The sequence below is a fragment of the Misgurnus anguillicaudatus genome, chromosome 3 (genome assembly GCF_027580225.2).
Source record: "Misgurnus anguillicaudatus chromosome 3, ASM2758022v2, whole genome shotgun sequence".
Taxonomy (NCBI): domain Eukaryota; kingdom Metazoa; phylum Chordata; class Actinopteri; order Cypriniformes; family Cobitidae; genus Misgurnus; species Misgurnus anguillicaudatus.
Genome location: NC_073339.2, coordinates 18,307,684 through 18,379,772, shown reverse-complemented (window position 1 = coordinate 18,379,772; position 72,089 = coordinate 18,307,684). Strand labels below are relative to the sequence as shown.

Below are 72,089 nucleotides of genomic sequence, written 5' to 3'. Positions count from 1 at the left end.
CTCCTCGAGGTGGAAACTAGGGAGGGGCGAGACTCACGACACCTGTGGTCCGCTCCGACCTGTGACACAAGACTACACTAAACTAAAACAGGAACAGGACTAGGGTACAAAACAAACTTGAACAACACACTTGGCAAACTCACTTGACTTTGAGATTACACAGGTAAATACAGATGTTAGAACAAATGAACCGGCACAAGACAGCAAACACAAGGGCATTAAATAGGGGAAAACTAATGAGGGCAACAGGTGACATTAATCAAACCATAATAGGATAATTAATGTGGAGACGACGAGGCGGGGTCAGGAGACGAGACAGAAAGCACATGGCCCAAATAAACAAAGACAGTGCTTTCACAAAAAAACATGGTCCTGTCATGATCCTTGCCTCAAGACTAATAATAAACCAAGAACAAGAGGGCAGAATCATGACAGATAACTTCCTCTACCAGATTTTTGTGGTTTGGCATGCAGCAAATGATTAATTCTATACATATTAGAGAAACGAAAGTAAAAGTCTGAAAGGGTGGGGTGGGAAAGATTTGTTTAACAAGTAGACTGCTTTCTTCTTCTTTAGAAGATATATAGTTGCATTAATTAACCTTTGTGTTGTGGAGTAGTCAAACTAGTTTGTCAAAACATAAACCCCAACCCACGGCAAAGATAATAGCTCTAGTTTTACTTAGAACAAAAAGAAAGAAAGAAAGAAAGAAAGAAAGAAAGAAAGAAATTGCCTTTAAAGAACACAATTAAATGTATGGGTAATGAAGGGAAGAGCATGCATCAAGCCTAGAATAGGAGAAGGCTTTGGATGGATGGATGGCTTACATGAGCTCAAAAACTTATTTTGTAACTCCCTGTTACTTTGTAACAACCCTTGCAAAGATTATATCAGTAGCTTCACATAGAACAAAAAGAAAGCAAGTATGAAAGAAAGAAAGAAAAAAGTAAAATAATTTTGGACAAATATTTTCAAATAGGACAAATTCACTTTTTTATTAAAGTGACTTCAAAAACTTATCCTGTCTCTGTTTATTGTACAGAATAAATGTGTATGGGAATCACAGCAGGTGTGACCTTTTCCTGTTTGGATAGTTTTCGCAATACTTGGATGTAGGAGGGTTCTGAGAGACAGACTATAAAGAGACTCAATGTCCTATTTCAATCTATCTAAGGACAGAAAATCTTCAGCAAAGTACTACGAAAATCTTTCAACGAATATACCTAAAACAACTCTTTGAAGACCTGCACAATGGAAACCGATAAAGGTATAACATTCAAATTTTACATTTTTTGCATATTTTCTTTTAAATTATTATTATTGCTGTTGTTGCTGTAGATAATTCTTCTGCATATATAAATGTGTCATGAAAATCAATAATTGATTAAAGGATAATAGTGGGCTGCATTAATAGAAACGGTGTGAACACAATGCATGACAAAACAATAAAGTAGAGCATTTGATGACTCTTGTGATGACAAACGACACAAACGTAATGTAATTTTTGATCATTTTTTCATAATATTGTGCAAGTTGACTGAAGAAGTGTAGTGGAGGACTTTTATTATACTTATTCTCCCACATAGTCACACTTTCTAACGCCCCCATGCCCTTTGATTTGATCACTCGAGCATACACACCATTTTCCAAGTGTAGTGGAGGACTTTTATTATACTTTTATTTTCATATTATTATGTTTTATTTTTCATCCTATTTTTCATTTTTTAATAACAATCATAAGCTCACAAATTGTGATTCATATGGTGATCATGTTTTTCTGCTAACGCACATAATTATGCTCTTTTTGTCTTTTTAGCAAGTACAATGTCCAAGGATTTAAATATCATGTACCAACATGTACTGTCCTATATGATAAGATAAGGGGGCTTAACGAATTAATCATTAAGTTAATAACCCAGGGAACGGTAGAGTTTACTGAGAAACAAACTATATGTTTTATGATTATGTTTAACGGTTTATGTTCTTAATCACTGACAACTGAAGGCTATCTTCTAAATGACGTAGAAATGGATGATAGTACGTGCTTCAGCATCTTACTATAAATGTGTGTTCAACCTTGTGATCGGGGCTCTTGGGTTTAGACTTCTAGCACCAGGGGGTGAGAGCCTATTCTGCAGAATATATTAAATTCAGACAAAGAAAATTCTGTATACAGTGTGTCTGTGTGTGATCCTTGACTTTCACTCTTGGTGAGTATTATTTGATGCAGCTAAAATTCCACGACAGAAGCTAAAAACAAAGAGGAATTTTAAAGGTCTTAAATATGAGTGCTGATGAGAAACCCTCCTGGAATCTTCTCAGTCCGATAAAAGCTAATCAAACATTCCCAGTTCCAGTATCACATATGTCTTTACCTGCTAAACATGAATAGTTCATCAATATTTATTGCCAATTTCTTTCCAAAGCATGACAGAAGAGCAAAAATGCCTCAAAAAAGGCAAATAAAGGAAAACTTGTTTTACTCAATAAACAGAGACATTTTGCTCCAACTCACAACAATTGTGAATACAGATGTAATACTGTCCTTGTCCTTTAACAGCACTGAGGAATCTGAAGAGCAATGATGAAATAAGAATAGTGCTGATTGGAAAGACTGGAGTAGGAAAAAGTGCAGCAGCAAATACCATCCTAGGAGAGGAAAAGTTTGCGTCAGATCTGTCCTCCTCCTCTGTGACCACAGATTGTGAAAAAGCCAGAAAATGTGTGGCTGGCAGGAAAGTAGCCATTATTGACACTCCAGGCCTTTTTGACACAAAAGAGGAAGATACGGAGACCGAGCGCAAGATTAAACAGTGTGTATCACTATCTGCGCCAGGCCCTCATGTGTTTCTTGTGGTTCTACAACTTGGGAGATTTACATTAGAGGAGAAAAATACAGTGAAGCGAATTCAGAACATCTTTGGAGAAAAAGCATCAAAATACACTGTGGTTTTATTCACTCATGGAGACAAGTTGAAGAAAAAAACCATTCATCAGTTTGTTAGAGAAAGCAAAGATCTGCACAACTTCATCATGACCACTAGTGGAAGATACCATGTTTTTAACAACAAATCAGAAGATCCAAACCAAGTGAACATGCTCTTTGATCTGCTGGATCAGCTTATCATTGCGAATGGTGAAGAATTTTACACCAATGACATGCTACAAGAAGCCGAGAGAGCAATTGAGGAAGAAAAACGACGACTAATGGAGGAAGAACGAATGAGTGAACAGGAAGCAAGAGACAAAGCAGAAAGAAACAATAATTTTCTGAAAACTGGTTTGGCTGTGGCAGGAATTGGTGTAGCTGTTGCTGTGGCTGTAAAAGCTTTATTTTGATTAGAAATGCTCGCAATGCTTAACAGTGTTGCATAAATATATTAGAATAAATGCCTGTATAATATTAATTTTGTTGCATGATAGTTTCATAGTTTTATTTGGTGGGTGATTGCAGTTGTAATGTAAATCTGTCAACAATAAAAATGTAAATTAAAAACTTTTGTGGCATAGATACATTCAGCTTGAATTACACAAACACATAATGTTCAAACATTATTGAGGGTTCAGTTATGTAAAACAAGGTGACTTTTTGAGCTGATTTTTTCTATTAAAACAACTGAGCTATGAAGTTCCATTCTTTCCAGGAATGAAGGAGAATCTTCGACTGATTCTGGTTGGCCTTCAGGGAGTGGGAAAGAGTTCAGCAGGAAATACCATTCTGGGCCGAGAAGAGTTTCAGTCTGACATCAGTCCTACGTCACTTACAATAAAAAGTGAGAAGAGAGAAGCAGATGTCTGTGGAAGGACCGTGACTGTTGTGGACACTCCTGGCTTGCTAAACAGTGATATAAATGTAGAGGAGGAGATGCAGAGAGCTTTGTCTTTGTGTGATCCTGGACCTCATGCATTTCTGTTGGTTATTCAGTTGGGTCGATTCACTGAGCAAGAAAGGCAGGTGATGGACATCCTGCAGAAGATCTTCTGTTCAAATGTGAATTCGTTCACAACAGTGCTTTTCACCTATGGAGACAAGCTAAAAACAAGCAAGAATAAAAGCTTAGACCAGTTTGTCAAGGAAGATAAAAACCTGCAGAACCTGATCCAAAAATGTGGATCACTGTATCATGTGTTCAATAATACTGACAGTGAAAACACAAGTCAGGTCAGTAAGCTCTTTGATATAGTGGATAGTCAGTTAAAAAAGAGGAAAGAAGAGCCACATTATGTTAAGAAAACTAATGAGGAGAAAAACATCTGGATTGAACATCGGCGCTACTTTGCTGCTGCTGCTGCTGTAGCCGCTGCTGCTGGTATCATTTATGTGATTTATCATTTCCTCAAGGCACCAACTCAAAGTGAAGTCCAACCAATTTTTCAAATTGATGAAATACCAAAGATGGAGAACGATGTGACTCAAAGTGAAGCAAACTGGGAAACAGTACAAAGATTTTTTCCAAACCAGAACAAAGTTTACTTAACTTTAGCCGGTGTAGGCCTAGCATTGATTGTTTTGAGAAAAGTAATGAGAAGATAACTAATGAATGAATATCAGGAGGTTCAGCAGCCAATGAAACTGCTGCATCACATTTTTACACAAAGAGCTGATGACAATTTGTTTAATTTAGGTGAATTAATTATTCCTATATGGTGTATGTTCATAGCATGAGTGTACAATGCAGTTTGATGGATCTAAAGAAAAGCTTGCCAAGTATATTGTGTAAATGCTTCTTTACATTGGATAATACATGTTATACAATAAAAATGAATAGAAAATTAGTGGTTTGTCTTTAATTATTTCATTAAATGATTCTAGCTTCGTGTTTTTTTTCTGAAGAAGCCAATGCTTGATTTTAGGTGTTTAACTGAAGACATACTGATGTAATTTTAGGGTATTATTTTAATTTGATCCTTATTTGTTTTTGACAATACACTCTAAAAAAACAAACGGTGCTATATAGAACCAAAACTGTTGCTTTGGATCGTAATCATAGAAGAACCGTTTTTAGTGCCATATAGCACCGGTGAAGCACCAGTGAAGCACCTGTGTAGAACCATATAGGTGCCATATAGAACCACTATAGCACCAAATATGGTTCTACATAGCACTATATGGTTCTACACAGGTGCTTCACTGGTGCTTCACCGGTGCTATATGGCACTAAAAACGGTTATTCTGTGATTGCGAGCAAAGAACCACTTTTGGTGCTATATAGCACCGTTTGTTTTTAGAGTGTACTATTATGGCTTATTTTTGATATCATGATATCATTTTGTTATAATAATAAATCTCTATGACCTATGGTCCATCTAATATAACCTTACTCAGTGTGCAATAATAAAACATTGTGACAATATTTGCTTATTGCTTTAAAACAGCTCAAGATCTGCAGAATCCATGTGGTGAGCTCAGGATTGTTCTCCTGGGGAAGACTGGAGTTGGGAAAAGTGCCACCGGAAACACCATACTTGGTGCAGAACCCTTCAAAGTGTGTTTATCGGCATCATCTGAGACAATAGTTTGCTGGAAAGTTACAAAGAAGATTAATGGCACAAAGGTTGCTGTTATTGACACTCCAGGACTATTTGATCCCAGCTATACTATAGAGGAGATGGTCAGCAGGATTAAGCTGTGTATTCCTCTTTCTACCCCTGGTCCACATGTCTTCTTGCTGGTGCTTCAGCCTGGTAGGTTCACAAAAGAGGACCGTGACACAGTGGAGATCTTTCTTCAGATCTTTGGAGAAGAGGCAAGCAAGCACACCATGATTCTGTTCACACATGGAGACAAATTTGAGGGAAGAAATGTTCAAGAGTTTGTCAGCCGCAATCCAGACTTGGAGAAACTCTTTGAGAAATGCCAGAAGCGATACCATGTGCTTAATAATGAGTCCAAGGATGATGAAGTGCAGGTTGAGCAGCTTTATGAAAAAATACACAAGATGATTTCTGAGAACGGAGGACGCTGTTATACCAATGAAATGCTGGAGAAGGCGGAAAGCGCAATTCAGGAGGAGAAACAACGAATCTTAGGAGAAAACAAAGAGCAGAACTGCAGAGAGCTAGAGGCACTGACAGCCAAATATAAAGCAGAAGATCTGAAACAAGCAAAGAAGGATCTGTGTGAAAAACTAGAGACGGAGGCGAGAGAGAGAGCTGAGAGAAACAACAAATTTCTTAAGACAATTGTAGAGTTTTTGTTTACTATTATTGAAAAGTATGTAATGAAGAAACTTGGGCAATGATTGGGGTAAGTTTTTATATGTGAATTTTAAATATAGAGAATAACAGAGGACTTTTGATGGGGGATCTTCTGAAAGTCATTACAAAAAGCTTATTTTGAACTAAAGTGTATTGTGCTTTATTTAAAGGCGGGGTGCAAAATATTTGAAAAACACTTTGGAAAAGGGAGTCGGGCCGATGTACCAAAAACACTTATGGCCAATCAGCAGTAAGATGCGTGTCTACTAACTGACATCGTTGCCTGGGTTGCGTATGTGTGGGGCGGGACTATCAAAAAAAGGTCCGGATACTATTGGGGTAGGGGCGTGTTTGTTTAGGTGATTTTGAATGTCAGCATTGGTTTTCAGAGATCATTCACCCACCTTTAATAAATGTTTACGGCAAAATGTGAATTAAAAAAAGTGAGTAAAAAACGGCTTTGCGATTTATTTATTTTTGAAACAATTTATAATATCTTGAACAAACTCAGTGACATTAATGGATTGATTTAACACTTATGTGCAAATGCTGTCTAAAATATACTTTTATTAATTATTTGGTAACACTTTACAATAAGGTTGTATTTGTTAACATTTGTAAATGCATTCCCTAATATAAACTAACAATGACCAATACATTTACAACATTTATTAGTATACTTCATGTTAATTTAGCATTTACTAATATATTATTAAAATGAAAAGTTATAACTGTTAACATCAGTTAATGCACCATGATTTGAACTAACATTTGTATTAGCTTTGACTAACATTTACAAAGATAAATAATGATAAGCATGATAATTGTTAATTTTAGCTTTATGTATATAACACCGAGTATTTTTCAAAGAAATGTTTCTCAGTGTGCTTCTCTCCATATATTACTATTCTCTCCAGAGGCTGCTCTGGCATGGGAAGGGGTGGGCTGAGTCTTGCCCACCCAATGTAGTAAAAATAATCATAATAATAATAAAATTACATTTTTCAGAGCTCCCGCAGAAATACATCTGTCTCTCTCCGCACCGCAATTAGCCAAAATCACGTTACAGGAATTGACTTAAATTTAAAATGTCCAAGCCATTTGAGTCCATTAATTTAATGCTTTATGGTCCATTCTCGTCTCTCAGAAATTACTGAGGGATTAGGCAAAAATGCAACCAAGATGAATAAAAATGTCCCCTAAATTCAAGACAAGGGGCAAACATGATACTTTACAATTAAACCAAAAATGATTAAGACTGTCATGATCAAAATAAAATGTGAAAATAAGGAAAAATGTCAATCATTTATATTATTTATTTATACTACAAACATGTATATTACTTAAATACATATACAATGTACAAATACAATACCCTGAACATTGTACATTCATGTAATAAGTTGTTCTTATATAATTCATATAGTTTGATGCAATAGGGATTTTTGTTTAGACATGGATGGAGGCAAATGGCACCAAACTTATTTATTATTTAATTAACTTTCACAGTTAATTATAAACATTAGCCTTTTTTTTCATTTTAGTAAATATAATAAAAAGATAAAAGATATGAGATTTAGTGATATATTTTTTGAAGATAAAATAAAGATCAATAGAGTTCAATAGCATTCTTCAATAGCAGACTTGACTTTATAATCTCTTTATTTGTAAACATTATTAGAAAAACTAATCTAATCAAATCCAATCAGAACAGGAACCTCTTAAGAAAATGGTTTAAAAACATACATCACTTTAAACATTATTTATAAACAACCCTCAGGGTCCAATTCACAAACGCATTGATTTATGCACCATTCCAAGTCATCAAAAGCTTATAATAGGCATACTCTATGTTGATACAAGATTTCAGTAATCCCATAAAAACAGATATAACATCAATTGATCCTGCGCCAAGTAATTTCCTTTTAACACCCAAATTGCCATTTTTGCTTGGTCAAACAAAACATTTATTAAAATGTGAACTAGTGTACTGCTCCTTTTGTACTTGGGACAATAGATAAAACATATAGGTGTATAAACTTCCCCAGAGACTGACAGTACTCTTATAATATGGCACTTTTCTATTGCATGGTACCCCACGGTTTGGTTTAGGTCAGGTCAGCTTACTTTTGGGGGCTTTTCCACTGGGTGTAGTACCCGATACTTTTTTTAGTACCACGTCGGTTGGTGTTCCAAGCGAGCCGAACTGATACCAAACGTGACGCGAAAACACTGTAGATCACTGATTGGTCTGAGAGAATCATCACTACCACTGTCATCGCTATAATGTAAAGATTAGCTTTACCTTCGTGCTAGCTTGCGGTGTCTCGATCAAACATGTTGTCATCTGTGCTCTGCTATAAGCTCCCAAACTCACTTTTAGCATGAAAACATCCACAGGTTGAGAACCAGGAACACCATAACAGTTTTTTCCAGACTTGCAGTTTGTAATGGCACATTCTCAACGCACGTGTGCATTATATGTGTATATGCAACTTAAATGAGGCTCAGCTGAGTGCGTCGACTGACCGGTGTTTGTAAGGAAACTGTCATGTAATACACAGGTAGTGATAAACACAATGTGCAAACATCTTTGTGGTGGTCAATTTTGATTTTGTGGCAATGTATGGGGATGTTTAGCATTCTAACGACACTCTCACTTATATGATGCAGCAGCAGGCAGCGCAAATAACGACGCGCCTATAATCCCTTCCACTGTGAACTGTTGCTAAACTTGATGGAAAAGCTAACCAAGCCAAAGTGAGGTGAGCTGACCCGACCCAAACTAAACTAAAACGTGGGGTACTAATGGAAAAGCACCAATAGATAAAACAGTGGTTGGATCTTGAACTATTAAGAAATACCACTTCCAAACAGTATGTCAATATAATGGAATACACTGAGTCTGTGACAGGATACATTTCCAAATGCATGGAAGATGTGACCGTCATAAAACACATCACCACAAGGGCAAACAACAAGCCATGGTTCACCAGGGAGGTATGTGAGCTCTTAAAAGCACGGAATGCGGCTTTCAGGTCTGGAGACAAAGAGGCCCTTAGAACTGCTAGGGCAAACTTGAACCGGGGCCTGAGAACAGCAAAGCGTGCTTATGGACAGAAAATCCAGTCACATTTTACTGACACAAAAGACCCCAGACGCCTTTGGCAAGGCATCCAGTCAGTGACGGACTACAGGCCTACACCCCCACTGTGCGAGGAAAGCATAGACTTTCTAAACCTACTCAATTCATTCTTCAGCCATTTTGAGGAAAGCAATAACATCACTTCAACAAAAGCTCTACCCTGTTTGGACAATGCAACACTTCAACTTGACCCTGGTGATGTGCGGAGGACTCTTCAAAAGGTGAACCCCAGGAAGGCGCCTGGTCCTGATAATATACCTGGGCGTTTGCTTAGAGACTGTGCTAATTCACTTACAGATGTTCTCACAGATATCTTCAACATCTCTCTGAGCAAAGCCATTATACCACAATGTCTTAAAGCCACCACTATCATACCGATACCAAAGAAATCATCAGTCACAACACTGAACGATTACCGGCCTATAGCACTCACGCCCATTATAATGAAGTGCTTTGAAAGACTGGTTAAGGCCCACATAACAACCAGCCTACCTGCCACATTTGACCCCTTCCAGTTTGCATACCGTCCCAAGCGTTCCACTGATGATGCCATAGCAACAGCACTTCACCTCAGTCTGGCCCATCTGGAGAACAAAAACAGTTGTGTGCGCATGCTGTTTATCGACTTCAGCTCTGCCTTTAATACAGTCATTCCACAACATCTGGTGAAAAAACTTAGTACTGTAGGCATCAGTACCCCACTCTGCAACTGGCTATTAGACTTTCTTACCAACCGACCACAGACAGTAAGAGTTGGCAAAAACTCTTCTAAGACCACCATCATGAACACTGGGGTCCCTCAAGGGTGCGTGTTGAGTCCCCTGTTGTTTACACTGATGACTCACGACTGTTGTACCAGACACAACTCAAACCATATCATCAAGTTTGCAGACGACACAACAGTGGTGGGCCTCATCAATAACGACGACGAGTCAAACTACAGAGATGAGGTACTCCAACTCATTAACTGGTGTGATAACAACAACTTACATCTCAATGTTACTAAAACAAAGGAAATAATTGTGGACTTCAGGAGAAATCACAAACCACACACACCCCTTACCATCAACGGTAGCATTGTGGAATCAGTGAAAAGCACCAAGTTCCTGGGGGTGCATATCACTGATGACCTGTCATGGTCCACCAACACCACTTCTCTTGTGAAGACAGCTCAGCAACGCCTTCATTTTCTACGTAGGATGAGAAGAGCCAACCTCCCCCCACAGGCACTCACCAACTTCTATAGCGGTGCCATTGAGAGCATCCTTACCAGCAGTCTCTCAGTCTGGTATGGCAGTTGTTCTGCTGCTGACAGGAAAGCTCTACAGAGGGTTGTGAGGTCAGCTGAGAAGATCACCAGATCAGCTCAACCATCAATCCAAGACATATACTCATCTCGCTGCCACAAAAGAGCCATCAACATCATCAAAGACCCCACCCACCCCACACACAAACTGTTCACCCTCCTACCATCTGGCAAGCGATACAGGAGTATGCGTTGCAAGACTACAAGATTCAGCAACAGTTTTTTCCCACAAGCCATCAGATTGCTTAATTCATTCATGAAAACTGGACTATAAATCCCCACCCTAATAACTCATACTGACTAAGATTTGTGGAAATCATGTCTGCAAAAGGCTCCTATAATATAAGTTAAACAATACGTTTTATTATCTCATGCTGCTTTTGCACTTTGCACTTTGCCATGTTGCACCTTATGTTGCACTTATTACAAAATTACCTCATCCTGACTACACTTTTGGGGCGTTGCAATAAGTTTAATAACTGTAAACTTCATAACTGTTGTCCATCTGTTAAATATTTATTTGTACTTTTCTAGTGGTGTCCTATGTCTAATCTTATGTTTAGTTTGTCTTAGTGAATGTGGAATCCTTTTTAATACTGCACATTGGAGTATGGGAGAAACGCAATTTCAGTCTGCTGTGTAATGTACTGTTGCATGGTTTTGATTGACAATAAAGTAAACTTGAACTTGAACTTGAACTTGAACTTGAACTTGAATAAAAGTGAAAAATTATTTCTTTTAGCCCACAAAAAGAACACTCTTCCCCTACCAGTGGATCGAGGTGTGCTCTGTGTCTTTTTGTAGCTATTATATCATGCACTATCCTCCATTGAAGTTCTACAGACCTTTTCTCAATAGGAGGTTTATACAGGGTCCTCTAGCAGCCTTTAGAGGGGGCGCCCATTCCAAAAAACTCTTGCCACCTATAGACTCCTTCAAGCTTCCAAGAGTGTGAAAATGTGTCACCTTAACACACAGCACATAAAGAGCCTTCTTTCCCACGTCACCAAAACATCTCAGATCAGGGGTTCTGAAAGAGAGCAATTTGCCCCTCTTTTGTGTCGTTCTCCAGCTAAGAGAGTCATTTCTGGGAAGGGACAACTGTCTATATCAGATGTTTCCAAAGAGTCTAAAATCTGATGGTAATGACTTAAGTTTTTGAGTTAACAGTTTTTCTGCCACTCAAATTGACTTTTTACCCACTTTTAGGGCCAAGGTTTCCACAGATATCCATCCTCCTTTAGTAATTAACTTTCAAACTTTAGTGATCTTAGCGGACCACAAGGCTTTGATTAGGGATTCTGACTTAAGGATATCAAGGCCCATGGTAGTGTCACGGAGTGACTTTTATGGGCGAAACGGAAAGGGTGAAGATGGTTCCGCCCGGACAAGTTTAATGAAACACCAGGCCAGTTCCGGCCAACTCCGGGAAAACAAATCAAGGATTATAGGGAGCAGGTGTGCTAAGTAAGTGTGGCGATTGGTGATTGGGCATTATAGAGAAGAGGAGGCACATACATAAGGCTTCAGGAAAACCAAAAGGAGAAGTTTATTCCAGCAAGCGCTTGGGGTGAGACGGAAGTGGTTGGTGTGTTTGGAGAGACGTGTTGATGTGGATTTGCAGGCTGGGCTGAAACAGCGACGAAGCTAAGTGTTCATCATTCATTTTGAAGTAATTGTTACTGATTTGACTGTGTATCTTGAAGAGATCGTGTACGTTGGAAGGACACAGAACACGGATGTAAGGGGAGAAATTAGCGACGGAAGCAACAAAGTAGTTGGTGCACACAAGGCCTCGGATGCATGGGACATCTGCAGAAAGAGGGAAGTACTCAGTAGCTAAAGAGACAGTGTGTTACCTTGGCATTCGTCTTGCTGTTGCTTTGCCATTTGCACTTTTGCTAATACTGTTACCCCAGGTCAACTGTCTATTGAATAAGTGTGTGAGTCGCCCCATTCGTGTTGAGGATCTGTGGCGTGCTGGAACTGGTTGAGAAGAGGAAGGAGGAGCTCAAGGATCGTGGCCTCGACGTTTACATGTGGTTGTCCTCTGCTCCAGTCATTCGACTATCCAGGTCTACAAGCCCGGCCAAACGTTGTGACGCTGATCATATATCACTGTGAGTGTGTGGAGTGCTGTGGGTGAGTCTTTTTGGAGTGTGTACACTTGGACAATTGTAGTGCTGTGCTGTTGTCAGTGTCGTCAGTGATCACCTCTTAGGCTGAAGAAAGAGCCCTGTGTTAGGAAGTGGTGTTGGGCGGCTGCTTTATATACATTCACGACTGAGACCTGTGAACCTCTCGCCCCGCCTGGTGGTGGCGCTTCGACTGTACCAAGTAAGGATTGGCTGTGAACATTGTGTTTAATATCGAAAGAGGGGGAGCTTGTAATTGCCTGCTGTGTACTCGCTGCCTTTGTATATAACTATACACTTGTTGAGTATTTCCAGATGTCAGCCCATGTCCAAATCTCTTGCCCCGCTGTCTGAAGGAAAGGAGATTCGAAGTGGTTGGCCACACTCTGGCAGTACGCTGTAAGGCACGGCTCAAACTGATTTTGCGGTTGATGTCCTCAGGGCAACATATTGTGTTGATCCAAGGACAACATTTTTCTAAATAAAACCTAAACCCACCCCAATCATAACCAAACCCTAAAATCAGAGGGACATGATAACTGAAAAACAATGGTCTAGAAACAGCTAATCCTGATTGTAAGTTTAAACTTAAAACAAACTGTAAACTTATTTCTGAAATCTGATTGGTTGATTGAAATGTTGTCCCAGGGTCAACATAATGTTGCCCTGAGGACATCAACCACTTGGCAAAATCAGGAGAGCGTAAGGCACGACCCCTTACCTCAACCTACCTACCTTTGTGATACCATCTGTGGGCATGCTAGTCCAAATACTGCAGCAGCTTAGGCCTGTGCCTCCCTCTCCCCCTGTCCTGCCTGAAACAAAGAGGTGTTGTATCTCTTCCTGTATGTTCACTGGAGTATTATTATTATTATCTGTGTCATTGTGGGACTGTTCCACTGTAAGCTGGGAAGTCAACGTCTAAGTGTTCATCAGAAGTCTGTCCTAGTGAGGAAGACTAGAAGTTGCTGTGTGCCCATACGTCTTCAACCACCTGAGTCTCGAAGAGCTAAAGCCCTGTGCATACGCCTGCACACTTGTCTGTAAGTCAAATCCATTCCAAAGCTAAAAGCCAGTGTACTCACCTATATACCTCCCTGTAGGCCCAATGCTAAAAGCCCAGTGTACTCATCTGTATACTTCCTGTACGACCAAAGCTAAAAGCCCAGTGTACTCACCTGTATACCTCCCTGTACGCCCAAAGCTAAAAGCCATGTGTACTCACCTGTATACCTCCCTGTACGCCCAAAGCTAAAAGCCCTGTATACCTCCCTTTATGCCCAAAGCTCCAAGCCCAGTGTACTTGCCTGTATACTTCCCTGTATGCCTAAAGCTCCAAGTAGAGTTGGGTCGGTGTCCACCTTTGTCGAGTACGAGTCAAGACCAAGTCATTAAACATCAAGTCCGAGTCCAAGTCCGAGTCCAAAAGGGTCCGAGTTGGACTTAAGTCCGAGTTCTTAAAGGCAGAGTCCAAGTCGAGTCCGCCCGAATCCAGAAAGTAATTAAATTGAAAAAAGCTACAAAATTTGTATTGTAAATTGTTACTTTCTATTAATACGTTAACCTTTCAACCCATTAAACCAATGGCAATATAAAAATGTAATAAAAATACCTCAATTGCATCTTTTCATTGCCATTGAACATTTTTATTTTATGTCAACTAGTTTCCTATCAAAACTGATTTCAAAGAAAAGGAAGGGATATAGAGGTATCTTCTTTTTACCAGATGTCTTGCAAATAAATTCTCTATGATTTTCGTAAGCAAAACAAATTATTGCTGACTTTGAGGACATCGTGGTAGCCACGCATTGTGTGTGATGTGTGTGTTTGTCTGCACGTATGATGCGACTGGCTGCTGCCTGCCAGTGTGTTGCAGTAAAATAACAGGACTATCTAGTAGTTAATCAAGTGTTTAAATGTACATCATAAACAGATCTCTCTTCTGAAAAAATAAATTCCTAGAAGGGGAAAAAGTCTTCTGGATGTGCGGTTCAGAAAATGACAGGCACAAGGTTTGCTGACTAGTGTTGCCTGATCTTGCACTAAAAAAACAGCGAACAAGAAAAATCCAATAATAAACCAAAATAAATCTAAATGCTTTACCTCAAAGATCAAAATATTGGGACCGTCACACTTTATTAACACCAAAAACTTGATCGCTTCATGAGCCAAAAGCCATAAACGGTTAAGCGCCAAAACAATACTTGCGTACAAAAAAGCCGAGGACCTGGCAACACTGCAAGACCGCGCGTTGTGAAGCAGCCTCACAAAAGAAGCATACAAACACAACGCCAAGACGGAGGTTTATTGCAAAACACAATGCTGTTAGATTATGTTGGTCAAAGCTATGAGTGATAAGCACGCGAGACGGCAGAATGTTGCTATGGTTATATCTGTGTCAATTATCACATTTTCGGGAGTGAGTCTTGTTCCGTACAGACATGAAACAAACATTTAGGGGATTCACTCCCGCATTTAAATGCGGTTGTCACTCCTGAAAGTTTGCAGTGTGTACGAGACACTAAGACATGAATTAATTTCTCATCTCAAGTTTATGCTGGTTTTATTGTTACACATGACGCAGACTCGCTGTACTCGGGTTATTTCCGAGTCCAAAATGTCCAAGTCCGTGTCAAGTCCGAGTACAAATTCACCCGAGTGCGTGACAAGTCCGAGTTCATTCAAAATTGGACTCGAGTCCGTACTCGAGTCCGAGTCCAAGTTTGAGTACCTCAACTCTAGCTCCAAGCCCAGTGTACTTACCTGTATACCTCCCTGTACGCCCAAAGCTAAAAGCCCAGTGTACTCATCTGTATACTTCCTGTACGCCCAAAGCTAAAAGCCCAGTGCACTCACCTGTATACCTCCCTGTACGCCCCAAGCCAAAAGCCTAGTGCACTTACCTGTATACCTTCTGGACGCCCAAAGCTCCAAGCTCAGTGTACTCATCTGTATACCTTCTGGACGCCCAGAGCTCCAAGCCCATTGTAATTACCTGTAGACCTTCTGGATGCCCAAAGCTCCAAGCCCAGTGTACTCACCTGTGTACCTTCTGGATGCCCAAAGCTCCAAGCCCAGTGTACTTATCTGTAGATCTTCTGGACGCCCAAAGCTCCAAACACAGTGTACTCTCCCGTATACCTTTCGCACGCCCCAGGCTACAAGTTCAAGGTACTTACCCGACTACTTACCAGTGTGCTTACCTAATCTGCTCTTTGAGTCCAGGAAGAGAGGCTGAAAGTGTCGACCTGTAGTTCCCCTGTGAGACACGAAGGGAGGAAGCTGAGAATACTCATCTGTAATTCACGTGTGGATGACAAGAGAGAGAAAGCCAAGGAGACTTACCTGCAGCCCACGTGAAGAGTCAGAAGCGACTCAGATCATCATCTCCTGAGTTCCAGGGAACTCGTTATTCTAAGTGCCATTCCCCGTCCCCTTTTTTATTCAATAAACCTTGTTATATTTTATACTTCTGTAACACGGGTTAGAATTCAGCAATATATGAAACAGAGGGAAAATAATATAATTTTCAAATAATTTTAATTCTAATTAAAGCTGCAAGCAGCGATGGAAGGGCCCTCGCACGCATGTGCACCGCCACCCTATGGCATTAGTTAAGCAGTGAACCAGGGGGATATGAATTAAAGTGGGTAAATATAGGTGGATATTCAAAGGACAAAAAATGTGCCACACCGCTTGTGTGCAACAGGTGGCGCTATGACTGTACCTGATTATTGTTATATTGACGTGTTCAGGCCGGGACCCTTATCAAACTTGTGAAGTCGGGGGCAGATCGGATAATGTATGCCTGAATTACAACAGCTTCCTGTTTCATGGCGAAATATCACACTTTGCCAGGCTGCCACAGACACACCCTTCAACGAAAAGTCAAGATCTTCGCAATTTATCACGGCAAAGGGCTTAACATCAGTCTGACCAAATATGATGATGATTTGATTAAATCTCTAAGAGCAGTAAATCACAGCGTAACACATGGCATTTCCTGCTACCTCTAGGTGGCGCTATGACTGAAGTTGAATATTGGCATTAAAATGTGTTCAGGTCAAGACTCTTATCAAACATGTGAAGCGTGGGGCAGATTGGACATTGTATGCCTGATTTATAACAACTTCCTGTTTCATGGCGAAAATGTCGAACTTTGTCAGGCCGCCACGGACACAGCCTCCCACGAAAAGTCAAGATCTCCGCAATTTAGCATCGCAAAGGCCTTTAGATGAGACTGACCAAATATGTTAATGATCGGATTAAATCGCTAGGAGGAGTTCGTTAAAGTACGAGGCTTGGAAATGTCAAAAAATGACAGAGAAAATTTAAAATGGCCGACTTCCTGTGGGGTTTAGAGCTTCACTCCAAGAGACTTTTTTGTAGGTCTTGGGGTGCTAGATGATCCTACCAAATTTCGTATCTGTATGTTTTTCGTAGTGGGGGGGCTGTTCTCTTGAAATTTTGCAGGTGGCGCTATCGAGCCATTTCTACACGCCCACTTCTGACGCCTATACTTCATGTAAATTTTCGCCACTTCTGACGCGTGTGCAAAATTTCATGAGTTTTCGGGTATGTTTAGGCCCTCAAAAATGCGATCCATTTCGGAGAAGAAGAAGAAGAAGAAGAAGAAGAAGAAGAAAAATAATAATAAATATAGCTGCAAGCAGCAATGGCGGGCCCTCGCACGTTTTTTTACCGCTACACGGTGCGTCCGAGAAAACGATGCACGGTGGGCAAGGGCATCAAGTGGGTAAAATATCAGTGGGCTATTTAATGTTGTTTCTGAGTCATTTGGGGACTGTAGGTAAAAGAAACCCCACATTTTAGACAAACAGGTGCACTAGTGAGCCACTTAAGAGACACGCCTATGTCTGACCTTTTTGTCAACACTTAACAGCCGAAAACTCTGATGTGTGCAGAGATGTATAGTAACGAAGTAGAACTACTTCACTACTGTACTTAAGTACTAAAAGGCAGAATCTGTACTCTACTGAAGTATTATTTTTTTCTCCTACTTCCACTTTTACTTCAGTACATATTTTCGATGAGTTTAATACTTTTACTCCAATACATTTTTTATGTTATGCATAGTTACTCGTTACACTCAAATGTTACGAATCATTCCAAACCTACATTATCACTGCCGGAGCGGTGATACACATTAGAAACACACACAGATTGTGGTCTAAACCAATAGGAGATAGTGAAGAGCGGACCCCTCCCTCCCTCTCACTCACAAATATGAGCCGCGGTTGTGGACAAATGTGAAGTGAAGAGAGAACTAAAGTGCACGAGAGAGACCGATAGAGAGAGAGAATTCGCGATAAAGGGCGAGTGTGCGCGAAAGAAGGAAACCTAAATACATTGAAACATCTTGTACCTTTACCTATTACCATTACATCGACTAATATTTTATTAATTCTGAATTTTCTATTGCCATATTAGTTTAATTAATCTGAACATTCCTGTCCTTGTACTCCTGCTACAGCCAAAGCAATTGTGAGTGTCCTTTAGCTTAAACATTTGAAATAATATAAACAATACTTTAATAACTACATTACACAATACTTGTACTTTTACTTTCAGTACTTGAGTAGTATATTTTAAAATAAACTACTTGCAATACTTAAACACAAAACATGTTTAATACTTCAGTACTTCCACTTAAGTGGTGTGCTCACTTTTTTGATAGAGCACTTGTACTTTTACTCAAGTCTGGGTCCCTAGTACTTTATACATCTCTGGATGTGTGTGCCAAATTTAAAGTTCAACTAAGCACGCCAAGAGCCTTAAACATGCCTGAAATTAAAGTAAAGTTTGACGCGTTGCCATGGGAACAGCGTTCGAGATGTCTAAAATTCCTTCGCAATTTATCATCTACAATGTCTCGGCATCATGTTGACCACTTCTGGTGTCAATCGCATGAATCCCATACGAGGAGTATTTAAAGGTTCACAGCATGTAACTGTCAGCCTTAAATATGTGTAAAAATGAAAGTAAAGTTTGATGCATTGCCATGGGAACAGCGTTTGAGATTTCAAAAATCCCTTCGCAATTTATCATCTACAATGTCTCGGCATCATGTTGACCACTTCTCGTGTAAATCGCATGAAAATCCTAGAAGGAGTATTTAAAAGTTAACTGTATGAAAGGCTTAAATATGCCTTTAAAATGAAAGTAAAGTTTGACAGGTTGCCATGGGAACAGCGTTTGAGATATCAAAAATCCCTTCGCAATTTATCATCTACAGTGTCTCGGCATCATGTTGACCACTTCTCGTGTCAATCACATGAAAATCCTAGAAGGAGTATTTAAAAGTTAACTGTATGCAAATGAAAGGCTTAAATATGCCTTTAAAATGAAAGTAAAGTTTGACGCATTGCCATGGGAACAGCGTTTGAGATATCAAAAATCCCTTCGCAATTTATCATCTACAATGTCTCGGCATCCTGTTGACCACTTTTGGTGTCAATCGCATGAAAATCCTAGAAGGAGTATTTAAAAGAACATTGCATGGAACTTTAAAAAAACTCCACCTTTGTGACTGCAACACTTCATGGCGCCTGGTGGTGGCGCTATACCCGGGAGTCACAATAGGCACATCGATGCGATCGGAATCTTCAGATGAACAAACATCCCGCGTGTCATTACAATAAGACATTTTTTGCCTTAGATATTAGACACTTCCTGTTTCTCTGATTTCGCCACAAATTTGTCGGCTCGCCATGGCAGAACCGTTCGAGATATCAAAAATCCCTTTCTCAATTTAGCAAGTCCAATGTCTCGACATCATGTTCACCACGTTTGGTGTCAATCGCATGCATCCTCTAGGAGGAGTATTCAATAGTTCAACGCATGCATTTTTTAAACAATCCAAAATAGCTGACTTCCTGTTGGGCGGAGCTTAAATGTTAGAGGGCGAAAGTTGTTCGGGTCGATGAGATCTATATGCGTACCAAATCTCGTACATGTGCGTACATGTTTGCACGATCTGTGCATCAATGTTTTTTTTTGCATTACAGGGGGCGCTACAGAGCCCCCGTGCCACGCCCATGTTCCAGCCTTTGCCCGTTCGCAATGACGGACGACTCTGACGTCTGTGCCAAATTTCAAGAGTTTTCGAGTATGTTAAGGCCCCCAAAATGCCCAAAAGTGTTAAAAAAAAAAAAAAATAAAAAAAATAAAAAATAATTAAAGCTGCAAGCAGCGATGGAAGGGCCCTCGCACGGATGTGCACCGCCACCCTATGGCATTAGTTAAGCAGTGAACCAGGGGGATATGAATTAAAGTGGGTAAATATAGGTTGATATTCAAAGGACAAAAAATGTGCCACACCGCCTGTGTGCAGCAGGTGGCGCTATAACTGTACCTGATTATTGTTATATTGACGTGTTCAGGCCGGGACCCTTATCAAACATGTGAAGTCTGGAGCAGATCGGATAATGTATGCCTGAATTACAATAGCTTCCTGTTTCATGTCAAAACATCACACTTTGCCAGGCCGCCACGGACACGCCCTTCAACGAAAAGTCAAGATCTTCGCAATTTATCACGGCAAAGGGCTTAACATCAGTCTGACCAAATATGATGATGATTTGATTAAATCTCTAAGAGCAGTAAATCACAGCGTAAAACATGGCATTTCCTGCTACCTCTAGGTGGCGCTATGACTGAAGCTGAATATTGGCATTAAAATGTGTTCAGGTGGAGACTCTTATCAAACATGTGAAGCGTGGGGCAGATTGGACATTGTATGCCTGAGTTATAACAACTTCCTGTTTCATCGCGAAAATGCCTAACTTTGTCAGGCCGCCACGGACACACCCTCCAACGAAAAGTCAAGATCTCCGCAATTTAACATCGCAAAGGCCTTTAGATGAGATTGACCAAATATGATGATGATCGGAATAAATCTCTAGGAGGAGTTCGTTAAAGTACGACGCTTGGAAATGTAAAAAAATGACAGAGAAAATTCAAAATGGCTGACTTCCTGTGGGGTTTAGAGCTTAGTTCCAAGAGACTTTTTTGTAGGTCTTGGGGTGATAGATGATCCTACCAAAATTCGTATCTGTACGTTTTTCGTAGCGGGGGGGCTGTTCTCTTGAAATTTTGCAGGTGGCGCTATCGAGCCATTTCTACACGCCCACTTCAGACGCCTATACCACATGTAAATTTTCACCACTTCTGACGCGTGTGCAAAATTTCATGAGTTTTTGAGCATGTTTAGGCCTTCAAAAATGCGATTCATTTCGGAAAATAATAATAATAATAATAATAATAATAATAATAATAAACGAAGCAAAAACAATAGGGCTTTGCACCCACGGTGCAGGCCATTCTGGCCTGCTCCTCGGTGCTCGGGCCCTAATTAAAGCTGCAAGCAGCGATGGAAGGGCCCTCGCACACATGTGCACCGCCACCCTATGGCATTAGTAAAGCAGTGAACCAGGGGGATATGAATTAAAGTGGGTACATATAGGTGGCTATTCAAAGAAAAATTGATGTGCCACACCACCTGTGTGCAGCAGGTGGCGCTATGACGGTACCTGATTATTGTTATATTGACGTGTTCAGGCCGGGACCCTTATCAAACGTGTGAAGTCTGGAGCAGATCAAACAATGTATGCCTGAATTACAACAGCTTCCTGTTTCATGGTGAAACATTACACTTTGCCAGGCTGCCACGGACACGCCCTTCAACGAAAAGTCAAGATCTTCGCAATTTATCATCGCAAAGGGCTTAAGATCAGTCTGACCGATTATGATGATGATTTGATTAAATCTCTAAGAGCAGTAAATCACAGCGTAAAACATGGAATTTCCTGCTACCTCTAGGTGGCGCTATGAGTGAAGCTGAATATTGGCATTGAAATGTGTTCAGGCCAAGACTCTTATCAAACGTGTGAAGTGTGTGGCAGACTGGATATTGTATGCCTTAGTTATAACAACTTCCTGTTTCATGACGAAAACGCTGAAATTTGTCAGGCCGCCACGGACACGCCCTCCAATGAAAAGTCAAAAGCTCCGCAATTTAGCATCGCAAAGGCCTTTAGATGATACTGACCAAATATGATGATGATCGGATTAAATCTCTGGGAGGAGTTCGTTAAAGTACGACGCTTGGAAATGTCAAAAAATGACAGAGAAAATTCAAAATGGCTGACTTCCTGTGGGGTTTAGAGCTTAGTTCCAAGAGACTTTTTTGTAGGTCTTGGGGTGATAGATGATCCTACAAAATTTCGTATCTGTACGTTTTTCGTAGTGGGGGGGCTGTTCTTTTGAAATTTTGCAGGTGGCGCTATCGAGCCATTTCTACACGCCCACTTCTGACGCCTATACCACATGTAAATTTTCACCACTTCTGACGCGTGTGCAAAATTTCATGAGTTTTTGAGCATGTTTAGGCCTTCAAAAATGCGATTCATTTCGGAAAATAATAATAATTAAAACTGCAAGCAGTGATGGAAGGGCCCTCGCACGCATGTGCACCGCCACTCTATGGCCTTAGTAAAGCAATGAACCAGGGGGATTGAAATTTCAGTGGGTAAATATAAGCGGATATTCAAAGGAACTTTGACGTGCCACACCTCCTTTGTGCAGCAGGTGGCGCTATGATTGTATTTGATTGTTGTAACATTGATGTGTTGAGGCCAGGACCCTTGTCAAACGTATGATGTCTGTGACAGGTCGGACATTGCATGCCTGAGTTAAAACAGCTTTCTCATGGAGAAACATCACTCTTTGCGAGGCCGCCACGGACACGCCCTTCAACGAAAAGTCAAGATCTTCGCAATTTATCATTGCAAAGGGCTTAAGATCAGTCTCACCTGATATGATAATGATTTGATTAAATCTCTGAGAACAGTGAATCACAGCGTAAAACAAGGCATTTACTGCTACCTCTAGGTGGCGCTAGGACTGAAGCTGAATATTGGCATTGAAATGTGTTCAGGCCAAGACTCTTATCAAACATGTGAAGTGTGGGGCAGATTGGACATTGTTTGCCTTAGTTATAACAACTTCCTCTTTCATGGCGAAAACGCTGAACTTTGTCAGGCCGCCACGGACACACCTTCCAACGAAAAGTCAAAAGCTCCGCAATTTAACATCGCAAAGGCCTGTAGATGAGATTGACCAAATATGATGACGATCTGACAAAATCTCTAGGAGGAGTTCGTTAAAGTACGAAGCCTGGAAATGACAAAATTTGCACAGAAATCACAGCAAAAATTAAAAATGGCTGACTTCCTGTGAGGTTTAGAGCTTCGCTCCAAGAGACTTTTTTGTAGGTCTTGGGGTGATATATGACCCTACCAAATTTCGTTTCTGTAGGATTTTTGTAGCGGCGGGGCTGTTCTCTTGAAATTTTGCAGGTGGCGCTATCGAGCCATTTCTGCACGCCCACTTCTGGCGCCTATGCCACATGTACATTTTTGCCACTTCTGACGTGTGTGCAACGTTTTATGACTTTTTGAGGTTGTTTAGCCTGTCAAAATGCGATTCAAATAGCGATACTTTGCCAGGCTGCCACGGACACGCCCTTTAATGAAAAGTCAAGGTCGTTGCTTTTTATCATCACACAAGGTCTTGAGATTACACTGGTGAAATATGATGTTGATATGGTTAAATACCTAAGAGCAGTAAGTCACAGCGTCAAACATGGTATTTCCTGCTGCCTCTAGGTGGCGCTATGAGTGTTACTGAATTATGCCATGTTGATGTGTTCAGGCCTGGACCCTTATCAAACGTGTGAAGTCAGGGGCAGATCGGACAATGTATGCCTGAATTACATCAGCTTCCTGTTTCATGGCGAAACATTACACTTTGCCAGGCCGCCACGGACACGCCCTCCAATGGAAAGTCAAAAGCTCCGCAATTTAGCATCGCAAAGGCCTTTAGATGATACTGACCAAATATGATGATGATCGGATTAAATCTCTAGGAGGAGTTCGTTAAAGTACGACGCTTGGAAATGTCAAAAAATGACAGAGAAAATTCAAAATGGCTGACTTCCTGTGGGGTTTAGAGCTTAGCTCCAAGAGACTTTTTTGTAGGTCTTGGAGTAATAGATGATCCTACCAAATTTTGTATCTGTACGTTTTTCGTAGTGGGGGGGCTGTTCTCTTGAAATTTTGCAGGTGGCGCTATCGAGCCATTTTTACACGCCCACTTCTGACGCCTATACTACATGTAAATTTTCGCCACTTCTGATGCGTGTGCAAATTTTCATGAGTTTTCGGGTATGTTTAGGCCCTCAAAAATGCGATCCATTTCGGAGAAGAAGAAGAAGAAGATGAATAATAATAATAAACGGAGCAAAAACAATAGGGTCCTCACACCCTGGTGTGCTCGGGCCCTAATAAATATAGCTGCAAGCAGCAATGGCGGGCCCTCGCACGTTTTTTTACCGCTACACGGTGCGTCCGAGAAAACGATGCACGGTGGGCAAGGGCATCAAGTGGGTAAAATATCAGTGGGCTATTTAATGTTGTTTCTGAGCCATTTGGGGACTGTAGGTAAAAGAAACCCCACATTTTAGACAAACAGGGGCACTAGTGAGCCACTTAAGAGACACGCCTATGTCTGACCTTTTTGTCAACACTTAACAGCCGAAAACTCTGATGTGTGTGCCAAATTTAAAGTTCAACTAAGCACGCCAAGAGCCTTAACCATGCCTGAAATTAAAGTAAAGTTTGACGCATTGCCATGGGAACAGCGTTCGAGATGTCAAAAATTCCTTCGCAATTTATCATCTACAATGTCTCGGCATCATCTTGACCACTTCTGGTGTCAATCGCATGAATCCCATACGAGGAGTATTTAAAGGTTCACAGCATGTAACTGTCAGCCTTAAATATGTGTAAAAATGAAAGTAAAGTTTGATGCATTGCCATGGGAACAGCGTTCGAGATATCAAAAATCCCTTCGCAATTTATCATCTACAATGTCTCGGCATCATCTTGACCACTTCTCGTGTAAATCGCATGAAAATCCTAGAAGGAGTATTTAAAAGTTAACTGTATGGAACTAAAAGGCTTAAATATGCCTTTAAAATGAAAGTAAAGTTTGACGCGTTGCCATGGGAACAGCGTTTGAGATATCAAAAATCCCTTCGCAATTTATCATCTACAATGTCTCGGCATCATGGTGACCACTTTTGGTGTCAATCGCATGAAAATCCTAGAAGGAGTATTTAAAAGAACATTGCATGGAACTTTCAAAAAAATCCAGCTTTGTGACCGACACACTTCCTGGCGCCTGCTGGTGGCGCTATACCCGGAAGTCACAATAGGCACATCGATGCGATCGGAATCTTCAGACGAACAAACACCCCGCGTGTCATTACAATAAGACATTTTTTGCCTTAGATATTAGACACTTCCTGTTTCTCTGATTTCGCCACAACTTTGTCGGCTCGCCATGGCAGAACCGTTCGAGATATCAAAAATCCCTTCGCAATTTAGCAAGTCCAATGTCTCGACATCATGTTCACCACTTTTGGTGTCAATCGCATGCATCCTCTAGGAGGAGTATTCAAAAGTTCAACGCATGCATTTTTTAAACAATCCAAAATAGCTGACTTCCTGTTGGGCGGAGCTTAAATGTTAGAGGGCGAAAGTTGTTCGGGTCGATGAGATCTATATGCGTACCAACTCTCGTACATGTGCGTACATATTTGCACGATCTGTGCATCAATGGTTTTTTTTGCATTACAGGGGGCGCTACAGAGCCCCCATGCCACGCCCGTGTTCCAGCCTTTGCTCGTTCGCAATGACGGACGACTCTGACGTCTGTGCCAAATTTCAAGAGTTTTCGAGTATGTTAAGGCACCCAAAATGCCCAAAAGTGTTAAAAAAAATAAAAATAAAAAAAAAAAAAATAATAAATTCGAGCAAAACCAATAGGGCTTCGCACCTTTCGGTGCAGGCCATTCTGGCCTGCTCCTCGGTGCTCGGGCCCTAATAATAATAAACGAAGCAAAAACAATAGGGCTTTGCACCCACGGTGCAGGCCATTCTGGCCTGCTCCTCGGTGCTCGGGCCCTAATAATAATAATAAACGAAGCAAAAACAATAGGGCTTTGCACCCACGGTGCAGGCCATTCTGGCCTGCTCCTCGGTGCTCGGGCCCTAAATATAGCTGCAAGCAGCAATGGCGGGCCCTCGCACGTTTTTTTTACCGCTACATGGTGCGTCCGAGAAAACGATGCACGGTGCGCAAGGGCATCAAGTGGGTAAAATATCAGTGGGCTATTTAATGTTGTTTCTGAGCCATTTGGGGACTGTAGGTAAAAAACAACCCCACATTTTAGACAAACAGGGGCACTAGTGAGCCACTTAAGAGACACACCTTTATCTGACCTTTTTGTACACACTTAACAGCCGAAAACTCTGATGTGTGTGCCAAATTTAAAGTTCAACTAAGCACGCCAAGAGTATAAAAAAACATGCCTGAAATTAAAGTAAAGTTTGACGCGTTGCCATAGGAACAGCGTTCGAGATGTCAAAAATTCCTTCACAATATATCATCTACAATGTCTCGGCATCATGTTGACCACTTCTGGTGTCAATCGCATGAATCCCATACGAGGAGTATTTAAAGGTTCACAGCATGTTACTGTCAGCCTTAAATATGTGTAAAAATGAAACTAAAGTTTGATGCATTGCCATGGGAACAGCGTTCGAGATATCAAAAATCCCTTCGCAATTTATCATCTACAATGTCTTTGCATTATGTTGACCACTTCTCGTGTCAATCGCATGAAAATCCTAGAAGGAGTATTTAAAAGTTAACTGTATGCAACTGAAAGGCTTACATATGCCTTTAAAATGAAAGTAAAGTTTGAACAGTTGCCATGGGAACAGCGTTTGAGATATCAAAAATCCCTTCGCAATTTATCATCTACAATGTCTCGGCATCATGGTGACCACTTCTCGTGTCAATCGCATGAAAATCCTAGAAGGAGTATTTAAAAGAACATTGCATGGAACTTTCAAAAAAATCCAGCTTTGTGACTGACACACTTCCTGGCGCCTGCTGGTGGCGCTATACCCGGGAGTCACAATAGGCACATCGATGCGATCAGAATCTTCAGATGAACAAACACCCCGCGTGTCATTACAATAAGACATTTTTTGCCTTAGTTATTAGACACTTCCTGTTTCTCTGATTTCGCCACAACTTTGTCGGCTCGCCATGGCAGAACCGTTCGAGATATCAAAAATCCCTTCGCAATTTAGCAAGTCCAATGTCTCGACATCATGTTCACCACTTTTGGTGTCAATCGCATGCATCCTCTAGGAGGAGTATTCAAAAGTTCAACACATGCATTTTTTAAACAATCCAAAATAGCTGACTTCCTGTTGGGCGGAGCCAAAATGTTAGAGGGCGAAAGTTGTTCGGGTCGATGAGATCTATATGCGTACCAACTCTCGTACATATGCGTACATGTTTGCACGATCTGTGCCCCAATGTTTGTTTTTGCATTGCAGGGGGCGCTACAGAGCTCCCTTGCCACGCCCGTGGTCCAGCCTTTGCCCGGACCTGATGGCCGACGACTCTGACGTGTGTGCCAAATTTCAAGAGTTTTCGAGTATGTTAAGGCACCCAAAGTGCCCAAAAGTGTTAAAAAAAAAAATAATAATAAAAAAATAATAATCCTAAGGAAAACAATAGGGCTTCGCACCTTTCGGCCTGCTCCTCGGTGCTCGGGCCCTAATAAAATGCTAAAAGTAGTAAACAAAAAAGCTGATTAAAGTCATTGTACTTTAAAATAATAAATAATAAATTGATTAAAATTGACTAAATGCTTATGTGATGTAATCAGTCTAAGCCGAGACTGCGTGTGATGTCATAGACGTGAGACGCAGAGCAGTGAGAGACACGCATTGCTGATCGCGAGAGAAACACCAAAGTGAATCTAAGGCAAATATCTAAATAATCCTATCTGATATTCAAATAATATGATGCATATTATGTTGTAGACCTATTATTTAACTATATTGGGTGATTTTTAGAACGGGATTATTGATATTGTCGCGGATGATTCCTGATTGAGAACCCCTGTTAAGAATCCAATGCGGGTATAAAAGTGTATGAAACCCCCGGATTTGGTGAGTTTCAACCTAATATTGTTCAAACTATTGAAAACTTGAATGGTTTATATGTTTACTGAAGTTCTATATTCCAATTAAGCACTTAAATGCTGTTTTGCACATGATGACATATTCTTGTATATTTTATATATGTTGAATGATATAGAAAATGATTTTGTGTGTGAAATAGTTTCTGAAGAAGTGTGAAATGCAATATAATATTCCATTTGAGCACTTAAATGTTATACAGCACATGATTACATATTCTAGTATGTATATATGTTGAATATGAGATGTTAAAGGTTTTTGAATACTATTTTCATATAGAATGATAGTTAAATGATGAACGTGTAGTGTATATTGAGATGTTCTAAATAATATGGTGTAAATGCTTTTGAAACTTAAGATGCTGTTTGTATAAACAGGTCAGGTTTTTTTGTGTGATTGGATCAAACCCTTCATATACTGTGATGGCGAGCCTACCAACCGAACTGTTGATTTGAGAGAACTGCAGACGGAGAAATCCTTTGCAAACCCTTGGATTAGTGTTTACTACTGATCAGGTGGAATTCATTTCATTGTGTATATTCTGATCGGAGGGAAATCAGATTTTCCTTCATTGATTTCTTTGCACTACTGACTGTTGAAACACAGTTCTCATCTACACTGAAGGACTTTTGCATACACTAACATATCTTTTCATTCGGATGACAAAAGGACATTCATTTATACACAGACTGAGAAGATATTGACTGATAATACTTGATTGTTCAAAGAGTTAAACTGTTCAATTGAACTATTGTGATGATGTACTTTTAAATGATGTACTTTTCTTTATTTTGATTGTTTTATTTGGGTAAATCTTTTCTATGAGTAAAATATAAAAGGTTGAACAGGAGAACACTAAAACTCAAATATAAGAAAAGCTCTTATTAAACTGAAAGTTAGTGAAACTAAATATATATAAACCAAAATAGAAACTAAACAACTTAAACATAAATAAAATAACTAGAAGCAAATAGAAAGTAAACTATTTGAATAGTTAAAAGAGCTTAAAGAGAAAAGAAGAACAAAAGGACAATAATTTCATTTGTTTTATTTGTTTTATTTTTATTGTGATTGTGTTACATTTGTTTCCAGTATTATTTTGCACTAACAAAAATACATCTCAGTCGTTTCTACTTACTATCTGTGTACTTGTGTGCCTTAATTACTTACCCTCCTGTAACGAACCTAATCACTGGTCCAATATCAGGTATTTAGAGCAACCTGTACCTGTTTTAGAAACTGTTGTTACACTTCTCTTGTCTGCTTGGTCATTGGGGCACTTTGGGGCCTCCTCGAGGTGGAAACTGGGGGAGGAGCATGACGCACAATAGGGGTGGTCCGCTCCGACCTGTGACAGTAGAGTTACAAAGCAGTGGTTCTTCCCTTAGCCAATCTCTCTGTGCGCTATTTAAATCTCTTGAAACTTGACCATGCTCTTAACATTGTCCTGTAGAAAGGCGTATTCAAGTCAGATTCATTTTATTGTCCATGAGAAACAGGTGTGCTTTTTCCACACAAATTTAATGTCATAGTCTACAAAACATTCTGGCATGTTTACGCAGGGCTAATGCTACACTAGTGTAACTAAACCAAATAACCATCAAACAGCATCATACTGAACATAAATAAATTGGAAACGAAAGCAAAGGGTGGGGCAAAAACCTGTCTTGCTCATACGTAAAATTCAAATCCAAGGAAAACAAGTTTGGCAAGGGTGCAGTTGTTTAGTAGAGGGGTGGATTATTTACATGAAAACAGAACTCTCCTTTAGAAAGAAAAGATAAGGATGTGACACGCGCCCAGATATTCATTATGTGCACAATATCAAAAGGTCAGTTATATTATATTATTGTTTGTCTTCAATATTATTTTTAAAGTGGCATGTTATAGACGTGTTGCCACAGCAGTCTTTTTACTTATGTTATTGTATGAGCAGATAAACAGTTTTGACCTCACTTTCTTAATAGTCACAGTGGGCCCTGAAAATTCTACTAGACAACAATCAACGGCATCAAAGTCTTTGCTCCCATACTTCTCCATTATACTAAAAGTGCTTTGTTTAATTTTCCTCATCATTGGAGTAGGAATTCAAGTACAGGTATGTGTTTCAAAATTTTTATCTTGTGAAAATCATAACGATTTAACATTCAAAACGATATTTATCATTGATTTGCTGGAAACTTTTGATGTTAAAATGGTCCGAAAATGTGCATTTCATATTATGTAGCATGTGACCTTTCGCGCTGGCGCTTTTCAAGACCGGAGATAGACGAGAAGTTATGGTTTAAAAGTGCATATTTTTATTTTTCTTGTCAAAAATGACAATCGTTTCGCTAGGTAAGACACTTATGCCTCGTTTGAGATCCTTTAGAGTCCTTTGGAACTCTGTTGAAAGGGACTGTTGAGTGTGGAGTTGAGTGTTGGGTGTTGGGTTCTGTTGGAGTCCATTGGAATGGGAGAAGTTCTGCAGTGTTTTCCTCAAAGAACATAGTTTCTTCACACTGGGCGGAGAGGGGCATCGGCATTTTGGGTGACATGGTGGTGAGTAAATTATTTGGATTTTGTTTTAAGAAAATTGACTAATCCTTTAAGACTTTATTTAATTTAACCTGCATTTCCAGAACCCAAGTACTACTTTTGAATATATTTGTTTCTTTTCCTTTTTTTACATGTATGTCTGGCCATCTTTTTAATCACTTCTAGATCTTTAATCAACAAAAAGATGATTTGGGTGAAATAGGTATAGTATTTATTATATTTATTTTGTAGTACTGCTGTCATATTTTCTTATGTATAGATTTATATAGAATAAAAGATGAATATTGTTTTTGTGCATTATACAGTCTATAAATTATTTTCTTCTCTCATAAAATCTAGAGATATTAGCAAGACATAAATAAATTTGAATTTAAAATAATAATGTTTCTTGTTTTTGTATTGTGAATTATCAAGAGGAAGAACTCCGAATTCTTTTGGTTGGGAAGACAGGTGTGGGAAAGAGTGCAACAGGCAATACCATCTTAGGAACAAAGTTTTTTCAGTCAGAGATATCATCTTCCTCTGTGACTGATCAATGTGAAAAATTTCATGCCATTGTGAATGGAAGACAAGTATCAGTGATCGATTCTCCAGGTCTGTTTGATACCAGCTTGAGTCCAAATGAGGTGATCAGCAGAATTAAACGCTGTATTCCTCTCTCTGCTCCTGGTGCACATGTGTTTCTAGTTGTGATTCAGCTGGGCAGATTTACTGAGGAAGAGGCAAAAGCTGTTAAAATCATCCAAACAATTTTTGGTGAAGACGCCTCCAAATACACCATGGCTTTGTTTACCCATGGAGATCGACTGAAGGGCAAAAGCATTCACAGATTTGTTCGTAAAAGCCCAGAACTTGTCAGCTTCATCAAAACCTGCAGCGGACGATATCATGTGTTCAATAATGAAGATAAGAATCCAGATCAAGTCATTCAGTTACTGGACCAGATTGATAAATTGGTGACTGGAAATGGTGTGGAGCATTACACCAGTGAGATGCTTATGAGGGCGGAGAGGGTGATTGAGGTGGAGAAACAACGTATCCTGAAGGAGAGAGAAGAGCAGAGACTGAAGGAGATAGAAGATCTGAAATCTCAAGTTAGAGCTGAGGTGTTTGAAGAAGAAAAAAAAAAGCTAGAAAAGAAACATGAAGATGATGCCAGGCATGAAGCAGAGATAAGCGATGTTGTCATAAAGCAAATTATGTATTTTGTTGTTGAATATGCAGTAAAAGGTTTGCTGCTTATTTTGGGCTTTGACCATTTTGATCTACATAATAAGGTAGAGACATTAAAAAAGCTTTTGATCTCAGAGTACTAACATTATCACAGGAAATATTTTCTTGACACCTTATACAATCAACATTCTCCATATATTTTTTATTTCATCCATTATAATATATACAAACTGTTTAACATTTTCATACATGTTTAATCAAGCAAGAATACTTATATTGAATATGACTGTCAAAAGCTGCACATACTATTTGCAATTTCAAATTTGCCAAGTGCATTGAAATTCCTTGAGGATGCTCCTCTTCAGTTTACGCGTGCACACACACAAACACACACACACACGCACACGCACACGCACACGCACACACATACACACACACACACACACACACACACATTTAATTCTTTTATTTGGATCTAAAAGACATTTCAAAGACAACAAGATCCAAATACTTTGGGAAGGGTCATTAGCAAGATGACAGATCTATATCACATGGCTCAATACATTTGTACAAGTCCTTCTATTTATGATACTCAGCCCTTTAAGGATAAACAATACATCTCTGTCTCCATATTTTCATGCTCCCTATGGTAGCAGAAACAGAACAAAATTTTGCAAGCCTTTTAGCCTCCTTTTTCTGTAGCCCTCCTAACTGCATCCCCCTGATCACATTCTTATGGACATGGCCTAAACTTCCAAATACCAAAATGATCAATTTACAACGGTATCCAAGTTGTTGAATAAGATCAACCAAAAGTTGATATTTCAATAATTTAGAGTAGTAACACGTGTCCATGTACAAGTCAAAACAGCAGCCCACCTCAAAAATAGATACAGATTTCATGATGTCATTTACAATTACAATATCAGGAGTATTTGAAATGTTCTTAAAATAGTCATTATCAGATGTGTTTGAATGAAACCAGTTCAAATGTACAGTACTGTGTTTGTGAATCTTATTATCATGTTCACAGAATACCTTTTGCAGGTCTTCTGCTATCAGATCAACCAAACGATCATGTCTGGCCACATAAAGTCCTTTGTAATTAGAGCATCCATTTAGTATATGGGCAACAGTTTCTTTTTCCTGCCGAGTTGGATGTAGTATACAGTATAGGGTTCATGCTTTGATGGATACCATGTTGCCAAATTATACTTCGTTGGAAGACACTGTAACCTTGCTTTAACCATGAATATTAAAACGTCATCTGGAATTGAAAAGTTTGTCAGGACAGAATGAGAAACTGAATGGTCAGCAAATTGAAGTAATGCCAGTGTTATGATCCTGCCCTCCTGTCATAGTTATTCATAGTTGTTTAGTCATGTGGCAGGATCGTGGCAGTATCCATGTTTTGTGTTGTAGCACATGGCCTTTGTTTGGTCTGTGTGCTGCTGTGTCTCGTTTGTGTTCCCACCCCCTCGTCTCCTCGTTAGCTCTCCCATCAATGTTTAATTAGTTTCCACTGTTCCCTCTTGATTTGTTCCCTTATATAATGCCCTGTTGTCTAACATCCTGTGCTCGTGCGTTGTGTATTTAAATGTATATCATGTCATGTCCTTAAGATTGTTGTCTGTTAGGTCTCCCCGGATTGCGTTGATCGGTTTGTGTCCAGTCCGTGTTTGGGTTGAGTCCAGTCATGTTTGTTAGAAGTCAGTCCTGTCTAGTTTATATTATTTCTAGTACTGTTTTCCCCATCGTGGGTTTTTGCTTTGTGTTTGTCATTTATTAAAGTCTTGTTTCATGTTCCCCAACCTTGTCTGCGATTGGGTTCATTCCCCACTGTCTCGCTTGGTCGTGATAGAGCGACCAGGTGGGCAGTTCCTGACAGAACGCACGAGCCATTATAGAACCCAGCGGACGAGGCGCGGGTCAGCAGGAGCTGATCCGCGGTTGGTGGGTCCAACTCCATCGTTCAGCCCGTGGGGCCAACCGGCCACCCCAAGTATGGCCTGGAGCCCGGAGGGCAAGCCGTCGAGGGTCTTCGCCGGAGCTGAACGAGAGAGTGGGGAGGATTTCACCAGCGCAGCCAGTACAGTCTCGACAGCCAGCCGGCGCAGCCACAGCTTCAGCCAGCCGGCGCAGCCACAGCTTCAGCCAGCCGGCGCAGCCACAGCTTCAGCCAGCCGGCGCAGCCCCAGCTTCAGCCAGCCGGCGCAGCCACAGCTTCAGCCAGCCGGCGCAGCCACAGCTTCAGCCAGCCGGCGCAGCCAAAGCTTCAGCCAGCCGGCGCAGCCAAAGCTTCAGCCAGCCGGCGCAGCCACAGCTTCAGCCAGCCGGCGCAGCCACAGCTTCAGCCAGCCGGCGCAGCCACAGCTTCAGCCAGCCGGCGCAGCCACAGCTTCAGCCAGCCGGCGCAGCCACAGCTTCAGCCAGCCGGCACAGTCTGTACTGCCATTGCAGGAGCTGCAGTTTTAGCAGTCACTGCAGTTTTGTTTCCTGTCAGTATTTCCAGTCCTTGTCAAGTTTGTCATGCCCCTATGTCAAGACTTTCCAGAACCCTTGTACCTATCTTCGCCTGCACCCCTTGGACCCAGAACTTTGTCTACCGTGCCTCCCTAGTGTGAACTTTTGTATTGTTTACCCATGATGTCGTCTAGTATTGTTATTCATATAATTTGTCATGCTGTTATATTTTGTGTTATGCCAGTGTCAGTCTTGTCATGACATTTGTCTTGTGTACCCCTTGAGGAACGCCCGGAGGCGTCCCTTTAAGGGGAGGGTACTGTTATGATCCTGCCCTCCTGTCATAGTTATTCATAGTTGTTTAGTCATGTGGCAGGATCGTGGCAGTATCCATGTTTTGTGTTGTAGCACATGGCCTTTGTTTGGTTTGTGTGCTGCTGTGTCTCGTTTGTGTTCCCACCCCCTCGTCTCCTCGTTAACTCTCCCATCAATGTTTGATTAGTTTCCACTGTTCCCTCTTGATTTGTTCCCTTATATAATGCCCTGTTGTCTAACATCCTGTGCTCGTGCGTTGTGTATTTAAATGTGTATCATGTCATGTCCTTAAGATTGTTGTCTGTTAGGTCTCCCCGGATTGCGTTGATCGGTTTGTGTCCAGTCCGTGTTTGGGTTGAGTCCAGTCATGTTTGTTAGAAGTCAGTCCTGTCTAGTTTATATTATTTCTAGTACTGTTTTCCCCATCGTGGGTTTTTGCTTTGTGTTTGTCATTTATTAAAGTCTTGTTTCATGTTCCCCAACCTCGTCTGCGATTGGGTTCATTCCCCACTGTCTCGCTTGGTCGTGATAGAGCGACCAGGTGGGCAGTTCCTGACAGCCAGCTTTCCTTGTAATTTAAGACCTGTCCAGTGCTGTCCATTTTTGATCTGTCGGTGATGAAGAATTGAGGCTCTTGCGTGTTTGATCGGCAACTGGTGAGGTGTACTGTCTTTATTTAGGATTGCAAGCATTGAAACCAACGGATCAGTGATTAAGTTGTCATTAAGAGTAACTACCTCTCCATCGGATCCCATCCAGGACAGCTGTATTCCTGTACGATAACAGAGATCATTTAAATCTAGCCAGTCGGAGCGCACTCCAAATCCGGCTGCTCTGATGTCTAGTTTTCCGTTCTGCTTTACCTTAAATCCAAGGAACTGGGACTCGTTTGGAGAAGCAGCAGGTATTTTGCGGCGCTGTAGATGTAAAAACAGCGATTCCCGTGATAATTCTCTAATAGTTATATCGTCATTGTTAAGCATGTTTAAAAGATGTCCTGTTCTGAAAGCGGTGTAAAGCCATTCGATGTTTGGAGCACCGAGACCTCCATCTCTGCGCGGCTGAAAGATAATGTCCCGAGTTGTACGACTGTTAAGAGACAACCATTTCCTCACCAGCCTCACCGTTTCATTGTTCAACATTGATAGTGTACATTGCGGAATATGTACATTTAAAGGGATACTTCACCGATTTAGCATTCAGCTTTGTATCTGTAGAAACCCGGCAGTATTACTGAATGACCATGTTTCCCTCCATCATTTCCCCCTGAGAGGAGAGATATCTGCATTTTGGTTCTGCAAAAAAGTCCTCCGATGATGCAAAAATCGTCATATTACATCATCGGAGGACTTTTTTGCAGAACCAAAATGCAGATATCTCTCCTCTCAGGGGGAAATGAGGGAGGGAAACATGGTCATTCAGTAATACTGCCGGGTTTCTACAGATACAAAGCTGAATGCTAAATCGGTGAAGTATCCCTTTAAGAGTAAGTGTTGAATTTTAGCCACTGCAATCAGCCTGATAGCTTCAATTTTCATCCTTATAGGTAGTGGGGCAGCATCAATCAGTCCAAGTCTTTGAATGTATTCGTGACATAACTCTTTGATTTGTTCCTCCCACTCACCACTGATGTTAAATTTATGGCCCAGATAAGGATATGTTTCATGGCGTGCATACAATCTGATTGGTTTCTGTATTAATGAAAAAGCGGGAGGTTTGTCAGACTTTGCTTTATACCATCTGTTTCCTCCACTGCGTCTTTCATAAAATACAGCACATTTTGTATGTTTGATGTCTAAGCCTGACCATGTTATAAACTCATCTGTGCGGAGGAGCATGTTGGAAATAACCCTTTCATCTCTTGAGGATATTACCACATCATCCGCATAGCCTTGCACTGGATTTGGGGATCGCACCCCTGCTGGTGCACACTGGCACAACCACTTCATCCAGGAATTAATCGCCAGAATGAAATTGATGGCGCTCCACGGGCAACCTGTTTTAATGCCAATTTTAAGTGGTATGGGTTCAGTTAGGGCACTTCCACATATAACTTCCTCCACACCCCTTTGTCTTATGCAAGCCGTTTCTACAAACCTCTGTTGAACCGTCTCTTTGTAATACTGTAGCCGACGCTTAGTGTGCATTGTTTTTTGTTTTTGTTTTTTTAAACCCAAAACTATTTATTTTCAAGACATTAGTCACACACACACACACACACACACGCACACACACACACACACGCACACACACATGCATATGCACACACACATGCATATGCACACATGCACACACACGTCTCAGATTCCAGTTCTGTCAGATAATTTGTTAAGCGTAAAAAAGTTATTAAAACCAAATGTTACCTTTGTGTAGTACAATAACTTGCATGATTGTCTACCACTATTTACAGTAAAAGTTGAACAAGTACACTCATTTAGTGTTTTACCTGAGCACACAGTCATTTTATCTGGACATGGTTTCTCTCAAAAGGCAGCATGTAATTTGTTTCATAGAATTCTGGTGTTTCTAGAAAAGGCAGGCAACAGTTGAATGGCTGACTGATGCCACATTGGCTAAGGTGTCAATTGCTTTCACCATCTGGTCGGTGAGAACATGTGAGCAAGTACTACCAGGTTGTTTCTTGTCAATCCTGAGAGTAACATGGTATGCTGTGAATATTTTACTACTATAAAATATTGACATAAAAATGACATAAAATTGTGGCAATAACATTTTGCTTACTATTACAGTTTTTTCGATTGCTAAACGTCAGTGGGCACAACTGGAGTCACATGTGCAAAACTCTAACTACAGTCTGCATAGCAGCAGTTCATGTGGACCAAACTCTAGTTCATTTTTCATTGGTTAAACACAGTTTTCAAAACTCAACACACTTATCTCATGACTTAAACCACAACCTGCACAACACTGTGGATTTACAGCACTTTGTTCAAATGCTAACACGCTGCTGTCAAAACTGTGAACCACACATTCAAAACACAATTGATTTCAGACTTGTGCCTTTCAAACACTGCTAACTGCAATTTCATATAAATATAAATTCCAATATACATATAATATTACTTTATATATGATAGGTAGAGCTTAGAAAGAAAAATTTTGGAAGTGGAACAAGGAAGACGGGTTTGTGGAGGGAGAAGGGTGGCATGTCCTGATGCTAGAGAGAGGCAGTATTACTGTAGCTCCTCAATTATTTGTTTGAATTACAATATGTACTTTTAGTTTCTACCTTTTTCCCCTCATTACTGTAATTCCATAAATTACTACAGACTATTGAAGGAAACTGCAAATTTTCATTTACCTTAAAGAATTGTTCTGGTCTAAAAATTTCAATAAATCATGTGATAAATCAATATATAAATAAATCATTCTTTAAAGAAAATATTACTTTGTATGAAGTCCCTGAAATTGTTCAAACTGTAAAGATAAAAAGTTAGTAATTTCTGTATTGGTGTTTGATTTTAGTGTTTTTCATCTCAGTGTGTTCTGAGTGACAGTGTGTGTTATCCCAGTGAGGGTTGTGTTTAGTGTTTGGCTGCACTGAACTGTTTTGAGTCATGTGTTAAGAGTTGTGTTGCTTGAAGTGAGTTTTGCAGGTGATATGTACAGTTTAGCTCAGGTGACTTTTGGTATTGCAGGTTGTAGTTAGAGTTTTGCACATGTAGCTCCAGTTGTGGTCACTGTCGTTTAGCAATCGAAAAAACTGTATATACAGTAATAATATAACTAGCCTCATGTAGACTTTGGAATTTGTAACTTTGCAGATCATTAACATGTACACAGCACATAGGAATGCTTGATTCTGATTGGTCAGTTGTGAAATTTGCAGGTTTGTTATTATCAGTTATACCACGGGTCTGTTGAATGCTGCATTCTGATTGGCTGAGAAATGTTCTATGGGTGTTGATTATTTTTCTGTAAACCGCACACCTAACTTTTCAAATGTCTTAAAAATAGGCACCAGAGCAATGTTTGTGGTAACCGTGGTATAAGCGGAATAATTGATTCCGGTCCTTTGAATTATTTGAAAATAATGCACACCTGCGGTGTAACGGCACTCCGCTTCGCGTCGTGCCGCATTACCACCTTGGTGTGCATTATTTTCTTATAATTCAATGGCCCGTCGTCAATTATTCCTTACATAACAACTGCTCAAAACTAATAACAAACTGCAAATCATTTTGACACATATAGTTTTTATATTACACAAAAATGAAATATAAATATCAGTGGCGGCTCATGACTGCTCATCCGAGGGTCGCAAATTCAAAATAAGTGTTCAGAGTTTCATGTGTGTTGCTTGCGTTTTCAAAAATGTGTTTGTAGCGTCATGTGAACAATGTGGATCACTTGTTTTGTCAAAATAAGTGGCTGCTGCACACACGTCAAAACCGTTTCACAAAATACACGCAAGACACTCCCTTAACAGTAAACTCTGACTACGCATGAGATTATGCAAGTATTTGGCAAATGGGAGCGTCCCTTTTATCATAAAGTCTTTAGACGTGTCTGCAGTAGCCACTTATTTTGACAAAATACGTGATGCACATAGGATCACTCTACACGAAGAACACATATTTTGAAATGAAGAGCCACACACATGACAGGCTACATACATTTTGTGACGAACTTTGCATTGAGCGCCCTCGAAAAAAGAAGTCACCTGCTCCCACTGATAACTATGTCTTTTGATAACATATCATCGCTGCCCAATGAAACTCACATATGTCCAAAACGGTTACTTTTCAGGAAGTGAAAAAAACCCACCGTATTTCAAAAGCAGTTGAATGTAGCATTGTCATACTTGGTACGGCATCTTTACATGTAAGCATATTCTTGCCAGTGTAATGATATAATCCACATTTGACCAAAATTGAGTTTAAAAGGACATACGTGCATATTTTACAGTAACGGTGGTCGATACACATTTTTCCGATTATTAATTAGAATGGCCAAGTCGCGTTTCATATTGACTGATGAATACGCTCAGTTTATTAAATAGCCTACGTCTTAGTTTATTAAATACGCTTAGCTTATTTAATATTAATTATAAATTTATTAAATGTCTCTTGCAAACTATGAAGAGACAATGAATCAATACACTGACATGGTAATGCTAGACAGATACTTTGTTTGCAGTCCTACTGTAATTTTGTCACTTCTAGACGTACGTCTGGTGTCAGGGGGAACGTTTACCCCGATGAAGGAAGTCATTGTCTCACCAGGCTTTGTTTATTCGGCTATCCAGTGCTGAGCTTTGATGAAACTTCACGAGACCGGCGAGATGCTTCCACATTGCGGGAGATACGCGGCGTGATTGACAGCTTTGACACCAAATGGATATACGTGAAAATCAGATGATATGATTTCACAACTTTTCATTGGCCATTTAGGTATGTAAAGCATACTGTATACGGAAATGAACCTGGACATTCAATCCGTCGAAAAATCTCAAAATCGGCAAAATGGACATGCATGGTTTTCATCGGACAGCGACGATATATGACATTATAGTTACAAATTATTAAACCATAAAGTGTGTTTGAACGTCAAATTAATGGGTTTTCCTTGCTGAAGGTCTGCATTGGTTAAAAATTAGCAAATAAAAAAAATTCAAATAAATTTTTAATGTTCCTTACCTTACATATGAGGTAAATAGCCGTGTAACAATGTAAAGTCATGAAAAGGAAAACAGGGGCTCTTTAAATGATAGATATTAAACTGAATGAGAAGAGATGTAGGTAAAGAGTTTGTAGGTTAAAACATTAAGGCAGTTACTGTAATTGCATTCTATGTTCAGAGGTGTAGCAATACAGCAGGCTAGGGAGGCAATTTCCTGAGGCCTCGCATTTCAGGGGCCCCCCAAAGGGCGGAAAATGTAAACAATCCGAAATTTTTATATTATTAATACGTAATGCAACCGCATGTCTGCATCCCCCTTAATGGTCCCCCCCTCGTTGTTCTTGACGCTTTTGCAGCCTGTTTTATACTGGCATATTCAAAGCACGTTAAACTCACGGGACGCATGATTTGAAACATGAAGAGGACCTATCCGTCTGGCAGCCAGAAACAATAGAAAAAGGAAAAAGAGGAAAAAAGAGGAAACAGGAGCGTGGTAAGTAATGGCGAGATAATTATGATTGACTTACTGTAAGGATAATTAAAATGATCACTTGCTTTATAAATGAACTTGAACTTGTTGAAATCAAACTTTGATGCTCTTATCTCAGAATTTGATTTTGAGACTTTAGCCTGGATTTCACAAACAGGATCAAATATACTGAAATGTTTAGAAAGTGCATTGATGCAGATCGGTTGTGAGATTAGAGCTTTCAAAATGTATTTTTTTCTTGGGAAAAGTGTACCAAACAGTGGCAGCTAGTGACTTCTCTTCCGAAGGGTGCGAATTCAAAATATGTGTTTGGAGTGTCGTGTGTGGCTCGTCATTTTAAAATATGCCTTCGGTGTGTCATGTAGGAATTAAGCAGAAAGGTATAGTTCAAAATATGTATACCTTTCTTTGGCAGAATTTACAGAAGCAAACACTTCAGGTACAAATCATAAACAGCATTTTATTGGAATATAAAAATAAAACATGGCAAGTCAAAGTTTATTAAGCCGTAAAAACCCCGTTGTTAATCCAGTAACATAAAACACAGGGAACTCAAGAGCTATGAAGCAAAAAACAGACCAGACAAGGGCAATCGGATTTTTTGTGGTCACTGGAAAAGTTCTGGAAATGAGTTACCTAGCTACATTTGTTTAAGGAGACTAAATACAAACAAGATTCAATAAAATATTTTACGGTTAAATTATTTCTGATGGCTGACATCTAATTTTAGTAATATTTTTATCACGTACAGTATCATATACAGTGGCAAGAAAAAGTATGTGAACCTTTCTGAATTTCATAGTTTTCTGAATAAATTTGTCATAAAATGGGATCTCATGAAAATTTGTCAACAAAAGCGAGGATCGCTGTTTTGTGATTGAGAATGACAAAGAAGATTCAGCACAGATTATAAAGCTGCTAGACAGCATTGATTTAATGGTTCAAAATAATGGCGGAGACTACTACATAATGAGCAGGTTGATGATGCAAAGAGAGCAATTCAAGAGAAAAACAGAAGGAAATTCAGGAGCTAGCGCTTAAAGGGATAGTTCCCTTTAAAATGAAAATTCTGTCATCATTTACACATCCTCATGTTGTTCTTCACCTGTATAAATTTATTTTTTCTGATGAACACAAAAGAAGATATTTTGAGAAATGATGGTAAACACACAGCAGTAAGTGAACTATCCCTTTAAATACAAAAATGAAGAACTACACTGTAAAAAATGTCTGTAGAAATTACAGTATTAATGGGTATTACTGGCAACTAGCTGCCAGTAACTTACTGTAGATTTTACATTGATGTTATTTACTGGCAACATTTTGTTCAAAGTTAAATGAACATGAAACATTTTCAGACTTTATCTTCTACAGTAAGGGGCTGGACACACCAAAACTTTTAAACGCGGCTAAAAACGGCTTGAGGACGCCGAATGCCAGCTGTTTTTCAGCTGAGTGCCAGCTTTCTTCAGATAAGCGCTTTGGTAGCTCTGATACGTCAGCTGTGAGACGGTTGGTTGCTGTGATACTTGTCCCGCCCCACCTACACTGTGATTGGACGGACGCGTGAGAACTGACATTGACGAGCGGAGCTTTTCTTCCAAAGTTGAACATTTCTCAACTCTCTGCACCGGTTTTCAGCGCGGAAAAAACCCGCTAGCTGCTGGCTTATTTGAAAAACGCTGAGCTTCCATTGAAAACAATTGAAAACATGCGCCGGCCGCGGGCGTAAAAGCGTTGGTGTGCACGCCCCCTAAGTTACTGGCAACCAGCTGCAAAATTACAGCAAATTTTTTACAGTGTAGAAAAAATGAGAAAGCTATATAGAGAATGATAATCATTTTCTTATAAAATCTGTAAAAATTATATTTGATGCCATAAAACATCTACTCAAATAATGACAGTGTTGTATTAACTAACAGCTGAACTGAGAAAAAGGCATTAACAGTAATCATAGTAACATGAAATACGATTATACTGAAATGTGTTATTTTTAGGCAACATGTATGCCAGGTAAAAAATAAAGCCATATAATTTTTAAATGTTAATATCTTAATTTTTTTGTTTGTGTAATATATATTAAATGTAAACATCAAATCAATTACACAACTGGTTGATTTAAAGGTGGGGTGCATGATCTCTGAAAGCCAATGTTGATATTTGAAATCACTTAAACAAACTGGCTCCTAGTAAGAGAAACTTAAGCCTAAATATTTCCCTAACAAAGCTAAATATTAAGTCTGACTACTTTCACATAAAGGAAGGTAATATTGGTTTATTAAAATTATCTAATCTTTGCTTATTGTTTGAATACTGTTTTAAGCATGCTTGTACAACAATGTTGTACCTGTACAAACTTTCTTGAAATATTTTTCAGCATTTTCTTACTTTTAGACTTTATTGAAACCTTTTTGAGAATTTCCTCGATTTAAGCATCCCATTCCTTTTCACCTTTGTATGTTGTATCTCTTTGGGGATCACAATTATTTAAAACAAGCAAGTGCGGATTTCAAAGTCTTTCAGATTTTCTTTTCGTCTTACTCTTTACACCCCATTTTATTGTTTACTGACTTTGGCTGTTTGATCCTGTTATATTTATTAAACAAATTACTTTGTTTATTCTGATCACAATGAGTTTGCTATTTTTAAATCAATTTAAATGAAACAGTGACAGCGTTTTACATTGTCTTTTTAATTTGACATTTTCATAAATAACATGAATCATTGACATTTATTAAAGCTGTTGTTCCAGAACTAATGACAATAATAATAGTGATAAGTGCTTTGCGTTTCGAGAGACACATGTTCTCTCTTAGAAAAAAATACATACAGTAATGTGACTTTACAGATGCATCCATGCCCAATCTGTTAACATCACTTCATTACTTACTGAAGGAGGCAAGTTATACAAGTCCACATTATCAAATTGCTTTCATTAGATTTTTTCTTCGGTAAACCAAAAATGAGTTAGCATTATCAAATTTCTAGAAAGAAAATGAAAAAATTCAGTTTAACACCCTCAGTTCCACACTGGACATATTAGTATCCAAATATAACTTTTAACAATTGTAACAAAGCAATTTGTAAATTAAAACATTCTTCACCAAGTTATGAAATCAATAAATTGATCAATTAGATAAACCAAGAGCACTTCTTATTACATCCATATCTAATCTCACTTCAAATTTGTCTTGAGACTTTATCTTCACCTCTGATAGCAGCCTGAAGCTAAGTTATAACAAGTTGGACACCTTTTTGTCTATCGTCATGCATTGCTATGTACAGATCGCTTGTGTAGTGCAGTACTCGCCATGCAGATACTTCCTTTGCCTAACTCATAAGCAGGTGTACAAGGATGAGAAAATTCAGCATGGATGTATTTCAGAGATGTTATATACACTTCAGTAATCGTGCCTGACTGACAGATTGTAAACAGACCAGAAGACACACAACATTACAATCTGTGTGAGTTTCTGGATTTAAATGTAACCACAAACTCATTCAAGACCTCAACAGTTTATTTATTTATTTTAGACCGAATTATACGAGAAAGTTGCACTCACTGCATCTAGATTCCTGTGAAATTCAATTACAAAATCATGAGTTCAAATGGGTTTACGTGGATATAAACACCATGTTAAAGATGCTGTTTTGTGCAGGTCTAAGAACAGCTTTTCTACTTACGATTCATACCTTGAACATCACAAAAAGCGGATCTTGTTTTGGATCAAAGGTAAAAGTCAAATTCATTAAGAGCAGCATTAGTCTAGCAAGAATAAATCCTCCATACCACTAGGGGGAGATATAAAAAATAAACAGACGCACTCTATAAGCACCAATCTAAGTGGTTATGGCTAGAAGGGATACAGCAAACGCCAAAAACTCATGCAGTCTTGCTGAATGTGTGCTGTTTTAAAGGGGGTCGCACACCGGCTGCGCAGCTCAGCGTCGCGTCTAGGACAACTCGGAGGTATCGTAAACCGGAAGTGCACATTAAATAGTGCAAGCTTCGTCAGATAGCGTCTACTTCAAAATGCTAAATATACGTTAGCAGCCAATGTTAATGATTTGGGACAAATATGATGTTATTTAATGTTAAACTATGTGAGTGGCGTGACAGGGATTTGAGCAACTTCCTGACGGCACATTCACACGGGGTGTAAGCGTTAACGTAAGGCTTGTCTGAAGCGTGGCCAACAACCAATCACAGTGGCCGGAGCATCCATATACGTAATTGGCTGGCTCTGCCTAGGTTATTTGCATAAGGTGATATGATTGGCTGACGCACGCGTTGCCGCTTGAAAAGTTGAGAAATGTTCAACTTCTGCCGCGAGCAACGGCACTGACGCGGCGCTGACGGATCCACAATTCAATTCGGCATAGCATGACGTCACCCATTAAAAGTGAATGTGAAGCGTTAACGCTTACGCCCCATGTGAATGCACCGTGAGTCGTAGCTGGGCGGTTTGCATATACTCATAGAAAGCAATGTGTTTGAGTTTTTAAGAACGGTGCGGCGGTGTGCGGCACTGAGCTGCGCATCCTGTGTGCGTCCCCCCTTAATCCTATACCCAAACTCATCATCTCACAAGATATCGCTATTTGTTGTATTCCTTCTAGCCAAAACCCCCTAAGTGTCTTAATTTGTGTAATGCTCAAAATGTTTTTCATTTATAAAAGTCTAATAAATAGAACAGTGTACAGATTCACCATATATTGTATTGCGTACGTTGCATCTAAACATACATATGTATCACAAAGAAGTATCAACGAACGTCACACAGTGTCACGTATATTTGTACGCTCTCATAAAAACACTCAATCTTAATGAGGAATGATTATCTAATAAATAAATAAATAAATAAATAAGACATGTTTAAAATACTTTACAAGCCACTATTTTGTCTTTCCAAACACAGTTTTCGTTTAAACACAGTGGCTTTGATTCAATCCAACACTAACGGAGCTAAAATAGTACACGTCAAAAAGCACCCATTGTTGTATAATAATATTAACTGTGAGTTTGGATAAAGGTGTAACTGACCAACACCAAGATCAGCATGCCTTTTATCTTATCATTCAATTCTATATGTTCTCACATATGATACAGTACATATATTTACTTCACTGTTTCAACCACATACAGCAAAACTAGTGCTTGTGATTCACAGCCTTCTTTTAGTAAATGTGCCATAAATACTTTGGCCTGACTCCATTAGGTCTGGGCCTCTGGAAGGGGTAACCCTGGCTCACAGGTTGCTGTGGGTGGGGCCAGGCCCTTCGCTCCCCGACAGAGCAGTCCCTTTGCTGTGGTTGCGGGCGTCTCCCCTCCATTCAAGTTCCTGTATGGTCGTCTTGGAGGTCCACGACGAGAAGGGGCTATGCGCAGGCACAAGGAAGGGAAACTGAACCCAGCCAGGCAGCAGGCCGGACAAGACATGACATCATCTTGTTCGGCGGTAGGCGGTAATGATGCTGGGGCAGGGCCGCGGTAACCGTTTAGTCTAGCCCATGCTAATGGCCGCCCAGGTCTCAGAAGTCTATTGTTATTGTCAAAACGGGGAAGGGAGGGTAATAATGGTGGCCCATTAGAGATCGGCGCAGGCCAGCCATTGGGATTTAAGGAGGAGGAGGAGGAGGATGAATAAGAACCGCATATAAACCGCTTTCCTGGCATGGTGTCGGGGGAGCTGCTACAGTCCATTGGTTCTGTGTGGCACAATCCGTCCTTCTCAACATCTTCATCCTCTTCCTCATCTACCCGCTCTAAAGACACCATCTCTAAGTCCAGCACCAGGTCTGAGTCATCCACCTCATCCTTCAATAGCTCCAACTCTTTCTTATTCATTTCATTTTCAAGTAGTTCTTCATTGCTCTGCTCTGTTTCCTTCCCCTCTTGATCTTGGAATGGAAGCTGTCTACCCAGATCGGGAGTGCACGGTAGGGACCGGCACCTTCGAGGCGGTCCGCGGAATCCCGAGCTGCAGTTAAGAGCTGGGGATGTGCAGGGGTCTGGAGGTGGTGGTAGGGTAAAAGTCAGAGAGATGACGGATTTGCTAGGGGTGTCGAACAGCTTGATGCGACCACCGTTGAGATCTTGGCGAAGAGAGAAAGGGTTGACCCGTGCAGGTGTACCCAAACACGGCGATGTGGCAGGAGGCAATACATCTGACTGACTGCGCGACAGACGCTGGTTAACCGGATGGCATAGCGAACTTCTCCTCCTGTAGGGACTTTCGTCAATGGCAACAGGTTCTGAGGAAATCACAACAACTTGTTTAAGAACTGGTGAAGCTAAAAAATCTTAAAAATATAAAAACCTTTAAACATGTTATGCACTTGTATTTAAAGAAAAGTTTGTTCCTAGCCTTAATTATGATCAAACACAGCATCCAATCATTCTGTATATAAATGTGTAGCAAATGTAAACATGCGAAAAATTCTGTTGCTTTAAAGGTGCAGTGTGTAATTTTTAGAAGGATCTCTTGACAGAAATACAAAATAATATATAAAACTATATTATCAGGGGTGTATAAAGACCTTTCATAATGAACCGTTATGTGTTTATTACCTTAGAATGAGAGGTTTTTATTTACAAAAAAAGAGGGTCACCTTACATGGAAGTCGCCATTTTGTGCCACCATGTTTCTACAGAAGCCTTTAACGGACAAATTGTGGGAAAATGTCTCAGACAATGACGTGATTGTCCGGTGGCAGCTACCGTAGCTTCTCTATGGGTTTCAGAAGTGAGGGGTGAGCAGTGGACTGAGCCGTTGGTTGCAATTCGCAACCTCACCACTAGATGTCGCTAAAATTTACACACTGCACCTTTAATATTAGTATTGTGTAGTAACTGTTATATAAAAGCAATAAGGTTCTCAAAGCTATTTCTGTATCGTGAATAAGTCACACGAATAAGTGCCTGCTTTGTGTTGTGTCTAACTTATTTCACAATACAGCACAGCCTATTGTACCGTGTAGATTACATATAATAAATAAAATGATGTATTAATATTATTATAAATAGAGTACAACTGACATTTGTTTAAAGATCCGTTGGCTCAACCAGTGCCATGACTTTGTGTTGGGATTATCTGCTCTGCGACCAATGGCAGATATGAGTGACAAATCTGTAATTTGTGATAAACTTACCTAATATAACAGGAGCTTCACTCTTCTCTCTCTCTCTCTGTATGCTCTCAAGGGTCACTACTAATTCGGAGAAGGCAGGACGACTGTCTGCACACATCTACCACAGTAAGAGAAAAACAAGATTTGACCATTATCAATATCCTACATTAAATATCAAACCTGGCCTGTGTGTATATAAGCATTTTCACATATAATCTCTATTAGGCATGAGCCGGTAACCGGTCTTAAAGGATTAGTCCATTTTCTTAAAAAAAATCCAGATAATTTACTCACCACCATGTCATCCAAAATGTTGATGTACTTCTTTGTTCAGTCGAGAAGAAATTATGTTTTTTGAGGAAAACATTCCAGGATTTTTCTCATTTGAATGGACTTTTATGGACCCCAACACTTAACAGTTTTAATCCAGTTTAAAATTGCAGTTTCAAAGGACTCTAAACAATCCCAAATGAGGCATAAGGGTCTTATCTAGCGAAACGATTATCATTTTTGGCAAGAAAAATAAAAAAATATGCACTTTAAACCACAACCTCCGGTCTTGTGACACGCCAGCGCGACCTCACGTAATATGTCATCACGTCAAGAGGTCACGGATTACGTATGCGAAACTATGCCCCAGTGTTTACAAGTGTGGAGAAAGAGGCCAGTTCCGACGTTGTTGTATGTCGAATGATACTAATTATTGTCCTTGTGTCAGTTTGTTGTGTAAAATGGTTAGCAAATGTGAGTTTCATATATATAACACATGACCTTTCGGCGTTATTACACAATTACGTGAGGTCGCGCTGGTGTGTGACACGACCGGAGGAAGTTGTGGTTTAAAAGTGCATATTTTTATTTTTCTTGCCAAAAATGACAGTCGTTTTGCTGGATAGGACCCTTGTGCTTCGTTTGGGATCATTTGGAGTCCTTTGAAACTGCAATTTTAAACTGCATTAAAATTGTTACGTTTTGGGGTCCATTAAAGTCCATTAAAATTAGAAAAATCCTGGAATGTTTTCCTCAAAAAACAATTTCTTCTCGACTGAACAAAGAAAGACATCAACATTTTGGATGACATGGTCGTGAGTAAATTATCTGGATTTTCTTTTTTAAGAAAATTTACTAATCCTTTAAGGTATACCGAGATTTTAAAGAGTCAAGGTTTCAAAACCACAAATAATTTATGTGATACTGTTTCCAAGGTATGAGCTGTATTCACACAAAATTAATTAAATCATTAAGTCATGTAATTGATTTGATGTTTACATTTAATATATATTACAAAAACAAACAAAAACTATTTTTAAAAGAATATTAAATGCTTTATTTTTGGCATACATTTTGTATGTTGCTCAAAAATAAAATGTATTGTGTCCAGTTGAAAAGTTGTTTGTATGCACAGATACTGTCACATACCATTATCATACCATCAAAATCTCATTCCAGCCCATGCCTAGTCCCTATATAATATAGATTGTGTTTCTGAATATACAGCATGAGTTTATATTTGCATATGTGACTTACATTGCAGCAGTTGACAGCCAATCGAAGAAACGAAGGTGGACAGTCTCCCACCATGTGCTCAAATGTGTCAATATCCAATCCAAAATCCTACAGACATACAGATTCCATAATGATATTTCACATGATCTGCACTGATCAAGCACTTAAGAAAATTATTGTTTTAAAATACAAATATGCAATTCTATGATGAAAGTGCTCTGCAAAAATACACATGTGTAGATATCTTTATTTAACTACGAACCTATTTGTTTGAGAATATACAATATGTTGCTTTACCAGCAGAGGGAGGTAGCGCTCTAAAAATTTGATTTGTGTCAGATTCTAAGGTTAGATGTAGATTATATACTTTAAACATTCACAATATGTGTAAAACAATACAATTTAAAATTATTCTTAACAATTAAATTATATTACACATTAAATATATTTAAATAATCATACCAATATCAAAAACAAAACATATTGGCGTGTTAGGTTTAAGGCTGGGTGTAGCCAAATGTAGATTTTTAGGTAATTTTAAAAAAAAGAAAAGCTTTTTTAGTCTAAGTCCTTTTGAAAATGCTTCTGAAATAGGTAGGGCTGGACTTTGACTGGAGAATTGATTGGATTGTTTGAAGTTGGGTCATGTTGCTGTTTGCTAATCACTGCTATTTTTTCATGCCACGACCCCACCCGCAATACCCCGTGACCGAAAGTAAAGACAGATTGTTTCAAAAAGGGGAGGAGATTTGCATTTTTCAAGATTATGAATTTTTTAAAAGATAAAGCTTACAGTCATTTGGAAAAAAAACTAAGTTTTTAATTTAAATTATATTGTGACTTTAAGTAATTGGTGTATTTTGTGTTTTATTTACTGATGTGGTGGTGTGCACTTGTATTAAGTACTGTACCTCTGTTCGAGGGAGGATATCTGGGTCGGCCTCAATTCGGGCAATAATCTCACAAAGAATTATTCCATATGAAAAGACATCCACCTATGGTACAAAAATGCTCATTGTAACACCAAAAGCATAAAACACTTGAAGATTGAGAATTAGTAGCCTATTCAATGACAGAATACCTTCTCATCGTACAGTTCTCCTCTCAGCATTTCTGGAGCCATCCAGTAGGGGGAGCCCACAATAGCCAAAGGTTGCTTTTCAACACCATCAATGTATACAAGCAAGACAATTATTTCAAATCTCCACATTTAATCTTTTTTTTATCTATTTTAAATAACAGCCAGAAATATCATAAAATATGTGCCATAAAACCCTGTGTTATTTCGGTGTAAAAGAAAATATATAACTAACATGTAATCTGGGATTTTCTCTGCCAGTCCAAAGTCCCCAACAACAGCTGTGAAAGCACCATTTTCACAACGCACCAGACAATTCTGCAAAAGGGTGATGAGTAATTTTAATACAGTTTCAACCCCCTTAAACAGCTTGAAATAAACATACATAGTTGAGCACAAACTTATTAGTAACTGTGTTAGTGTGTGTACCTTGGACGTGAGATCACGGTGGAAAATACCCTTGCTGTGTAGATACTGCAATCCTCTAGCAATGTCCAGAGATAGACCGATCCTCACGCTCCATGACAGATATATATCACTGTCCAGCAGCTGCTCCAGGTTTCCTCCATTAATATACTGTAACCATAACACTAAAGTTACTACCACAATATAGCAAAGAGCACATTTACATATGTAGTCTGCATTTCTCTTTGATCTCCTACCTCAGTGAGAGCATGAAGCTGTCCTTCATGAACACACACCCCTAAAAACCTAATAAAAAGATACAGAGAGAATTAGGAGAATTTGCAGCAAAAATAATATCTCAATAATAGACTGAGAAATATAAAGATGGCAGGGCAATCTTTGAAATTAGTTGGTTGTACTGGAAACACATGCTAAACAGTGGGAAGTATGCAGGGACTTGGTACATAAAATAACAGGTTTATTAATCATAGGGTAAAGACAAGTCCTTATTAAATTGAGCTTTTGTGTACATTAAACATCAGCTGACTGTGGGCAGTCTGAAGAAGCAAAAGTCTGAGGCTTACGTGAGGGCAAATGAAGCACAAAGCATAACACAATATGAATAGTTCTGGAAATATGAGTATACATTTTTGCTTGTATTTTGGTGTTTTATAAGAAATGATATAAATTAATTTCGATGGTTTGTGTTCTACCTGAGGATGTTGGGGTGGCAAAGACGGTTCATGAGCTGCACTTCTCTCAGCATGTTAGCTTTATTACTGGCCAGTGTGTTCATCTTCAGAGCCATCACCTGGCCTGTGATCCTGTGCTGCACCTGCACAACACACAAACACAATTACATCACTGACAAAACTCCATGAATAATACATGCAGTAAAAAAATAATGCATCAAGCTGGTAAAACTAATATCATATTTTATTGAGATGTGATTATTTATACTATTGAATAAGCCTGTTTTAGGGGACTTTCCAAACTATTCTTAAGTGCACTGTCTAATATTTATTTTTAAGCTGTACCCTTTCAAAAAGTACACCTTTGCACCTCTAGAGTTCACATAGATATTTACACTAGATGTCGCCTTGGCTACCGTAGTTCATTGGACTGAATGCGTCAAATAGAGCCGCCATCTTGAAACAGGGGAACCCCGCATCAGTGTCATTATAGGCAATGGTGTAACGGAAATAAAATCATCATAAATCGTCATGAATGCGATTTTCTTGCTTTTCTTTTGGTTCGCTTCAACAGTCAAACATGTAATTTAGCATTGAGTCCAGAAAAAAATAAACTATAACTATAATGCATAGTGCTAGGCCTAACATCCATACGCAGCACAAAAGTCCGGCATCGTCCACGAATTCGAAGTACAGGCGGAGATAGCAGCTTTTACCTACTGTAGCTACTTCCTATGACAAGACCCCTGTTCTAAGATGGCGGAAGAGGTACATATTGGTACTGTACCAAAGAATCCATATTAGTACCTCAGAGGTACATATTAGCATCAAATATGAGCTAAATTGTAAATATTAGGAACTTTTACAAAGGGTATTGTCTCAGTGACAGCTTTTTTCGGACAGTATGTGCTTATAGTGAAAACCACTAATAAAAATGTTGCTCATTATTTTTTATCAAGACTCAATAACATGTTATCACTCACACATTTCTCATAATATGAACGTCACATGGCAGAAAATGAGCAGATTATTTGATATTCTTTTACAGTAATAGCTGAAAAAATTGCCGCTATAATGCAACAAATGTTATGAACACTTGCTAGGAAAGGATTGCTCATGCTGTGAAAAACTGCAGATTTTTTCATTTTCAGCCATTTTACTGATGCTTCTAAGCCTATTAGACTACAGTATTCAAGTCATTTACTTTAATGCGTCTGGCAGATGGTTTTATCCAATCCTAATTAGAGTATATGACATTCAAGCTACAGTAAAATGTGTATTAAATCATTTCTACGTTTTTGACAAATCTTGTCTTTCACTTTATAAGGCATTAGGCACATAAACAAATGTAGAACATTGATAGAACTTCAATCAACTGGCCAATAACCCTCACAGAGCAGTGGACCTGTATATGAAATATTTCATCTGTATATGCATAACATTTTGCTATCTGGTTACTTGTTGTTTTGGGTTAATTTTCTTGTTTTACGGATCTTGTTCTAAGATGTTTGATCTAGAAACCTATAAAAATTTACTTATAAGACACTGATTACAAATCAGCTTTTTAGGTAAATCGGCATTTTTTAAGGTTTGATGGCGTTTATGGGGTGCACTGTATGTGTTCATGCTTCGTTATGAAAAAAATCATTATTTTTCATATATTTTACATTTGAAGAGTTTGGTTCCAAAACACGATAAACGCCATTTAAAAAAAAGAGTTACTGCCAAAATCAGTATTATATCAGGTCAGTATTTAAAAGTAAATTCTTAATTTTACGCAAAATCCAATATCCGCAGTGTTATTCTGTCATATTTTCTCCCTTTTTTTCCCACAAAACGCGATATACGCCACTCCTCCTTTTCTACAGAACGCCATAAATCCACTCCACATGTTACAGCGCACCATTCCATGCAATGTAAACAAACAATGGCGGCGCGTTGAGTACACAGAATCTTAGTTTGTACATCTACTTTGTACATTGTGATCAACAAACAAACAAAAGTAAAATAATACTTTAATGGCATTGATAAACCTGTGGTTGTTTTCTGTGACGGGAAAAATTGTAAGTCATCAACATCCAATGCGAGAGGCACTCAGGAGAGACGGGTGCTTGTTCTCCCGACAGCATCTGTGAAGTTTATGTGATTCAGGGGATCTTATGAAAAACTTTCCATTATTTTACTCAAAGTCAACAAAAATCGAGCAGGACCAAAACATTTTACAGCGGATCGCTTTGAAAAATGTTAAGCGACTGCGTCAAGTATACCACAGCAAGGACAGTGTCATTAATATAACAAAGTAAGTGTTTTGATTTATGCCATTAATGTTTATTTTTTTAATCAGTGTATACCACTGTTCAACTAAATGAATATATCATGGCAAAGATGAATGCACATTTGTACATTGATTGAATAGATTTATAGCATTTTGTGGAAAAATAATTCGTTTTTATAATAAATCTTTGAAAATCAAGTTATAGATTTGAATTTTTTATGTTTTTATAACCTAAAGATCCTATGTGAAAGTTTGTAAAAGAAAAAAGTGTTTTCATCTTGTCACTTTCTTGGTATAGAAAACAGGTTTTTACAGAAATTTGTCAAAATGGATTTATTGCGTTTTGGAACCAAACTCTTCATTTATTCTACACCGCTATTTCCATTCTCATCAGTGTTGCCAGATTGAAAATCTCCAAGGAAAGTACCAGAAGCTTAAAGGAACAGTATGTAATACATTTATATAAATTAATTATAAAATGGCCCTGATATGTCACTAGACATTAAGAAATAATTTTCATTTCAAATACTTATATCACTGACAACAGTGGTCTGGCCAGGATATTGTTATTTAAAAAGTGGAGTTGCAGCCCCCAACTGATGTTTATGTTGTCATGTTGTGTATTGGCCACCAGTTGTGTGATTGCAGTACCAGTTTAGCCACAAGTTTTGTGATTGCAGTACCAGTTTTGGCCACAATCCTACATACTGTTCCTTTAAAATTATGGTATTTGGAAGAAGATTATCGTACACAACTCAAATGTGCAGAATACAGCCATTTATCTAGACCAGGGGTAGGCTGACGTCCTGCAGATTTTAGTTCAAACCCTGATAAAAAAAGTAGTTGTCAGGTGATTGCAGAATTTTATTTACCCAGTGCAGTGGATAAATAACTGTCAGAGAAGACATAACGTGAGAAGAGATTGAGTAAGTGGCTAGAAGGGAAAGAGCAACCGTCCAAATCATGTGAAATCTGCCGAATGAGTGCTGTTTTTATCCTATACCCCGAAACCTAACCCTAAATCCAACATTTCACGGGATTTAGGCCTTAGCTGTATCCCATTTAGCCAAAACCTAGAGATAGAAGACATGCGTTACACGCATTAGTGTTCTCCTCACAATTATGACGGTAGACGTAGGATCCACAGCTATGGGGTGGTTTCCCGGACAGGTATTAGCTTAAGCCAGGACTAGGCCTTAGTTTAATTAGGAAATATAACTAGTTTGAACAAACATGCTTTACTAAAAACATTACTTGTGTGCACTCTGATAAAAAAAGGGCACTGATGTATTTTAAGATATGTCAGTGCAAGTTGTTTTGAGTTTGGACAGCTCTTACATTTATTGTAGTCTAGGACTAGTCTAATCCCTGTCTGGGAAACCACCCCTATATCAATTAATATAGAAGCCCTATGATTGCAATGACCATTTAAAGTGTCACAAAATGGAAATGATCGTACATTATGGGATTTTTCCATTATTGATCGTACATCGTACAGAGGTCAAACTTATGGTACAAATACGATAATTATCATATGTCTGGCAACACTGATTCTAAACACTGTTGAAGTTCTAAGAAGCCCCTCCCTCAGAAATATACGCAATATGCTCAAATTGGTTAGCTGTCCCAGTGTGTTGCGATTTGCCGCACGTTGTCCAGACATGCCACACTTCTTACACAATGGCTAGTTGCATCTGCCGGTGTATTGTAAACAGTAGAGTCAATATTTCCTTATCAATTTGATCCCAAATGAGACCCAGGAAATATTAGTGAAGAGGATCGATCAGAACCTGTGCAAGCAAGGATCTTGCACGATGTTTAGGAATGGTGTGTTTTTTTTATATACTTTAAGGTACGCTGTTATTTGTAAGTATTATTTGATTACAGACTGGGGATCTACAGTGAGCGCTACTGATTGTATAGCACTGTTAGTTTTGTCTTATCTGTCGCCAGAACAATAAGCCTATTACAAAAACAAACCATGGCTTTAATACAGTGTCTTTACTACAGCCTGTGACTATAGACGGTTTCATCGGACGCACGTGATACACGTCTGGATCCGAACCTTACTTCCCGTTTCGTTTTTTTAATGGTCTAACTTGCTAAACTGATCTCTTGAACAAATGCCTCGTCAAAAATAACAAATGTTTAGGTTTCCTAGGTAATCTATGTGTTGTTGTTTTGCTTTTTATATAAATAAACTACGTTTAAAGTACTTTGTTGTTATTTATTATTAGCGGAGTTTACCGGAAGTTACTGCGGACCGCGACAGCCGCTTGTTTATGTTGTTACTGCTGAAACTGTCTATAGGAGCATGTGAGTAAACACTACATGAAAGCGCTAATAAAAAATAATTTACACTGATCACACAAATGCCAACATTAAAAGTTCGCTGGTGGGGTTAAAAAGAAGTTTGCATGTGTTTGTAGGTATGTGCCAGCCAGGTAAGTATGACTTAGCATGTATCTAACAGGCTAACATAAAATCTTATAACCTTACTACAACATAAAATGCAGTCCAACAAGGCCTCGAGCCCTCGACTCCTTTGCTGCATGCTTCCAGGGACAGGGTTTATGTCAAATTTTGGCAGTGTGATCATGTCACTAACCTAGGAAGAGGTTGCGTTGTAGGCAACATTGCATTAAACTTTGAGCATTGTAACTTTGCAGATTGGTGAATATAACACTACAGATGTTGTTTATGCTCAAACAGCAACGTTACACACTAACTGAAGTTAAAAAAGTGGAATCAAAATCAAGTTCTCCTTTAAAGACACATCACTGTAGCAGAGTTTCTAAAAACCTCCACAGCTGCTTGCTTAGCACAGTCATGTGGATGACCTGCACTTATTCCACATAAAATCTATGTACAGCTGCCAAAGACTACTAAATGCTGTTTTTTTCTGTCCCCACTTGACAGATTTACTGTGAAACATGCATTACATCAATTTGACATTAAATTTAAGGCTAGTTGAGCACAGAGGAGCAGAGCTTGAAAGCAGATGTTGGAATTAGAAAATAGTTGTATAGGTGCCTGAAAGTTTAAATGAAATACGATCATCTGTCTGACAGTGGTTTTGAGTATGAAGGAGTGAAAGAGAGATCCAGTACAGTGTATAGAGTATTAATAGCCATTAGGTACTAATAGGCTTTCTGGATTTCCCATCATCCCACCTAACCTGCTGGAATCTAGACCAGGAGGTCGTAACAGTGACATCACAGACAGTACATCACATGGGTTACAACATTTATCAGCAGGTACCACAACATTACCCACTAATTTATATATCAGAATGACTTTGCATAGTTCCAACAGCTGAAACACAAGCATATGTTTAATAATAAACATAACATATAGTGTCTCATTAATGAAAAGCCTTTTCGATCAGGTGTAATTTGTTTATGACAGGGTTATAGTGATAAATCATCACTTGTATATGTTTAAATTGTGTCTATATGTATGTACATACTATAAAAGAACTGTTAACAAAATATTTTCAAAAACTTACACAAATTACATTCACTAAACACTAAAATGCGAAACATCAGTACTGCATAGTGCTATACTTTGATTGAACTGATTTGAAATCTATGCAGCTTTTCTCAGTAAGTGGCCTTTTGGTACTGCGCCTAGAACAATATGCATGCCGGACTTACAGGGTTATACATTCAGATTGTTCTAGAAGACACTCTCTTTGGGTAAAGTTATTACAAGACGTTCAGAATTCTGTGCAACTTATCATAACAACACCTGTTTTATTTATGATTTGAGAAGGCCAATAAAAGTCACGAGTCTTGTCAGCCTCATATATTTTCAGACCTCATTAGTTTACTCTAAATAACTTAAAATGTGCCATATGTTCATGTAATAAATCTGTAATACTAAAGGGAATAAACACAAAGGACGAATGTTAAACATGACAGCCACAAATAACAGAAATGGATCAGAGGAATGATGAATACAATGTGATCTTAAAGTCCCAATGTGCCAAGGTTTAAAAAGAAGTCTGAAAGGGAAAATTTGGGATTTGCGTAAATTATTAAATATGGAAAGTATTAAAGTTCATGACAGTATATGTTGCACCATGGTGGATGCAATGTGGAGTCAAGGAATATGATCACACTGTGATGTCATCGAGATCACTTACATTAAGACCATGCTGTACAAAGAAACCAAACCAATATTTCATTCTGTTCTTTCCTAACAAGCAGAGAAGCCAACTGCTGGCAATGTTAAAATGTAAGTTGGGCATTAAAAGCAACCACATATTTCACCAAGTGCAGAGGCAAACACTTTTAAATGAATAAATAGACTTTTTATTTGACTAATGACTTCAGATGGTCAAAAGAGACATGGGCCATTAAACACAAATACCCCTCTGTGATGAGGCAGACAGATTGAGACAGGTTGGTAATCTGATTATGAAGTCTAGTTGAAGCAACCTGTCTTACCATTTATCACAGACACTGAAATTGCACATGAACTCACATTTGACACACTGTAGTGTTATACTTGATGATTGAGAAACAGAGATAATAAGAATTATGCATAATACTAATATAATAATTATAAAAGTTGATGAATGGATGGATGGATCTATTTTGTTATCTACACAATCATTAAAATTGTAAATATGGATGGTCTTTGCAAACTCGTGTACCCTTCTGATTGCTTTCCTCACAAAAAACTGCATGTGGGTTTTAAAGTGTAATTCCTCAAACCACCCTGCTGAAAAAAACAATAAAACCATTACAGAAAATTCTAATGGTTTCCATTAAAATACCAATAGGAACCATTAGCTTTTACCATTAAAACCACTACACTGTAGTGTGTTTTGGGCCATATTCCATTAGAACCAATACATAGAACCAATACATACCATTAGAGACCAACAAAAAACAATACAATGTAGTGTGTTTTGAGCCGTATTCCATTAGAACCAATAAAATTCCCAATAAAACCAATAGAATTTTTTTGTAATGGTTTTATTGTTTTTTTTCAGCAGGGCAGTAACCACCAGCCAGGACAGTTGCAACCACCAGGAAAAGCACAGTCACAACATTAAGTCAACAACGTGGATAAAATGTAAACAAAACTGTAACGGTTACCTTGAAGACTTCAGAGAAGAAGCCGGAGCCGATTTTTTCACAGAAGAAATCGTCAATGCGCGCCAGACTGGACACGGCGCTCCGCAGTGCCCGGTACGAGGACGGACGCATCCGGTTGGGCCCGTAAAGGCCATGCAAAGGGGCCTCGCAGAGTTCATGATCATCATCTTGATCCATACTTAAGGACAGGAAGTAGGTATCTTAACACAGCCAAGTCCAAATATCCATGATTTTACTGAGATGAACTAAACCCGATTCCCTACTAAATCAACGATTGTCTATTGAACGTTGCTCCTGCGCAATCTGTATCAAATCACATAAAACTACCAGATTAAACGGTGTCCAGAAAGGACTGAGAGAAAATGATGATTGCGCTCTGGATCTTTGCTGAGTGATGCATTTGCCATCTTTCATATTCGGGTCGATCGTTAAATCTCCAGATGGGATGCGCGTTATTGCTGACCGGACCCAGGAGCAGACCTTTCTTGCCCGGAGCTTCAGTCTCGCGGCTTTTACAACCAAACTACCTGCAAAAGGGTTTAAATAGAAATAGCATTAGTCTGAAAGTCGTAGTATTCTTCATTTAATTTCGACATAGACTGATCTTACATGTACATGGGTCCGCTATTTATTTTAGATTTAATTGCCAGCTATAAGTAGACCCAGCAGTTGTGTTTGTGCTACTCATCCTTTAATATATTACATTAATTTATCTAGAAGTAAGCTTTAATTTTTATGCTGAAAGAATGCGTTGTGTTGTCCGCACCATCTGTCAAGCCTGGCTACAGAGAGGATCCATTGCGGATGGTTGCTGAAATGACATTCAGCAGCGCTGTCATGGATTGTTCCGAAAGCAATTTGTGTTTCACCTTTACCTAATATTAAAACGACAGATCGTCCATTACTTTCTGCAAGCTTAGCTGACTAGTTATCAAAAATGCAATATAATGATTCAGCATCCTTACGTGTGCGCCTGGTAGCACCGGGAAAGCGTGCACGCAGCAGGGCCCATACGGCTGCCCCCCGGTACCTGATTTTATTAAGATAGAAAGAAAAAATGCCTTACCTTATGTCCAACGTTAAGTCTAGCCGATAACTATGTCGTTTAGTCATTCAACGAATTGTTCATAAGCTGTCACCGTCCGTCTCGGCCATAGTTAAACGCGTATGCCGCTTGTAAATTTGCCCGTTCATTGGTGAAGAATAGGGGCTGGTCTTGGCAAGGCTGGACGATGCGCGTCGAGCATGCGCAGTAAACGCTCTGACGCACGCCAGCGTGGTTCTGTACTACCGAAGCACATTTACGTTGACGAAAAACAACATGTCCACAAAAACAGAGGGTCCAGACATTTTAAGATCATAATTATTTTACTAAATATGGCTCGGGGGCAGCACCTTGCTTACAGCAGTGTGCTAGTTGTGGAGATTATAATTAAATTTTGATTGAGTTTGCTTTATAGTGTAGGCAGCCTTTGGAAAATATGCGAGTAAAGTTAAACATTCGTAATAAATCCGTAGCTGTATTAAAAAAAAAAAAAAAAAAAACAACATTTATCCCCATTTATAAAATAAGTTACCGTTACTTGGCTTCTCATTGGACGGATTATGCGTCATTCAAGCATTTGATCCAATGAGCAGCCAGTGCGCTAGCCGTGTACTGAACTATGACGTCATCTGTACGTTTCATATCACGATGCAACATTCAAAACATGGGTTAATGTTTTTTTGTTTTTTTTTGGTGATATCATCGTTATGAGTCAGCTATAAGAAAATGGAACAGTAAGATACTTATATAAAAACGTACTCATGATGTAAGTTTAGTCCTTGTGTTCACAATGTTTTACTCCAAACTTTCTGCTGTCAAGTAAATATTCTGTTCTTTTTGCTGAATGTTTTACTTTATAATAATTGACAAATTAGTGGCATAATTAATAATTCTTACGTAGTATTTTCACTATTAAAAGCACAGGAAATTTGTGCATTTGTGAATTGTACATTATAAATTACCCAAAATGTAATAGCCTCACTTGAATTAATTTGTTTTGACTTATCAAACTTTTATTTCTACGTAAAATGAATGAAAATGTTTTGCCATAATAACATTACATTTTAATATGTTACTGTCGTTAAAATGTGATTAAGATGCTGTTATTTGTTTGTGTTATGCATTCTTCCTAAATACTTTGACACTTTACCTTTAAAAGTTCGCGGGATGCATTATTTAAAAAAAATGTTTTATTAAATTTGCCATGACGGTAAATAAACACGCCTATGGTGAGTGACATTTGACTCTCCATTCAGGGATTCAGTTACACCTCTCTGCATGTTGAGGGCAGTGAAGAGCCGAATCCAGTTTCACTTTGATAGCAACCTGCGTACTGGTGTCATTGCTCCTCACATACAATGGCTTTGACCCGGTTCGAGCGGTTTTTGGGCCGCCTGCTTCGAGCTGTGGTGTGGATGCTGTTCGCCGCTTTTAAGCTGTTTGCACCCCAGCAGCGGCACGGCGGAGTTTCCCGACTTCCTTCAATTACTAACCCACTTCTGCTGCTCCCAGCAATGCAGCTTGCCAGAAAGATCCGTCGGAAGGAAGTAAGATGTAAAAATGCATAAACGCTGTGTAGGTTTATCTGTGATAATTAACCGACAATTGTTACTCTTTGAATGATGTTACGGCAAAGATCTTTATTTTACACCCGGAGCGCGGAAGAGATGCGCAAGGTAACATGTAATGAATGCTGGGAGTTGTAGTTATGGCTCACAAACCATATAACGTTAGTTAAAATGTAACTACTTTATTGACATCACATTGTATTAGTTAATATAGCTCCAGTGATTAATGCACAATCTGGCTATGAAGCGTATTAAAATAAGAAGACTAGCTTAAATGAATTCCTAGCTTAAGGCTGTTCAAAGGTCAGCAGCAGCAATAAAACCTATTTTTTTAGGGTTATTAAAGGAAAAGTCACACAAAAATGAAGATTATTTTATTTACCCACAGTTGTCATTACAAATGTATTGTCAGATTAAAAAGGTATTTATTGTACAACTCAGGTCATGTTTACTTGATGACAGTGGTCCTCAAACTTTTGCCTCCCTTGTGTTGGATGGATCCCTTTGTGGCCCCCTAAACACAGAACAAAATATCAAACTTAGAATATTAATAAGAAACATATTTAATTATGCAACCCTACTGAAAAAAACTGCATCAGCTGGTTTTGCTGGTGTAGCAAGCAGGTCTAGCTGTGTTTTGGCTGCTCCTATCATGCATCTTCAACTCTAGTTATACTGTACGCATGTGTGAATATCAAGTGTTATGTAAACTGAATCATCATAATTGTTTAACTAACACACTAAGAAGACAAAAGCATTTGCTACCAGTCTCATTGTAGTAAAAAGTACCATAGTTGTTTTAAACTATGTAATATGTATATAATGCATATAAAGAACACAAACCAACACATTATCTGTGAAAGGTTATCCCATTTATTTTCTGTGTTTTTATTGCTGAAGGTTGACATTTGTGGCATCTTGGAAAACATTTCGATTTTACTGGGAGATTTTTAATGCTGATATCGCACAGCTTGCATCTTTATATAAACATTTTGATATAAAGTAATATTTTTATTCTTTCTTCCTGATTGTCTTTCAGCTGTGTACCCCAGTTGTGTTTTCTATAGTGACTTATATCACATTGTGTAATCTAAACTCTTCTTGTTTTGCCTTTAGGTAACAAGTGTTGAAGTGGTCCAGGCCTACATTGACCGCATTCAGGAAGTCAACCCACTTATCAATGCAATGGTCAAGGACAGGTGAATGAGTGCAGAGGTCATTTCTGTTTTTCTCCTAAAACTTCTCTTAAAACTTCTTTTATCTTTCATTTAGGTTTTCTGCTGCCCTTCAGGAAGCTGCACAGGTAGATAAACTTATAGAGGAAGAGACGGGAGGAGAGGACGTGTTGGAGGACAGGCTACCTCTGCTTGGAGTGCCCATCACTGTTAAAGAGGCCTTTGCCCTGCAAGGTACCAGACCAGTAATGTACATTTAATTGTTTTACATTTGTCCTGTAGTCAAACTCGTATTTTAGGGATAGTTCACCCAAAACTGAAAACTCAATTTCAAAAAAGATATTTTGACAAATGATGGTAATCACACTGTTGACGGTACCCATTGACTTCCATAGTATTTGTTTTTCCTACCATTAACTGTGTGATTACCATCACTTTTCTCAATATCATTTTTTTTATGTTCTACACAATAAAGAAACTCATAAAGGTTTAGAACAACATTAGGGGGAGTAAATGATGATGACGATTTTCATTTTGGGGTGAACCAGTGTGTCATTTTTTCCTTTTATCATTTTTTTAACATTTGGTTGACTGAATTCCTTTAAATCTGTAAACCCTGTTGCTGAGTAGAGCTTTCGAAACTTGTTTGCAATAGTAAAAATAGTTTGTTAGAGAAAATAGTTTAAAAGCCTGTTTGTTGATGCTAATGGTGCAGCCTTGAGCTGTAAAATGACCTAGTATGTCTGTAGATTGACACTTTGGGTTTTCTTCCTACATAGGAATGCCAAACTCCACAGGTCTGTTGACCAGAAAGGATCTAGTTTCAACGGTAGATGCCCCATCTGTTGCTCTGTTGAAGAGGGCAGGAGCGATTCCTCTGGGTGTGACAAACTGCAGTGAACTCTGTATGTGGCTAGAGTCTCACAATCACCTGTATGGCATCACGAATAACCCCTACAACCTAGAGAGAATTGTTGGCGGCAGCTCAGGTCTTTTTTCACACATACAGTACATGCACATACTGACGCTTTAGTTAACCACAGTAAAAAAGACAGAAATAGCAAAAACATTAATTTTACAAATATTGTACACACTGCAAGAACAAATGTTCTTATTATTTTTGTCTTGTTTTCAGTAAAAATATCTAAAAATTCTTAAATTAAGATGCTTTTTCTTGATGAGCAAAACAACCCAAGAAACCAAGTCTAATGGACCAAAAATATCAAATTTAAGTGATTTTGTGCATAAAACAAGCAAAAAAGCTGCCAATGGGGTAAGCACATTTTTCTAGAATTTTTGTTGAATTTAGTGTTTAAGAAAAAAATTTTGCTTACCCCATTGGCAGATTTTTTTTGCTTGTTTTATGCACAAAACCACTTAAATTTGATATTTACATTTTTATTTTTGGTCTAAAAACTAGACTTATTTTCTTGGGTCATTTTGCTCATCAAGAAAAAGCATCTTAATTTAAGAATTTTTAGATATTTTTACTGAAAATAAGACAAAAATACTAAGAAATGTTTTTTTTGAAAATCATTTTTTTTGCAGTGAACACTACCGGTCAAAAGTTTAGAGTCACATCTTCTCATAATCCTAAAAACCTTTTATCTAAAGACTTAAATGTTTGGATTTTTTGTTTTGTACTGTAAAAAACACTTGTAACAACATATTAATTAGGCTACTTTTATTACAAAACGAAACTTTTAAAATGATTTTGAAATGGGTGACTAAATAATGAAGAAAAGCACCCAATAAGAGCTTATAATATTGTGTAAAAAGCATCCCAGGATGATACATTAAAAAGCTTCATGATAAAATGCAAATGGTACATTATTGCGAAATTGTTAAAGGAATAGTCTACTCATTTTCAATATTAAAATATGTTATTACCTTAACAAAGAATAGTTGATACATCCCTCTATCATCTGTGTGCGTGCACGTAAGCGCTGGAGCGCGCTGCGATGCTTGGATAGCATTTAGTTTAGCCCCAATCATTCAATGGTACCATTTAGAGATAAAGTTAGAAGTGACCAAACACATCAACGTTTTTCCTATTTAAGACGAGTAGTTATATGAGCAAGTTTGGTGGTACAAAATAAAACGTAGCGCTTTTCTAAGCGGATTTAAAAGAGGAACTATATTTTATGGCGTAATAGCACTTATGGGAGTACTTCGACTCGGCGCAGTAACACCCTCCCTCTCCCATTATGAGAGGGAGAAGGGGAGCGGACTTTTCAGGCGAGTCGAAGTACTCCCAAAAGTGCTATTACGCTATAAAATATAGTTCTTCTTTTAAATCCGCTTAGAAAAGCGCTACGTTTTATTTTGTACCACCAAACTTGCTCGTATAACTACTCGTCTTAAATAGGAAAAACGTTGATGTGTTTGGTCACTTCTAACTTTATCTCTAAATGGTACCATTGAATGAATGGGGCTAAGCTAAATGCTATCGAAGCGTCGCAGCGCGCTCCATCGCTTACGTGCACGCACACAGATGATAGAGGGATGTATCAACAATTCTTAGTTAAGGTAATAACATATTTTAATATTGAAAATGAGTAGACTATTCCTTTAACAAAGGTAGCTATTTCGAAGATGCTCAAATATGCCATAGTATTGATTGATTTAGATTTTCTTGTCAAAACATATTTCCCACCATAGTAACAAATTTAGTTTTTCTATAGTCTTCACTATTATGTGGGGAAAATGAGTAGTTAATTTTAAACTTTTGACCGGTAATGTACATGTGCCATCTGTTGTGTTTTTCTTTAGTTTTGCATACATTTTACATACACTACACATCTGTTAAAAGGTTAGTTCACCCCAAAATTGGAATTTGATCATGGATCACTTGCCCCTGTGTCGCTCTGGACCGCGGAGTCCTTCGGTTGTCTTCGGAACACATTTTTGGATGTTTTTGTTGAGAACCGGGAGGCTTTTTACTGTCCCATAGACTGCAGTTTTGTTTTAACAATCAAGCCCAGAAAAGAATAAAGGACAGCGCTTAAAAGGACCATGTTAACAGTTTAATAATAATATTATGAAGTGAGGAGAAGACTTGTGTCTGCAAAGAAAACAAAACAAACTCTCTTATTTAACTATTTATTCTCCTCCTTGGTCGTTCAGTGCAAGCGTTGAATGGGATCGTTTGTGTTGTTTTCTTTGCACACAAAAGTCATCTCGTCGCTTTATAATTTTATTATTGAACTACTGATGAAACATGGACCTTTTTGGCAATGTTTTTTATTCTTTTACTGGGCTTGATTGTGAAAATTAAACTGCAGTCTATGGGACAGTCACAAGCCACCGGGTTGTCATCAAAAATACCTAAAAATGTGTTCTGAAGACAATCGAAGGACTTTGTGGTTTAGAACGACACAGGGGTAAGTGATTTATGGCCAGATTTTAATTTTGGGGTGAACTAACCCTTTAAGAATGTCTAAAATTTTGTTGGTTTGCTTATTACATGTCACCAATTTAGGCACACAACATTTTCATTTACTATAAGTTTTCACTCTTTAAACTAAGAATTTACAAATGCTTTTACTTTCAGGAGGTGAGGGCAGTATTTTGGCAGCCGGTGCCTCTGTTATCGGAATTGGGTCTGATATCGGGGGCAGCATCCGTATTCCTTGCTTTTTCAATGGTATTTTTGGACACAAGCCATCAGTAGGTAAGAAAAGTGTATGCAGTTCAAAAGGCAAATTTCTGGTCTCTATCATGAAGCCAACACGGCAGTGACTTAAACTGCAATTCATCGACTGGCCACTAGAGTCTGGCTCCAAAAGGGAGTCAAACCCCATTGACCCCCCCATGTTAAAATGCCCAACTTTAAAGCAGAAATAAATATGTTTACAGCCTGGTACAAAAAGTGTTTTTGGTCTGTATAGCTAATTTTGCCCTTCATAAGAACTTTATGGGGGGTACATTTTTTTGTAACTCATCTGTTTAAATTGTGTTAAGCCTTAAAGTTCTGCATAATTAAGGGCGTGGCCACTTTAGTGACAGGTGAACTGCCACTGCTGTTACTACTGTCGAGCTACCCGCCTCTTTGCCCATTTTCGGTTATCCACCAGTGACGCACAGGCAGTGACGCACTGCCAAGATGTCTCCGACAGGCTCCGACAATGCTCTTTACAAACCTATGGGTGACGTCACTGACACTATGTCCATATTTTTTTTACAGTCTATAGTGCAGTTTTGGAAGATTGTAAAATTGTGGTGATGTTTCATGGATGTGCTTCCATGCTTAAAAAAGGCCATGCTGTAACAGGGACATACCAAAGATGACTTAAATATACTTTAATTGTTATGCTTGATAATATGTGACCCTGCCTGTGAAATCCAGTCTCATTATCAAATTATGAAATTTTAGGGCATGAATGTTTGATTTCCCATTAATTTCAATCTCCAACCTTTTTTTAATCGTTGAAATGGCCTTATTAAGTCAATATTAAAATTATCAAGGTATTTACAGAATGCTCTTTACATTTTGTGGAATGCTTTTATCTAGAAAACTGCAAATCACAAAAAAATTAATTTAGCTGGGTTACATGTATTGAATATATATGTGTGTAATAAAAACAGTAAATGTTTACAATTAAGTTAATAATTAACCATCATCTAGTAGTTTTTAACCCCACTAGGTGGCAGTATATAGTACATTAATATAGCAAAGAAACACAAACTACTTCAGTTTTCTTTCTACAAACAGGTATTGTAAGCAATGATGGGCAGCATCCTCCACCCTCCGGACTGCAGATGGGATTTCTGTGTACTGGACCTATGTGCCGCTATGCCGAAGACCTTATTCCAATGTTAAACATCATGGGAGGACCCAATGCACACAAGTAATACTACAGTCAACAGATTGACTAGATAGATAAAGTCATCATACACCACTGCTCCAAAATATGAGATTAACATAACTGTATTAAATATTTGAACTTGCTGCTGCAGTGAATTAACCACAATTTTGTAGCAACCCAGATTGTCTCTCTCATTCTCTGTCTGTCTCTGTTCGTTGTTTGTAGATTGTCCCTCTCTGATAAAGTCGATTTAAAGAAGCTAAGGTTCTTTTCAGTTCCCCACAACGGAGGTTCTCCTCTGGTCTCCCCAGTGGATCCAGAACTACTTCAGGCACAGAAGATGGTAAGTAGGTATTGTCTGCATATCCTTTAGCACATCTCAGAAAAAAGGGTATATGCGTTGTCACTGGGACTGTACCTTATCAAAAGGTCCTAATATGTTCCAGTATGTACCTCTAAGGTACCAAAATGCACCTTTTATGTACAAAAGTGTACCTTTTGAAAAGGTTCCGCCCCAGTGACAACTTTTGTACCTTCTTGTACCTTTATTTGAGAGTGTATTATGGATGTGATATTCGTCTCATATTGGACTTGACATTGTTTTCTTAGGTGGTTAAACGTTTAGAGGAAGACCTTGGTGTCAAAGTTCAAGAGCTGTTTATTCCTCAGCTGAAGTACTCCTTTCAGATCTGGGGAACTATGATGGCTTCACCTGGCAAGGACGGGAAAGTGAGTGTTCTGTCTTGCCTCCAACAATTTAGCTAGTTGGACTGGTTCATTAAGCAAATTAAAATAAATAAGTTTTGGCCTAGAAAATGCTAGTTGTCATGTTTTTTGTGTGATTATCTTAACCTTATTCATCTCAGCTTCCTACAACCTTTGCTGAACTAATGAGTGAAGGTGGAAAGAAGGTGTGGCCTGTCTGGGAGCTGTTCAAGTGGTTCCTGGGATTTTCCTCTCATACCATAGCAGCAATAGGTATGTGAGGACATTTTAAAGGAATAGTTCACAAAAAATGTAAGTTAATTTAACAAATACTTATGATGTTGTTCCAAAACTAAGTCAGTGTATTTTTTCTTGTATACTATTATTAAATTGCTCTCACTTTCTTTCCTTCTGTGATTCTCAGATTTTGATTTTTCTATAATAAAAGTTAAAGCTTTTTCTTGCAAGAAGTACCTTCAGTCCAATCTAAAGGGGTCTAAAGATCCATTTAAAGGAATATTCCACTTCCATAAAAAATGTAGATCATTTATTCACTCCAATGTCATCCTGTGTCTTTTTTGTACTTTTTTTAGGGAAACATTCCAAGATTTGTCTACATATAGTGGACTTAGTGGACCTTAATGGTTTATAGTTTTAATGCAGCTTAAAATGGCTCTAAAAGATCCTAACCGAGGCATAAGGGTCTTATCTGGCGAAACGATCAGGATTTTCGCCAATAAATAAATAATTAAATAAATAAAAATTATTACTCTTTAACCAAATTTTTCTGGAGTGAACCAATAAAGACATAAACTTCTTGGATAAAATTGGGGTGAGCAAATAATCAGGATGTTCTTATTATGAAAGTGGAGTAAACGATTGTCTACAATAGTGTAATTGTCATTTCCCTTTCTCTTTCTCAGGTCTGGCTTTAGTTGAGATGTTCCAGAGTTCCCATCCATCTCCATTCATTGTCCAGCAGAAGGATAGTCTGCAGCAGGATCTGGAGAAGTTGCTAGGCACAGATGGTGTGCTGCTGTACCCTTCTCATCCCCAAATCGCCCCCAAACACCACCACCCAATATTCACGCCTTTCAACTTCTCTTACACTGGTAAAATCAGATTTTAATGCAGTTTCATTAAAAAAATTGCATTCCAATACATTTTTAACTGAAAATTTCACTAGGTGTAAATGTGAAAACCAGCAACACGAAAAGTGCCTTAAATATAATAAGTAATGTAATATAAATTATTAAAGAATTAGTCAATTTTCTTAAAACAAAAAATCCAGATAATTTACTCACCACCATGTCATCCAAAATGTTAATGTCTTTCTTTGTTCAGTCGAGAAGAAATTATGTTTTTTGAGGAAAACATTCCAGGATTTTTCTCATTTTAATGGACCCCAACAAGTAACAGTTTTAATGTAGTTTAAAAGGACTCTAAACGATCCCAAACGAGGCATAAGGGTCTTATCTAGCGAAACGATTGTCATTTTTTACAAGAAAAACAAAAAACATGCACCTTAAAACCACAACTTCTCGCCTGTCTCTGGTCCTGTGACGCGCCAGTGCGACCTCACGTAATTGCGTAATGCCGTGGAAAGGTCACGTGTTACACATATGAAACGCTCATTTGCGGATCATTTTAAACAATTTACTGACACAAAGACATTAAGAAGTAACATTCCACATACAACAACGTCGGAACGGTCCTCTTTCTCCACACTTGTAAACACTGGGGCGTAGTTTCGCATACTTCACCTCTTGTCGTGATGACGTATTGTGTGAGGTCGTGCTGGCGCGTCACATGACCAGAGATAGACGAGAAGTTGTGGTTTAAAAGTGCATATGTTTTATTATTCTTGTCAAATATGACAATCGTTTCGCTAGATAAGACCCTAATGCCTCGTTTGGGATTGTTTAGAGTCCTTTGAAACTGCAATTTTAAACTACATTAAAACTGTTACGTGTTGGTGTCCATTAAAGTTCATTAAAATGAGAAAAATACTGGAATGTTTTCCTCAAAAAACATAATTTCTTCTCGACTGAACAAAGAAAGACATCAACATTTTGGATGACATGGTGGTGATTAAATTATCAGGATTTTTTTAAGAAAATGGACTAATCCTTTAAGTATTAAACAACACATATATGCCCCTCATTGTGTAAGCTGGACTTTACTATGTAGGTTGTAAGTAAGTGTAGGTTGTTATATGACATACTGAATAGGACGATAAATGGTTTGTTGCCAATATTTACATTATATTTGCATAGTCAGCAGCAGGGCTTGTGTGACCCTAGTCCAGATTATGTAAATGGGTCCCTCAAATGTAAAAAAATTGTAGATTCCTCCATATGTGTGTCAGTATTTATTTAAAGGTTTTATTACACAAAATGTATATTAAGATGAAAAGTTTGATGTCTAACCATTAGGGGCAGTTCCCGGACAGGGTTTAGATGGCACGGATATGTGTGTCAAGAAATGTCAGTGCAAGATGTTTTTAAATTAAGAGAGTTCAAACATGCATTTTAGTCTGGGACTAGGATAAACCCTTACTGTAAACACTGAGGTGCGGTTTTAACGGAAAGTCAGTAAAAGTAAAACCATCAGGTGTATCAGATCTAGTTCTGTTGTAACGCTGCTGTTTTGAAATTAATTATCTTTGTCTATTCACGTTTTAGGTATCTTTAATATACTGGGCCTGCCAGTTACCCAGTGTCCATTGGGCCTGAGCTCAGAGGGTTTGCCTTTGGGTGTACAAATCGTGGCAGGAAAATTACAAGACCGTCTCTCTTTGGCCACTGCTCTCTACCTGGAGAATGCTTTTGGTGGCTGGAGAGACCCAGGCACGACAACAGCCAAACCTTGATCTACTTCATGTATTAAAATATACAGTATAACAACAGGACTACATAACCAACAGTACATACCACGCACAGCATATGTAAACATCCAAAGCTTAGTGACAGCTATCCAACATGTTTAAGAGGGCTGTATTTGTCTTATTATTTAAAAAGTTGGTATTAATATAGAAAATCTAGAAAAAATTGCCTCGGCTGATTATATAAGACAGCTATCAACTTTATAATTGCATAAGAAATTATGTAAGTCATTTCATAACATCCTTTGTACAGTAAACAATATGCATTTGTTTACTTTCATGCACTGGAACAATGATGTTTAATGAAATATTTGTGCTGCTTTCACCTAACAGGCTTTTTAAGAGCAGGCTCTTTTTTGTGAAAAATCTGTCTGATATTTTAAAATATTTTGTTTCTGTTGTATATTGTGAAAGCAAGAGAATGTTTTGTATTATTGAGAGAATAACACAAAGCAGTTTTATTTACAATAGCCTGGGTATTTTGAATGCTGGACACTGACATTTATTTTTACCATTTATAAATCCATTTAATTTTGTTTAAATATTCCTCAGTTGCAGAGCAGTGCAGAAAAGCATGGAATAACATTTTGTAATTTGTTGATATGTTTACTATAACATAAGTATATTTAATAAGCAGTAATTATATTAAAAATAAATTTAAAAAATGCTTCCTGCGTACTTTCTGTTCAAAGTGTAAACTAAAGAAAGGCACACAAGGCACGAGTTAATTTTTTAGGTTCAGTTTCAGAATAGAAATATGACTTTTATTACTAAATTTCCTTTCATTAGTAAATTAAATGTTGTGAATGTCTTATCAAAAAAACACAATTTCCGAGGTAACCGCTTGACCTTATAAACTGTTTGAAAACATTGTGGCCAGGGATTTATACTTCAGATCACCACAAATATCTAAAGCATCTACTTTACTGTAAACAGTAATGTATAGGAAAGGAATCAATCAGAGGACTCAATTTAGGAGTTTCCTGAAGATGATAAGAGCAACTTTAAAGGGATAGTTCACCCAAAAATAAACATTCTTTCATAATTTACTCACTCTCACGAATTTCTTTGTTCTAATGAACACAAAGGAAGATTTTTTTGAGAAATGTTTGTAACCAAACCCCATTCACTTCCATATTAATTTTTTTCTATA

At 38.7% G+C, this 72,089-nt stretch overlaps 4 protein-coding genes across 6 annotated transcripts; 3 read left to right on the top strand and 1 right to left on the bottom strand.

Annotated features, from left to right (window-relative positions):
• Nucleotides 1-1,079: 1,079 nt before the first annotated feature.
• LOC129444377 (GTPase IMAP family member 8-like) lies at nucleotides 1,080-6,632 on the top strand. Its single transcript, XM_073866343.1, has 3 exons — nucleotides 1,080-1,268; nucleotides 3,646-4,530; nucleotides 5,378-6,632. The coding sequence occupies exons 1-3, from the start codon at nucleotides 1,253-1,255 to the stop codon at nucleotides 6,241-6,243; spliced, it is 1,767 nt and encodes a 588-aa protein (XP_073722444.1). The 5' UTR covers nucleotides 1,080-1,252; the 3' UTR covers nucleotides 6,244-6,632.
• A 24,247-nt stretch (nucleotides 6,633-30,879) lies between these two features.
• Nucleotides 30,880-33,870, top strand: LOC141361418 (GTPase IMAP family member 7-like; the record flags this gene model as incomplete). Its single annotated transcript, XM_073862590.1, has 1 exon — nucleotides 30,880-33,870. A coding segment is annotated over one exon (909 nt), but the record flags the coding sequence as incomplete, so codon positions are not given.
• Nucleotides 33,871-43,227: 9,357 nt separating this feature from the next.
• tesk1a (testis associated actin remodelling kinase 1a) lies at nucleotides 43,228-60,198 on the bottom strand. 3 transcript variants are annotated; one of them, XM_073862584.1, is made up of 12 exons: nucleotides 59,717-60,198; nucleotides 59,518-59,626; nucleotides 58,752-59,278; nucleotides 51,390-51,511; nucleotides 50,934-50,982; nucleotides 50,701-50,847; nucleotides 50,512-50,589; nucleotides 50,275-50,370; nucleotides 50,105-50,188; nucleotides 49,215-49,301; nucleotides 47,709-47,805; nucleotides 43,228-46,811 (listed from the first exon to the last, which is right to left on the bottom strand). In XM_073862584.1, exons 3-12 carry the CDS (start codon nucleotides 58,926-58,928, stop codon nucleotides 45,772-45,774), a joined length of 1,977 nt encoding a protein of 658 aa, XP_073718685.1. In that variant the 5' UTR covers nucleotides 58,929-59,278; nucleotides 59,518-59,626; nucleotides 59,717-60,198; the 3' UTR covers nucleotides 43,228-45,771. The 3 variants fall into 3 exon arrangements, with proteins under 3 accessions (XP_073718685.1, XP_073718682.1, XP_073718680.1); XM_073862581.1 differs by having other exon boundaries at nucleotides 59,818-60,198; XM_073862579.1 differs by lacking the exon at nucleotides 59,518-59,626 and having other exon boundaries at nucleotides 59,818-60,198.
• Nucleotides 60,199-61,034: 836 nt separating this feature from the next.
• On the top strand, nucleotides 61,035-71,603 carry faah2a (fatty acid amide hydrolase 2a). Its single transcript, XM_055204998.2, has 11 exons — nucleotides 61,035-61,343; nucleotides 62,481-62,563; nucleotides 62,637-62,773; nucleotides 63,319-63,528; nucleotides 66,093-66,212; nucleotides 67,254-67,389; nucleotides 67,573-67,690; nucleotides 67,957-68,076; nucleotides 68,214-68,325; nucleotides 68,976-69,164; nucleotides 70,737-71,603. Exons 1-11 carry the CDS (start codon nucleotides 61,155-61,157, stop codon nucleotides 70,922-70,924), a joined length of 1,602 nt encoding a protein of 533 aa, XP_055060973.2. The 5' UTR covers nucleotides 61,035-61,154; the 3' UTR covers nucleotides 70,925-71,603.
• Nucleotides 71,604-72,089: the final 486 nt, after the last annotated feature.

Coding starts and splice junctions, on each gene's coding strand:
- faah2a (XM_055204998.2), top strand. CDS start 61,155: ATGGCTTTGACCCGGTTCGAGCGGTTTTTGGGCCGCCTGCTTCGAGCT. Junction 63,529..66,092: donor AATTGTTGGCGGCAGCTCAG/GTCTTTTTTCAC, acceptor TTTTACTTTCAG/GAGGTGAGGGCAGTATTTTG. Junction 69,165..70,736: donor TTTCAACTTCTCTTACACTG/GTAAAATCAGAT, acceptor TTCACGTTTTAG/GTATCTTTAATATACTGGGC.
- LOC129444377 (XM_073866343.1), top strand. Junction 4,531..5,377: donor TTTGAGAAAAGTAATGAGAA/GATAACTAATGA, acceptor GCTTTAAAACAG/CTCAAGATCTGCAGAATCCA.
- tesk1a (XM_073862584.1), bottom strand. CDS start 58,928: ATGGATCAAGATGATGATCATGAACTCTGCGAGGCCCCTTTGCATGGC. Junction 50,590..50,700: donor ACCGTGATCTCACGTCCAAG/GTACACACACTA, acceptor ACCCTTTTGCAG/AATTGTCTGGTGCGTTGTGA. Junction 50,189..50,274: donor GAGAACTGTACGATGAGAAG/GTATTCTGTCAT, acceptor TTTGTACCATAG/GTGGATGTCTTTTCATATGG.